The following is a 72,089-nucleotide window of genomic DNA, read 5'->3' as shown; positions in this document are numbered from 1 at the left end:
CAATGCTTTACAAAATACCTGAGCTTTAAACAGAAGGTATGTCCTGCTGTGGCCTTCCAGATTTGCCAAGATCTCCTGACCAGCCTGGTACAGTTCTGTTCTTCCTTAAGAAAAGTTAAGAGTTTCTTTCTTATACTATAACAATAAGCAAAATATGAACAGATGTGACTCATATTAATAAGTTCTTCTGAAAAATTAAAACCTTGGCTTTAACATGTCTGTTAATACCACAGAAATTCTAGCTCCTCTTTTGTGGGCAAATGCTATTCCCAATTTAAAACTTGCATTTTTGAAATCTAGCCCACACAGTTCATCCCCTCAGAAGAAAATAAAATTTTATTGGATTTTGTTTTTCATCTGTTGATTGATGTTTAGTACTGTGTACATATCTAGCTTTTCTGTCTGTAGAATTTGGGCATTTCACCCTTTCTTTGTATTCTCAGAGCACTTCTGTGGATCAGGAAAAGTGTATTTCATAAATAATAAATTTCATAAATAATCAAAACTTCAGTAAAATCTCTGCTTTTTTTTAAAGTAAATACAAGAAAATTATCTGCCCAAGATCACACAAATTAGAGTTTGAAGAGTTAAAAAAGCAAACAAATCACCGCTTGTTGGACAATCACATGTCTAAGAATTATTTTCCTAAATATTTAGAACAAAGTTCTTATTGTTATAAGCCCAGGGGACTTATATCATTATAGGAATAAGGGATATCACATAAGGAAAGTTTTCTATGGAGCTCCAGTTTAATTCCCCACATTGGTGTTCTTGAATCAAGGCTTAATCAACCACTTCAATCTCTGATTTGCCTCTCTTGTGAACCTTCTGGCTTCATGGTGACAGAACGTTAATTCAGGTTATGCACATAAAAGCAGATGGCTGGTAATAAAATAGCACTTCTTAATTTACATGTTCATGCATCCTCAATACCCAAAGTTTAAAATACTATCTTAAGGAAGCTACTTTGAACCTCTGTTTTGCAATATTTTTAGGAAAGCTTTTTGGATGGGGTAATTTGAAGAGCATAAAAATAATCCAGCCACTTGGAGAATATTCTTTTTAAAAAATGTTGCCTTTTGTAGCTATATGAAAAATTAATTTACCCACGCACTAATTTTAAATACATTTTGAAAATTTCCCTGAATTCTGCATTTAGTGCAAGGTGTTCTTCCAACCGAAATCCATAGGAAGAGATTCCTTCTTCAAAAAGTGACAACCATCAGGAAATAACCTAAACACTATTCAACACTATAGAAATATTGAGTTTGCCATTACAGCATCTTTTTAGAAACACTTCATGGATTCTCACTCCTGCAATTCACCTATATGGAATTTTAAAGATACATCATGCTTTATACTGTCCCTGTGATACTTAGAATAAAGCAAAGAAAAGCAAGATACACCACTCTCCCTGACTCTACTCAACTACTAACTCTCTTGGCAGTTACAGTGGAAATATTATGCTATATTGGTATAGATAAATTTAATTATTTTATTTCTTGTGTTAAATCTACCTTAATGGGTAGGATGGATAAGTCTTGACTGTAATAGTGCAGTCTTTCTTTTTCCGTCAGGATATTTTATTGAAGACAGCAAGTTTTATCCAAAAGAGTAACATTTCTGAATTTTTATAAAAGAGGCCATCAAAGCAGGCAATTTAATTATTTATTTTTAACTGTGGATTTAGCTAATCTCTTTTCATGTCTATGACCATTTTCACAACAAGCTACATGATTTTTCTGCATGTAAATACTCAAATCACTAAATGCAAGTCCATAATATTTACCCATGCCACAAGTCTTTTTCAATGTTGTTGATTACTTTAGACTCACATTATTTTCAAAACACCTGTTGGCACATAAAATGAAAATCATCAGAAGGAAGCCCCCACAAGCACAGCTTTTTATAATGGAAGGTTTAACAAAGTTAGATGTTCTTTTTTTCTGAAAGAGTGAGCCTTATGTACTGAGTCTCAGACAGCAAGAGACACAGTTATCCTAAGCTAAACTTAAATTTTTGCTCTCCAAGAGAGCGACAACTGTGATTCCTCCAGAATAACATTTCAAGGGGATGGTAGAGCAGAATGGCTTATGGGCTTGGTTTATTTAAACAAAAAATCATGCTTATTGAAAATTTTGACCATCCTGTACCATCATCTTTCCAAGCTTTCCCCTGGAGAAAAATGTATTAACACTTGCAAAAACTCAGTGATCTTCACTTACATTCACCAAGGGACACAGCTCCCACCTTCAGACACATCCAGTGTCTGCTTGCAGAGATGTCCTACTCCCAGAGCCACACTCGTGACCCACAACCAGCAGAGCAGCAATTCAAATGTTGTGCATCCCACAGGATGCTGAGCTTCTGGTAGATAAGAGCTTCTTGCCCTCACTCTTTATTGTTTTAGCACTTCAGTAATTTTTGGCTTTGTCTTGTTCCATGGTTGAACTTTTATGTGCTTTTGGCAAGAAAGGTATTCCCTGCTGGATTCTGGTTAAGGCTATGATAAGTTATTCTGGGGTCTTTGGCTGGAAAAGACACAATAATAGTTTTCTTGATTAAAAAATACATAAATATTTAAGATCTCAGGAGAAATATCTGGGTTCTGAGCTTATTCATTTTTATCATGTGTATAGCTAGAGCAACATTGCAGAATGTTGTATTCCATGGCATTACAGTACAAATGCCTTGGAGGTGTAAAAGTGATGAACATTCAGATTGTGTGTTCTTATTAGTAATAGGATAGCATCCAATACAAACAGAAAAAAATAATCCAATGCTTTTACAGTGTTACTGGCTGAAAGTTCCTCCTGATTCCTCTCTTGGACATATGGTAAGAATTTACTTGCAATTCATTAAGAGCTTTTCTGAATTACTTTAAAAAGGGAAACAGTGCATATTGATTTGAGGGATATTTGGTAATGGATAGTGGGTACTGCTGGGATCTTCTAATTATTTCCATAAGTATCAGTTCATCAGAATAGTACAACTGGGTCATAGTGAATGACACACATTATTATAAGGAGGAACAAGAGGAAAAAGTTTTTTTTCTTTTTTTTTTGTTTACCTAAACAAATTTATATCCCTAAATAAATCAAAGCAATATTTGAGTAACAACCATATTAAAACTGAATTATGCTGTTGCTAATTTGAAAAGGCTAACCATTTCCTGAATCTTTGAGAGCTATTCAGGCATCTCCTTGTGCATACCTTGGATGCATCAAATTCTACTTTAAAGGAAATATCTTTCATCAGACCTTTTTGTCAGCCATGTTAATTTTGGTCCAACCAGAAGCTCTTTAGAGTTCTTGTAGTCTGTTTAGAAAGTGGTACAACAGAAGGAAAGTTTAGTGAGAGCCCAGGCATGACTGTGCAGTGATGCATACAAAAATGTACACTTACATAACTACTTTAATATTTTGAACACATTTAGAGCTAAAAGTTCAGCCCTGCATGAAAACAGTACAGAGTCCTGATCTAGAGTTTACATCACAACAGGAAGCAGGATCTGTATCTCACTAGCTCCTTCAGTCACCTGAGGACTCCTCAGTCCATGTAAAGGGCTTCCTTCACTCTCTGGAGTGTAAATAGTTAAAGATTATACTGGACAAAACATACTCCTAAACCCTGTTCACCAGCTGAAGGACTGGATCAGGAACTTATGGGAAACAGATGTAGTTTTAGACCCCATTTTCAGAGTATGCAAATAACCAAGGTCAGTGAATACTATTATTCCTCAAAGTGGAAGGAGCAAAAAGTAGAAAAGGGAGATTGTACTGATACCTGAGAGACTACCTTCTCAAAAGGAAAGGAAATTTAGAAGATGACAGCATCATCCTTTTAAGCACCAGAGTTTGGCTAAGGCAGCTTTGGGACATGGAGTTCTCACTCTGCCTCTCACCACAATTTATCTACCTATGGGACAGACAGGTGTGATACCTTGCTCTTCCCCTCAGCCCTGTCAGTGTTGTTACCTCTGAACCAGAAATCACTGCCATCATAGCCAGCATCAAAGCTAGCCAGCAGACACTGCAGTTTGAAATGCAGGAACCACCAGCTGGCACAAATCCTACTGTTTTTTTCTAAAATGCCAAAACATTTTTCCTCAGAAGAGAATGCAGCCAAGTACATGTGAATGGTCTGCCATGGAAAAAACCTAACTACCCCAAGGCAAAGCAGTATTGTGACCACATAACACAACTTTATGAGCAGAAGCAATAACTTCTCTAATCTGAGATTTAAGCCAAGTCTATAATGAGGGTAATTTATTTTGGTGAGCAATTTTTAATTTGCATGCAAGTAGTACAAGGCAGATGCCTTCAGAAATTTCCCCCATCTTCTCTGTTCTGAGACAATTTGTTATTACTTCTAGGATGCTTTTCCCATTCATGACCTCAGGGATCATATATCTTGGAGGTAACTATAAGATGTAAAACTAGGGGATAGCTGAGATTTTCAACATCTGAGGCATGCCAAAAGAAATGGGAACTTTTAAACAAAGGAAAAATGTGGGTTTGAAATTAGGGAAGTGATGATACCAGCTGCACAGGCAGGTGTTGTGTCTCTCAGAAGAGGGGACAGGTAGGGTGCAGAGCTGGGTGGGGGAGCAGATAGGAAAAACTATGATTTAGGGAAAACTATGCTCCTGAACATCAGCACCAGTTCAATCCAGGGACAGGCACTCAGGACTTGCCCATATATGTTATTTAAATATGAAGCCCACAGTTGTTTGTCTTAAGAGTTTTATTTTAGGTAGGGTTAAATGTTTTATGTGTGTATTCATTACATTTTTTCTGCCTCTACATTTTAACTTTCTTTTTCCTAAATTAAATAGTATCAGTGGGAGGTCACTCTGCACACATCTTTAATTTTTTTTTTTTAAACCTTAATTTTTATCATGGCAGGTCCTGACAAGGGAAAGATTCGGTGATGTGCTCATGAGTCATGAAGAGCATGCTCAGAGAGAAGAGATGTTTACACTAATTCCTTTAGATGAAAATTACCACATTTGCTGACCCTTGGGAGCATATAAACATTTAATCAGAACACATTCCAGTAGTAAACACATGGGACATGTATCAAGGACATCCATTTGATTCACTCATGTTATTTAAATTATATTATTTTTGTTTGAAAGCAAAACTAGTGAGAGACCCTAAGTCAGAAATATAATTTATTGGGAAAAGGGAAAAGAGACAAAATATATGCAATGATACAAAAGGAAGATTACAACTTGAAACTCTTTTGGCTATCGTGTTGGTAGCAGTATAAATTGGAGAGGCTGTAGCTTTTTGGAGCAGTAGATGTGGTTTTTATTTGTGTAGTGGTCTTGTAGAAGAGGTGTAGTTGGTCTAGTGGAAAAACCCCAGCTGTCTAGGGTTTTTTCCCCCCACAGTGTCTTCTTGGAAACTTGTGGGAAGGCTGCTTCTCTGTCTAGAAATTTCAGGATATATCTAGGTGGGAATGCTTAGCTCCTCCCCACTGGGTGGAGTATTTTACAATGGGCTGATGTTATTCTGAGTCATGAGGTGTGTCTTTGATTACAGAACTGGCTTCTGGAAAGTGTTATCTTTGAGTCATGTGGTAAGACATTGATGGGCCCATTAATAGGAGACAAGGAAAACTGCCCAAAGAGCAACTGCTACACAGATGGTACTAGAAAACATCTTGTCTTTCAATCTCAGATATATATATGTACAAAATACTCTATTGTTGGAGAGTGAGACGGTAAAGTAAAAGAGAGAGGTCCTTGCCCTCAAGATTTGGCATTATGTTGAGAAATACAAATATTTAAAAGAAAGTAATTGTCACTTGGTAATTCCCTTTGAGAGTCTGAGACTAAAAAGTGAACTTTCTCTGTGCTGCTCATCCTGCCCAGAATTATGCAGCGCATTCAAAATGTTGTTCAGTTCAAAGACAGCAGCTTGATTGGTGCCATCCTTGTAGTAAAGACATCTGATATTTTCTCCACATATTTGTATTATGAACTGATTATAATTCACTGTCACCTAACTTTTTGATGTGAGAGGGTATAGAGTGTTTGAGTAAGACATTTCAGACCCAGAAAGGTTTCATTACACACAGCTTTGTTGATCCTGGGGTTATATTCATGAAACACTTGCATTCATGAAACAATTGTATCAGGAATTATGTCTACACTGCTGAAAATACATCCATTATGTGCAGAAGAGGTCCATGGACTTCATGGTTTTAACAGCTTTTATCAATTTTGCTCAGAAATAGTCCCTCTGGATGGCCACATTTCTATGGAATACCACTTAGCCTGAGTTTCCTTGGCATCTTGGCAGTGATGTTATATGGAAAGAAAAAAACACAGAGAAACATTTTTGTTGGCCAAAGCTAAGGATATACATTTCATTCTCTAGAATGTATCGTGTCAGTGTAGAAACAAAGCCACAAGGACAATGTTCCACGATGGCAAAAGATGAAAAGAACAAAGAGTGTTCTACAGAAACAAGCTCTTGGGAGTAAACTCAGAAATAAATATTTCCAAAACCAAACCCCACTTTTCATATGAAAGTGAAATAACTGATGCACTCCAAAAAGAAGACAATCTGTATTAATGTCAATGGTCCATGTCAATGACCCTCCCCTGGGTTGTGAAGTCACTGCCATTTGTCCACTTTCCCGTCTTTCGCCAGTGGAAATCTTCACCAAAACTGCTGCCAGCTGTTCCACAGACTCAGTTTATTGCTAAACTCATGTCTTTAATCACAATGCAAATTGTTTGTGATTAAACCACTTTCATTTTGTTTTACCCTTCATTATGTTTATCAGCACCACAGAGAAAATGAAGCTGATGAAGATCTCAAAAGACAATCTCATCTTTTCCCAATCTTCAAGACAAAATAATCTATACCAATTTTTTCCTCATAGACAAAATAACTTGAGCTTAAAAGAAAAAGAAACACCAAAAAGAAATAAATCAAAAGTCTAGACACCAAGAGTTTCATCAGTTATCTGGCCCAGTGCATTTTAATTTTTTTTTTCTTTCTTATTGTAATTCAGTAACAGAGTAGATATATAAAACACTGGATTATACTGGTTTTGCAATAGACTTTCAGATTTTTCTATAATTGATTGCATATTTTCCACTATACGAAACCCAGTTCCGACTGTCTTTCCTCAAGGGTCATATCTTTCATATGCCTTCAGTTTCACTTTCTTCCTTAATTCCTATCACCCACATCTCTCTTGGAACAACCAAAATTAGACACAGCAATCCAGCTCAGGACTACACAGAGTGTAGTGACAGTGCTACACAGAGAAAAGACTACTCCATGTGTTTCACATGTGACTCTTCTGTGCTTTTGTCAATTTTGTTTTTTTCATCCCAGTTTGACAGCATTGGCTTCTATTCAGCTTTCCTTCCAGTACATCTCCCAGATGCTATTTTGTAGAAAAGCTTCCTGTAAAGTCCTCCCCAGCTTCTGCTTATTAGTAGATTATTCCTACACTAAAATCTCATGCTTCTGCATGAAATGTTCTCTTATTTGTGTTTCAAGTTCATAACAAGTTAACAAGTTTCTATTAATTACCAACTCTTTTTATCCCTTTTGTCCTTAAGCTGCCTTTCTATGAGTAACAATAATCCTATTGAGTAAAAATAATCTTATATTCAAGCTTTCATTTATTCTGTTATTATTCCTGTCTTTTTCTCTAAATATGAACTACCACTCTCTAAATACTACTACTAATACTACTACTACTACTGAACTACAGAATATCACCATCTCTTTTATGGAAATCCCCTTCTTTGATATTATCCCATTTCTCAGGATGAAATGTAGACATGCCCATCTCCAGTTACTTCTTTTGACTCTTGAAAGAAAATTCTGTTCTGTCACTTTCCAAGAATTTAAGGGGCATTTTATTACCTCTCATCTCTGTTGCCCACTTAATGCTCCTGAATTGATAGCTGAAAACTCATTGTTCTGTCTTTCTCCTGATACAGGATGGAAGGCCCTAGAATTAATTACCTGCTTACATAAGGCAGTTCCTCCTCCCTTTCCCTTTCTTTCCTCCTTGTCTTTCTGAAATATGGGTATAACCACATCCAATCCCCTCAACTATCTCTATAGATCTTTACTGACTTAAGTCACCATTTCCATAATGTATGAAATTTTCTTGGTCAGAGCATACAAAGTTTTCAGCAGAATGACTGCCTTCTTTGCTTGATATGATGTTACTACTTATCTCATGCTATTACTTAGAAGGAAAAAGAATAAAAAACTCTATTTTATAAAAAACAATGAATCACACTGGCTTGACTTTCTTTTTAAAGCAAGAGGAATTATAGTAATCTTGGCAAATTCTTCACACTTATCACTTAAGTGTCACCCAGAACGGACCTACAAACTTCACAGGCAAGAATAAAATGCATTTCCTTGTTTTCATTCTTTGAGAAAATGTGTACTAGAGAACTTGTAAAACTATTTCAGCATTAATTAATTCTTTCAAGTTGTTCTGTTTAGAACTGTTACAAATAAATAGCTATCTTTGATGTTAATGTTTAGTTAAAATAATCAGATGTGTTCTGGCTCCCCAGTTTCTGGGAAACCACAAATAATAGTTTTGCTTGGTTACACGATTAGGGCTTTTGGACAAGAGAGACTTGCTCAGAAAATTCAAGTTGGGACATATTTCTTTATCTGATTTTTCACTCTTCCAATATTTTATCTGATTTTTCACTCTTCCAATATTCACCTCTACACAGACATTCTCCATTCAATGCATCAAATCTCCAATAGCTCTGCAGTTGCCAATGTTACAGCAGAATAACTGCATCATTGTTTCAGTTTGGAGAATTACAATATTTCACTGGCAGCTTCCTTTATTAAGCTGCTCCATTTATGCCCACCAAAATTCAGTCCCCTAATTCCAAGCATTGTGCCATGACTACAGCTACTCCCAGTGATTACTAACAATTTTACTGTTGAGCTTCAGTGTAGTACATATGTCACTGTACTGCTGAGAATATGTGGGAGAGGATTATAACTAATGGTGCCCAAACCCTACAATAGCAATTGTCCATTTTTAGTCTGATTGCCAACAAATAAATGAGAAAACAGGAGTTTTTTATCTTAAAGTGATTCTGTCAAGTCCTTTCTGTCTGAATATCAGGTCACATAAGCAAAAATCACAAAGCAACAAAAACCAAAGTGCAACATGGTCTTTTATAGGTCCTGCCCATGAATTACAAGCCAGCATGAAATATGCAGGTGATCAGCTATAATTAAGGTAATGGATCAAATACTAGCCCTAACTTCTCACATGTGGTTTCTGAATGCAGAGAGGTGTATGGCTGGTGTTATTCTGGTCTGTTGGAGAAATCAAAAAGTGGTAAGGAGCTATCATACCTGTATAATACCTGTATAATACCTGTATAATACAGTACACCTTCTTTGTATTTGACTGTCACTTTGAGGAAATGTTTCAGCAAAGCTGGGTGTCACCTGGTTTTACACACCATGAATTGCATTCTTTTCAGCATTAATGGTTTTCTTGGGGAAACAAGTTCTCATTTTCAGCTTGTGTAACAGGGTGTTTCTGTTTAGGGTGTTTGGGTTGCTTGTTTTTAATCATGTGCTTATAGATAATAGTTTTTAAAAATAGATATATTTTCTAGTTTGTTATGGCTGGTGTTACTTAATGATGTTTAGTTGTGTTTAACATTACTCTTCCTGTCAGTGACAACATTTGGACAGATTAACCAAACACATGGAGACATAAGTGTATATTGGCTATTTGGAATAGAATCATTTTCAGATGCATATATTACTTTCCAAAGATAGAAAATATTTTTTGATAAAGGAAGAATAGTATTTCTTCTCCAAATTGCATTATGATATTTTTAACATAATGTGTTCATCCCAAAATTACAAATGCAAAATTGTAAAGAACAGTTTTTTGTGTTGCTCCTCTCCCTTCTATTGATGGGAGTCTTCTCTGTTTTATATGTGTATTTTAGTCCAGAATTTTTGCTTCTACAAAAGTATCAGAACACGCTGATTTATTTTTTACTTAAGGATAGAGTGGTTAGCTGTAACTAGACTACAAGATTGTGTTTCTCAGTAAGTTTGATGGGAAATATTTTTCCAGGAGATCATTTGTTATTCCTTCTTTTTTAATTTTCTATTTAATCTCTTTGTTTATAGCTTGGGTGGGTTTTTCCCTCTTTGAAGTTGCTCATTATCTTGCATAGAGCATATCATCCCTTCCAAAGGAAGCAATAGGAAAAGGAGGGAGAGAGAAGGAAACAAATTAGTACTCAGCACCCTGTAGCTCTTTTTTCTGCATGATCAGTTCTTTGCTCTTCTCCCACACCCTTTTTGGACCAACTTTTCTATGCAGGGGAACTCAGGCTCTTTCTTGCCAGGCCTGTGGAGTGCAGAGCAATGGATCAGAACTGTAATTGTAACAACTTAGTTGTTACTGTGTGTGAATAACTAATAATGAAGTGAAAGATACTTTGAAAAGTGAAAGTGTCTGTGTTTTGGAGGTATTAAACACTCCCTAGCTGTCAGTGATGCTGAGTACCATATGTGAGTATTTCATAGCTCTGAAATAGAGTCCTAGCAACATTTGTGGGTTCATGCTGCCTCTATTCATCTACTTTGCTATCTATGTGCTCTCAATCCCACAACAGACGTTTGCTTTCCAGGTGGGATGTCCATCTGTCTAAAATTTTATATGCAAAGATAGTTTCTTCTGAAATTAATAATTTATGACCAGTTTAAATAAAAAACTGAGATGTGATAAGAAGATTTCTCATTCTAGTTAAGGTGAGTAAGAAGAAAACTTGTTACCTTTGGTGAAGGAAATACTCCATAAAATTGTGAAGCCTGAGGCTGGGACAGCAAAGTAATTTCACCTTGGTGTTTCTGTCTCTTCTAAAAATCTGTAAATTCATATTCTTCATGGCAGCAGAAGCCAAAGGCCTTCTAAATTTTTTGAAACAGAGAACAGATGTGTATATGCATAATATAGGTTTAACACTGAGCCACAGGATCACAGAACCATTTAGGTTTGAAAAGATGTAAAGATTTCTAAGATCATTGAGTCAGACTATTAACCCAGCAATGTCAAGTCCACCACAAAACCATGTTCCTACAGCTGCACACATCTTAAATGCCTTTGGGGATGGTGACAAAACAACTTCCCTGGGCAGCCTGTTCCAATGCTTGACAACATTGGTGAAGATCTTTTCTCGTAATATCCAAACTAAACCTCCTCTGGCAACACTGAAGGCCACTTCCTCATCCTGTCACTTGTTATTTGGGAAAAGAGGCAGATGTACACCTTGCCACAACCTCCTTTCAGGTAGTTGTAGAGAAAGACAAGGCTCCCCTGCACTTCCTTTTCTCCAGGCTAATATAAATTACATATATATACATACAAGTAATATAAACTATAAGTAATATAAATCCTAGGTAATGCTAATGAGATAAGAAAGTACTAAAACAGTCTGACCATGCAGGTCAGACCATGCAGGAGTTTGACTCTACCTGAACATACAGGGTTCCAGTGGGCAGGAGACAGTAATACCCAATAATGCATTTTCTTCTGAGGTTCTTTCAAAGCATCATGACCAATGAATGTAACACAAACATAATCTGAATACTGAGTGGGAGGTGGACAAGAGAAGCATAAATTAGTCCAAGTCTTGAACTTGTTACTTGAGAAATATTTCAGCTGAGTAACTAATTTAAATTTCAGCTGAGTAATTAATTTAAATATCTGTGAGTCTTCTCTGGGATACCAGCATTTGGCAAATGGAAGAACTAGGAGTTTATATGTCATAAACCCTAGAGGCATTACTGAAAGCAAATTATGTAGATTATAATATGTGCCAGTGGGGGAGCAGAAGAACTGTTATTTTCTAGGCTTGTGCAGAGAACTTTATTTGTTTACCTGATTTCTTCAGAAGGGAGAAAAAAAAAGACATCAACAAAACCAACCACCACCCTCTCACCTAATCCAAACCATGAAATAGTCTTATTTCTGGGAAAAAAAAAAAAAAAAAAAAAGAAAAAGAAAAAACCAAACAAACAAAATCCCACACAAATTGTGAGGAAGAGGTGAGAACCAAATGAGCAAGACATATTGCTTAGCTTCTCTAAAAACAATTTTGAATCTAGCTGGCTTCAGTTGTTATGTAATTTATAAGTGGAACAGAAAAGTCTTTACTTAATAACAATTCTTAGTTTAAATTTAACAGCATATCTTCAGTCTTATTTTAAATTCTCTAAATGCAGTGATGCAATTTCCCAAATGTGACAGGACCTTGCAGATAACTTTCCCAAATCTGAATGTTTCTCTGGACAAACAACTCTCTAAATACCCCTGCATCTCTGCTTAGCAGCTGAGTTTTCTAGATTTAAATTCATCTAGTTTTAGTAATGGTGAGACTCTGTGTCCAGTTCTGGGCTTCTCAGCAGGAGAGACATGGAGCTTCTGGTGCAGGTCCAGTGTAAGGCTATGAGGATGATGAGGATGCTGGGGCACCTCATGGATAAGGAAAGGCTGGGGGAGCTGGTCCTGTTTGGCCCGAGAGGGATCTCATCAGTGCCTGAAAGTATCTGGTGGCAAGAGGACAGAGCATCTCTTCTCAGTGATGCCAGGCAATAGGGTAAAGGGCAACAAGCAGAAACTGGAACACAAAATTCCACCTGAACTTCCATGTGGAAGAACTTCTACATTGTGCAGGTGACCAAGCACTCTAACAGGTTTCCCAGAGAGGCTGTGGAGTCCTCCTTCCCTGGGAATACTCAAAATATGTTAATCAATCCTATGTTATGTGCTCTGCATGACTCCACTGGAGCCAGATGGGCCAGATGACACCCAGTGGTCCCCTTCTAATATTAACTATTCTGTGAGAGTCAGGACAGAAGCGGTGTTCTGGTGAGGGGCTGATGGGCTCTCCCTGCCCGCTTTGCAGGCTCGGACACCCTCAGGTGGCTTCTGAAGGGCGACAGAGGGCAGGAGCCAGCCTGCATCCCTTATCTGAAGGGCGACAGAGGGCAGGAGCCAGCCTGCATCCCGCAGCAGGTCCCTTATCCTGGGCGGCTCTGCCCGACCTTGATGCGCAGCCCGAGCGGCGGGCGGGCGGTGCCGCCGCTATAAACCCGGGCGGGCGCCGCGGAGCGGGGACCGCGCCGCCGGGGCCACCGCCACCCACACCTGCGGGAGTCTGCGTGGGCTGTGGAGGTGAGCTGGAATAACGAGAGGGGAGGGAAAAGCACCGTCAGAAATCGAAGAGGTCTTTGGTTTTGGTTGTTTGGTTTTGTTTTGTTTTTTTTTTCATTTTTTTCTCTTTATCTGATTTTGTTTAGGCATTCTCTTATCAGTTTTACTTTAGGTTTCATCAGATTCATGTTCGGTTTTTCTGCTAGGGATTTTGTTGTTTTTGTTTTTTGTTTGTTTGTTTGTTTGTTTTAACCAGTATACTTGATAGATCAAGAATAAAAGCCTCAGGAGACTAAGTTCATCAGTTATTTACTGTCTCTAAATGCATCCTAGTACCACATGGCATAACAAGTGCGTGTCTTATCGTTGTACTCATGTCCATGTTAACGCTGTTTGTTTAGTTCTAATCAAATATAAGGTAATGAGGGAAATCATCTATTCTGTAAGAGATGGTTTACAGTAACTTTTATATTAATGATTTCAGGATTTATCATAAAAGACTACTGAAACAAGCTACTGACCTAAGTCGCCTAGCAATAATATTCACTGTTCTTAATATCTCATTAATAGTACTTATTTTTTCATGCTGTTACTTTTTTTTTTTTTTTAAGTCTTTCTATTTAAGTAGAATAATGTTGAGTCCAAAATGTGATAAGTCATGGAAAAACCCACAGATGTGAAGTCTTTAAATATTTGCTAAATCAAAGTGTTTTGTTTTGGGGGGGGGGGGGGGGGTGGGGTGGTTAATTGCAGGTTCTAATTAATGTGACTCTCTCATAAGCATACACCAAAAAGAACAATGAAGGACTATTCTGCAAATTCCACAGAACAGAACCTCTTCAATCCTGGTAAGAAGGAACACCACATGTGTGTTTGAAGAATATGTTCTACAGATTTGAATCTAAAGAATGTTATAAAGCTCTCCTGATTGACATAGTGATTTTGTAGGTGATAAAATAATGAGTTTCCTATGAATGAGTCAATTAAAGCTACACCTATACAATATTTTTTTAGTGAATCATTCCATCAAGTTCAACAAAATGAATTGGCATTTGTAAAACTGTTCAGGAAGGTCCTAGCCTGGGCATGAAAATTCTCCTGAGGTAATCTGGAAAACCATTATCCCTTTTGAATGGTTGTCTCAAACAGCCATTGGAGGCCAACTAACCTTAAAACAGTAGGTAAAAAATTCTATTCATTGTGAGTCACCAGCAAAAGTTAAAGTAAGTGTAAATTGGGAGTGGCTGGTATGGGGAGCAACTTGTCTTCTTTTGTTTTACTGCTGGCTCCCCACTGTGGTTACTAATCTGTTTCCTTATATATATATATATTTATGTCTTATTTTATGCATCTAGAACTATGAGATTCCTGGGTAGGACTATGCTTTCATCTAACTTTCTGAAGCTCCCACCCAGCACAAAGGAAATGGGACTATTGCAATAGAATAGTGAAGATGGTTATTAGAGTTATGGACATGATTTTTTAGTTAACTGCTATCTATTCTGTGTTACCTACAGCAATTATAGCCTTCACTATAAGCAACTCCACTCATTTTGTGAGGACTTCTCCTAATTTGCATTGAGTTGTGCAGGTATTTGAAGGAATAATTAATTCTTTCTTTTAGTCTTTGATAATCTTTCTGTATAAATACATTGCAATTATAAAAATGAAGTTTCCATCTCAGAAAGGGACATGGAAGATTCTTCTGGGAATAAAGATGAACTAACGAGAAAGAGCCTTGTGAATTTCTCTTGAAACTTCCTCCCAAGAACACACAAAAATACTAATCTTTAAATGCAAAAGAACCAGCAGTGAAAGACACAAAAAGGTAGTACAATAGATGGATTGTTATGCTAAAAAGTATTTTTATTTCACAGAATCTGGAAGCAAGGGCTGTGATGATACTTCTTTCCAGCATGAAGAACATGTAGAACAAATAGACCAATTAAAGCCCAGGAAGGAAGTGTAGGTATTTTTTTAACTTAAAGTTAACTGGGTGTACAGGGATGTCAGAGTGGCAGGGGAAAGAGAAGAAGAACTTAATACAGGTTTGCTAAAAAAAACCCTCATCTTAATTAGTCTTTTGTACTCTACTCTAGGAAGGAAGATAAGAAGCCAGAGAAACAAATGGTTGGCATTCTTGAATTGGTTAGTGTCCTATCTGATAGTCTGCTTTATACTTTCTTTTCTTTATTTGGCATTGTGAGTTGTTTATTATTACAATTCATAGGCAACAAAAAACTGGAGAAGAAGCCTGAGGACTACTGATTCTAGACCTGCTGAGAGCCAGTGATAATGGTTTTGTGGCAGATTTTTGTAGGACAGCTGTGCCCAAAGAAGCATAGCTCTTGCACGTGGACTTGATTACCCTGAAACAAGAGAAGTGTTATTCTTCTGTGGTTTATTCCACGTATGTTTACACTTTATGAGATGGTTAGGCCATCTCATAAAGAATAAAATGCTCTGATTTCAGATTAACCACACCCTGGGATATCTATAGCAGTTTAAATTCACACCCTTCCTCTAACAAAACAAAGCTTCAGGGATAGACAAGTCTTAAGATACAATCTATCTCTGCTGAAAACATTTTCTACTGGTAGGTATAAACCAGGTGCTGGTCAATAACTCACTCTTGTTTACATAGTAGAGGCATTATCTTAGTTAATATGTAGCTCAATGGAACACAAAATACAATATATTCTACAAAGGTCATCATCACTTGCAGGAATGTATTTTTTTTTTTTCCAGACTGAGAATTGTGTCCTACCAGTGTTCTCTTAGCAGCCTAATTTAAAGATTTGTACTATTGATTGACTTGATTTAAAGATTTTGGGTATTAATTTAAAGATGTGTTGCACTGCTACAAAATCTTTATGTACTCAGTTTACTTTCAGTTGGAGTGCTGCTACTTAGAATATGTGGGTGATGCATGTTCTGCAAGTCTGCTCTACTGTAGCAAATGCATGAACTGTCAGTGTAATGTCACTTTTTTCTCTTTTTTTTTTTCTTCTAATGCTTACATAGTTTCGCTATGCTGATGGGGTGGATATCCTGTTGATGATAGTTGGTTTGGTTGCAGCGGCTGCAAATGGCACTGGAATGCCACTTATGATCATTATCTTTGGAGAGATGACAAACAGCTTTGTGCTAAGTGGCATGCAATACAATGGTAAAAAGTTTAAATTAAATTTATCTACATCTTGGCTGTGCTTTGCTACTGAGGCTAAGATTCTTTTTTCCCCCAGACTATACACTGTTACATATCTAAAGAAGTATATTGTGAGCAACACTCATCCTGATGGAAATAACCCAGTCATTTCAATCCATCTTTAATGACTAGACCAGGGCAAAACCAAAGCATTGGATTTGCACTTTATGAATGTACTTTCACTTTATTGAGATAGTAGGGAGTACAGTTAACCTCAGTTATCACTAATTGCTTTAAAAAATGTGTATTTGCCAAATAATTTTGTATTTAAGTTTGTATTTTAAGACTCCACTTGGAAAATACAAAACATTCCCAAACATAATGACGTCTTATTGCCCTGAACCAATTCCTCTATATAACACTTCCACAAATATTCCTACTTCTTATTTACTCTTCACAGATACTTCAGTAAACAGTTCCAGCTGCCTGTCAGATCCAGGTGTGGATATAGAAGGTGAAATGACAAAGTACGTGTCTGTAGTTATCCCATTAATAATGTATTGGAGGTTTTTCTTTTACTGTGTTTTCTGTTTGAGCAGAAGCCATGTTTGCCTTCCCAATAATGCATCACAAGCATCAGTATTTACTTTGGTGTGATTAATGAACTAGTTGCTGCTCTGTGTGTCTAACTTCTCTCATGAGCAACATGGTATCACATGGGCTTTTGTTCCCTTATGCCAGGTTTGCTTACTACTATGTGGGAATTGGCTTTGCTGTGTTGATCCTGAGCATCATCCAAGTGTGGACATTTTTGGTTACTGCTACAAGGCAAACTGCAAGGATCCGGCAGAAGTTCTTTTTCTCAGTGCTCCATCAGGAGATGGCTTGGTTTGATACCACACAGATAGGAACACTGAACATCAGACTGACAGAGTGAGGGTTCTGTTTTGGCTTTTTTTTTACACACATACACACACCACCAAGTATGGCACTTAAAAGAAAATTGACATTTATCTCTGCAGAGAATAGACTATAGAGAGTTAAACAAAACAAAACAAAATCTACCAAACCTAAAGTGTGAAATATTACAGATCAAAGTGAGAAATTCATTATCCTTTTCAGCTTCATTTGTGCAGTTTGTGATATGTGCATTAGAAGGTGGTTTCCATGAAATGCCTGACACTGGCTTTCTGAAGTCATTGAAGTACTTATTCAGCCACTGCTAAACAAACAGCTCTGCTGTCTCCACCTAGTTTATAAACACCAAGAGCTAACACTTAATTGAATGGAAATGAGCCTGTACTTCAGTATCAGTACTCGTACAAGTATCGCCTGTACTTTTATCTCAAGCAGAGTCTAAACAGTCAGTTAAAGTCTTTGGAGTTGTTCCATAAACTTCAGTAGATTTAAGGGTGAGGACTGTAGTGCCCATGTGCTATGGGATTATATGTGTGACCACTACTTTTTTTAAAATTCTTTTTTTTCCTAGATTTTATAGTAGCTTTGGACACAGATCTGTCCTCAAAAGTGTATGAGAAGCTTAAATGAAACAACTCTCAACTCTAATATCTGTGTTCAGGGAAGAAAATTTGTGAGAAAAATGGAGGTTATTCCAAATAATGGTATGATGGAATAGAGGTAGCTCTTCACCTGAGTCAGTGGCCAAAATTACCAACATAAAATGCATCGGAGGGCTGAGCAGAAGTCATTTAGAGATGGTCAAGATGGGTGAAGAGGCTGCTTGACTGTTTACTTATACTGCTCCATCTGGATGCCAGATGAGGAAACTAGGTCATTGGTGACCTAGTGACATGGCACAGAAACAGCAGAGAATGTTGATGGTACAGAAAATTAGTCAAAAAACAGGAGGTTTCTGCTGCATTTAGACTACAGAAGAGCTTAATGGTAGACCTCAGTAGCTGTGGTTAGGAGTTTTCTTTTGCCAGTTAGGAAATGGCAAAGCTCCTGACATGAGGCCACACAACAAGAAAAGGGGGGAGGGAGTCAAAATGAGAATCATTCTAAACTAACAAATCTTTTTTTTATTATTGTTATTTAAAGTGACATCAACACCATTCGTGAAGGCATCGGAGACAAGATCAGTATATTTCTGCAGTTTTTTTCCACATTTGTGTCAGGGCTTATTATAGGATTCATCTATGGGTGGAAGCTGACACTGGTGGTTATGTCAGTCAGCCCACTACTTGCTGCATCAGCAGCAGTCTGGTCAACTGTAAGTGTGTGGGGATTTTTAAACAAAGAAACCAGAAAAACCTTACAATTCTTATGCACAGAAAAGGGGCAGAGAATGAGAGAAACCTAATGTGGTTTATAAGTTGGGAGGTTGGTCCCACTCTTACTTTGATTTCTACTCCTCCTGCAGCCTTTCTCTAGGCTCCCAAGCGCACTCTTGTAAGTTGTGTTCCTTCTGCCTGCATATCCTGTCCTCAATGCCATGTTGCAGGAGGATAATCTGCATCAGAGCATCTTTCTGGCACAGCATTTTCCTCATGGCAAACACTGGGGAAGCCCTCGCTTTTGCCTCCCAGCACAAATGCCTTTCAACCTCTTTCCATCTGCACATGCATGTACTACATCTCTTGCAAATAATTTACCAAGTTTCATGCTGTTTGCAGAATAAACCTATACAGTTATGCAGATACATACAGCTGCTGAAAACTGAAGTTATATGAATCAGTGAAATGGCTGGAGAGGTTTCCCTTTCAGATAGGAAAACTTTCCCCTTATGCAATGTTTAACCACATTAATGTGCATGGCTCATACCCCTGAAGGGCTATTTATATAATTTTATGGGGTTTTTCCTACCTGAAGCATCACAAGCTAAGAAAATGAATGTTAATGGCTACAATGTGATTGTCTTGCTTACTTCAATATCTGCCGGTGCTCTAGTGTCTGAACATCTCACACTCAGAGCAGCTGCAGCACACCCTCCATCACTTTTCCTAGTGTAGTTTGTAGGCTTGGGAGGAATGTGGATCGATCAGGAAGCTCACCTGATGTTTGTGTAGCCTTTGATTGTAATGAGGAGACAGTGATAAATTGAACTCTATTTGAGGGAAATTCAGGGTATGGGAAGGAGCTGACCCTCACGTTGCTAAAGTCTGATCTTGTGCACCTTGTGTGATTGTTGTTATTCACCAAGACGGTGTGTGTATTCCCTCAGTAGGCTGCAATAACATTTGTTTTCCAACTTTAGCTCCTGGCATCGCTTACTGCTAAAGAGCTGTCTGCTTATGCCAAAGCAGGAGCTGTGGCAGAAGAAATTTTGACAGCAATCAGGACTGTTGTGGCTTTCAATGGACAGCAGAAGGCATTAGAGAAGTAAGTTTTTTAATTAATACTCGTATTTAAAATATGGCAAGGAATTTTAATTGTGGGTTTGGTTTATGTTTTTTTTGTTGTTGTTGTTGTTGTTGTTGTTGTTGTTGTTGTTGTTTTTGGTTTTTTTTGTGGAGGGGCACAAGGATGAGATTTTCCTTTGTGTCATTTTGTCTTTGTATAAGTGGATGAATCGGGTGAAAACAAAGGTGTGCAAATAGACCTAGTCAGTGAGTATAGGATACTTGGTGCTGTCACTGCAGCAGAGATGAAGATTTCTCCTTTGACTAAGATCTGGAGTTGAACTGAATGTGAAAGTGGTGGAAAGTGGTGACCCCTGAGTCAGATGCAATAAAGCATGCAATCAGTTGCTTATCTTCTTCTGCTAGTGTTCTGGTCTTTGATTACTGAGCTTATTTTTAAACTACACTGTATAACACCCTTGGGTAAAATCAGGTTACTGGCTTTTACAATGATTTGCAGCTTTAATGATTTGCAAACAACATCTGTAGTTTCCCAGTATTGGCCCTACTCACACATAGAAGGCAAAATTATTGTGGCTGGCCACAAACTTGGACATGCATATCAGATAACTCAACAAGCATAAGCAATAAATTTTTATACAAATACAAGGCATCACTGATTCCCTGCAGTTGGGAAAGGCAAAGCAGAAGACCTGATCCATATGCCCCTTGAAATTCTTCTATCTTTTTCAACTCATGTTTGCCTTTGTCTTGTGCAGAATTTTTAAGGTAGTGTCAACCCTAGCTTAGGATCCTACAGCCTGTTCCTGCATTTGCTTTCAGGGACTGAGCTCTGACTGTCTTATAGCGCTGTCTTCTGCTTATTGGAATTTGTTTTTAAGATGCAACAGCATTTGGACTGTTCCTGTTTGTACTGTAAAGGCAAAAAAAGCCCTAAAATTACCTAGACAAGTTGCCCCTCCCCGCCCCTCCCCGTCTTCTGTAATTACCAATATCTGAAAATTGAATGACAGGAGCTGTCAATATTAATTCAAAATACTTTGACTAAAGACAAAATAATTGATATCTGAGTTAAGTAAAGCCTTTCCTTTTTATGATTAATCGGTCATTCTCTTCCACTGTTCTACTTCCATTTAATATAAAAACCTAAACCAAACATAGTGGCTCCCCTAGGAATATCTTCTACTAGGGACAAACTCCTAACAGGGAGTGCATTTTTTCAGATAGTGGATTGTGACTCCTACGTAGCTCTTGAATGCTGACCTCAGAGCCAGGAAAAACATCCTTTCACTGCACAGTGAAAGTTTACTCTTGCAAGAGATCTTCAGTCACCTTCAGTTTCTGGCAGTGGCTTGGCTTTTCCTCAGTATTTGAGTGATCACCTACCTGTATTAATTACACTACTTAAATACAGTACCCATTTCCCTGGAAGACCTATGATGCTGCTGACTCAAATTTAGGTTTTAAGAGCACAATCAAGTCAAAATATTTCAATGTTTGACTAACAAATACTGCACTGGTGGCATCTTAGAAATTTACATTAACAAAATTAATGCAGTTTTTTTTTAAGATTGCTTCTCAGCTGAATGAATTGCATGTCTTCCTATGATGGGGTTGTACTTTATTGGGAAAAGAGTGCAAGCTACTGACCATGATGATAACAGCTAGAAAGTTACACTATTCCTAGGCTACAGTTTGCATAATGAGCTTGAGTAAATGAAACCTATTTGCTGAAAACTATGGATGAGTGAATGAATTTGAACCATCCTTAGAAAAAATAATTCTCTTGTTGAACTTGTTAGTCTCTATACTGATCTTCTGCATCTACTGGTTATATATGTTAATCAGTAAACTGAACAAAGGGAAAAATACTTAACATCCCAAAATGGCCAGTAAGAGAACAAATTTGCATTTGGAGGGAGCTCTTATTTATCTTCTTCCCTATTGCCTGGGGTTTTAGGAGGATTTTATTTTTATTTTGCTTATTTTAAATGTGGCCAGCTAACCTTTACCTTTGTGATAAACAATGCTGCTAAAACCTTTTCAAGGTTTCCTTTCAGCATCAATGTAAACAATGAGTTCAAGAGTGCTATTGTGTCTTCCATTATGATAACAAAGTTGTGGTGCTTAATTGTTTTCTGAATGTCTTCCATAACAGTATGCCAATATTGTTGGCATATGTCAGAGTAGATTTATTCAAATTAATTACCCCCCTAATAGTCCTCTGTAAAAAACTCAAAAAATAACCTATATTCTGAGATTATAATTAGTTTTCTTACATAAATCCTTTTAATTAAGAAAAGAGCACTGGAAGTATTAACCAGAATGGCATGTGGTACCTATCAAATTAATGGTTTCCTTACTCACTTTCAGATATGATGCTAACTTGGAGATGGCTAAACGTGTTGGAATGAAAAAATCCATTACCACTAACACATGCCTAGGTCTTTCACAATTTTTTATCTTTGGATCCTATGCCCTTGCATTTTGGTATGGGACCAAGCTCACTGCTGAGGATCCACATTATGACATTGGCCGTGTGTTAATTGTAAGTACAGCAATGCAGCTTTGAAAATTGTTCTGTATCTTCAGGGAAAGTTATGCAAGTGGTGTCTCTGTTTTCTGCCATATGCTTGCTAAATTAGCAGTTAGAGACTCAGTATAAAACAAATGAATGGTATTAATCTTGCCTAGCTTTTAATAAAACAAGTTTGATTGTCTTGGATTTTATTTGTAAGGTGGGATGAATAACCTAGAGCTGATGCTGAAGTCTTTCTAGTGCCCATATAGGCACTGGTGGCACTGTAATCATTGATTGCAGCGCTCCTCTCCATCTCCCACAGGTGTTCTTCTCTGTGCTTGTTGGAGCTTTCTCCCTGGGCCAGGCAGCTCCTAACCTGGAGAGTATGGCCAATGCACGTGGGGCTGCCTATGAAGTATATAAGATTATCAATAAGGTAAACACCTAACTAGATAGGATAGAAGCCTTTCAACCATCTTAGCTTCCACTCCTCTTTTTTTTTTTTTCCCTTGAGAAATGTAACAAAAGTGGCCTAAAGCCCCAACTCTATAGATATTTACTACAGAAACCTATAATATTTTTATTGATCTAAAAAAAAACCAGCGTCTTTGTTACAGTGAGAACTGGAAAACCTGGCATGTGTGTCTGAGATATATGATTGAGGTTTTTTCTCTAATATTAGACTTCCAGCTCCAGAAGGAAAGTAGCATGGCACTATACTAATTTTTAAAAATGCATGTATGCACAATTCAGCTGAGATGGGGTTTACTGCAGAGGGGAATTGGTGAAGAAGGGGTTAATATCACTATTGAAAGTTATAAGGATAATAATCTGTAATGCTGATGTTGCTATAAAAGAAAGCTTTTCCATATCATTATCTTGATTTTGCAGTGGTATGCAGCAATTGCATATCTGTGTATATAAAATATTTTAAAGTAGGACTCAAAAGTTCATGGAGAAATGGCTACATCATTCTTTTTGATATGAGTATAAAACCCTCCTATACAGATCACTGAGGCCCATGTTTTGGTTGCAAGACAGTGCAGTTAAATTCTGCAATTATAGATTTCCTGCTATGGATTTTGTTGCTTTTGAAAATGTACTATATTTGGCAGGTAGTATTCACAATTTTATGTTCCCCATATTCAGCATTCTTCAGGTAAAATGCTGCAGCTCTGCAACTATGTACTGCAATATAATCAAGCATTTGAGAAAGTAAAGAACAATGCATGTAGCAGAAATAACAGTTCCAAAAGTGAAATAACCACCAATTTATTTTACAAACCTCTTTCCAGAAGCGGCTCATAGATAGCAGTTCTAAGGAAGGTTACAAGCCAGACAAGATCATAGGAGAAATTGAATTCAGAAACATTCATTTCAGTTACCCTTCCAGACCTGATGTTAAAGTAAGTGTTCTGTTTAGACTACTGAACTTACTCAGCCTGTGGCCATGTTGTTTGTCTAATTTTGTTCTTGAATGCCAAATGCATTCCTGTTTTGGGGGATGGGGCATAACTTTCCCCCCACTGATGCACAAAGAAAAGCTCTAGATCTATTGTCATTGTGTATGTCATTCTCTTCTGCAGGACAAATCTAATATGTGTTGCACCTAGTCTGAATTTCTATGAAAAAGAGTTTTGATAAATCAAACAAGATTTTTCAAAATCTTTCATTAAGGCTTCCAGACTTTGAGCAGTTAAAACAGAATTTTTTTTTTTCCAGTTCCTTGACTCCTTGGAGTTACGACATCCCATGTGAAAAATAATCGGAGATAGACTTTCAATGCATTGATTGCATATTGTTGTGAACATATCCTAAATGTACATTTGGAAGTCAAACATTGTTCGGGCATATGTTAAAATTGCTGTTCAAGAAACTAGCCTGCTCTTTGCTTGTTCAGTTTGCATTAATGACCTGTGTACATCATGTCATGGTGATTACTTTTGTGGTGACACAGTTGGTTTGACCTCTCTGCCATATTTGTTTACAATCTTTTAAACACCTTGATGAAGGTGAAAAGAAATTTGCTGCTGTTGTTTCTTCCTTGGTGAAGAACAAGGTGGAATAGATATTTTAAATGTCAACAATTAAAACCTTGATATGCTGATTTAGTGCTGAGCATGGGAATGTTTATACTTCTCTGGCTGTTTCTTCAGGTGGCTTTTCCCAACTCAGTCTTCTAAGGTCTGTCCCATTGTGCATCAAATCCCCTTCCCGAACAGTGGGATATCTGGAGGGCAGATTCAGAGCTGGGCTTTCTCCTTAACTGAATTTTGTACAATGCATGCTTTATCCCTCTCGGCTCAGAAATATGAAGGGACAGAGCAGAGTCTTCGTTCTTCTTTCTAAAAATCCTGTTCAGACTGCTGCACTATGTTGTGGGCCAGCACACCAAATGGGAGGGAAATAAGAAATATTTCTCATCCTTCCCAAATCTGAGTCAGCATCTCTCCCTACTAAGAGCATCAATGTTATTTAGTAGGGCCAAAAGGAATCAGCAAAGCTGTGCAGAAGTTACCCACAATCTCTCAAGCAGTTGATACAACACAGTATAATCTTACCTGTCCAGATTAAACTAAATCAGAGATCTAAGGAGTACAGTTACTATTAGTTTTAATCTTGGCAATGCATTGCTTGATGAAAGAGAGTTAGAATTAGCCTAATGTGTGGGAGTAATTATTTGCATCTGGAGATATTCTGGTACCTAGAATAAAGTTAATTCTTGATAATGCAGGCACCAAGATATCAGCTTCCTGGGAATATAAAACTGGGTGGATGTAATACAGGGAGAGGAGAGGAATATTGCAACTATTTTAATCTCTCATTGCAAAAACATGTGTAGGCAAACTTATAAATCAGCCTAGTATAAACAAGAGAGTTCCCATAGCAGCCAAATATTTTGGCAACTACACAGCATTACTTGTAATGACATGGCCATCTTTTGAGGTAAAATGTTCTCTAAATGTGAAAATAGCAAAAATGATATCTTTAGCTGCAGCTACTCCCCAGGTTTTTGAGGCTGTTAACAATAAGGAATGGGATTTATTAAGGGCTTCCCAACAATTACTTTGTCAAAACAGCCATTTATATTTTAAAAATAGAAGAAAGCAGGCTTGGTTTTCACTGATATCTTTTAGTACCTAAAAATTATTTTCTCTAAGATTCATAATCACTATGCTCTGGAAAAATGGAGGATAGCAGGATAATTTAAGACCCAAGACTGCTACCAGATCACACAAATCAGAGACAATTAGCTACGAAGTTCAGAGTAGTGTGGCTGTGTCTATACTAGTTTGAGTGTGCTGGGGAATTTTCCCAGGCAATGGAATGCAATGGTCTATGCAAGGGAACTCTTAAAATGTTTCCTGGCATGAACTTGGCCTGTTCCAGTTATCAATCTTCTCAAAAAATTCCCAGGCTTGTTTTGGTAGCCAGAAGGATCTAGGGGCCATTCCCAAAAGGCAGGTTGCATGCAGCCATCCTGTTTCAAAGGCTAGTACATTTCACAAGCATAGGTGAAAGGTGTTTTCCTATCAGCACTCCAGGATATTCCCAGGTACAATTATTATATTATTGTTGCAAATAATACAATACAATTATACAATTGTATTATTAATGTTGTCATACTTTCAAACTGCAGCCCTCACTACTGCCTTGATAGCAACAGCTTCACTTACCTTGACAGACTGTTCTCTACTCAAACTTGTTAAATTAAGATATATTTTTTTAATTTATTTATTCACAGATCCTCAAAGGTCTAAACTTGAAAGTCCAGACTGGCAAGACCATTGCTTTAGTTGGTGCCAGTGGCTGTGGAAAAAGCACTACTGTTCAGTTGCTGCAGAGATTCTATGATCCTGACCAGGGAGAAGTGAGTGTTTGCAAAGGAATTATAAAAAGTCAGAGCTATTAGGACATGCATAAGTTTCCCATATTGACCTGAACCTTCTTGTCCATTTTGACTGAATTTCACCATATATCTGTATAGTTCATATTTCCACATGGCTTGACTTCATTATTCTGCTCCTTCTTACAGTACTACATCTCAAATAGCCAATGCTACAAGTCTTGGAGTAGACTTACAAGATCTGAATTTAAAATAATTATCAACTGTTCATTTTTAAAATTTCCTAAACATTTTTAGGCAAAGCATAATCCAACAAAGTCCTGCTTACATTCATTTTCATTGATTGTAAGCTAAAACCTGGCCAGAGTTTTCCTATTTTAAATGGTTGATTTCTTGGCTTGTTTTTCACTATCTGCTAACCCACAGCAGAAGTTTCCATCATTATGCATGGTATGTGTTCTACCACTAAACACTAAATCCACTTGGTAAATGTTGCCATACTTGCCACATGAAATTTCCAAAGGAAAAAATAAGAAAAATGAAACAATGTATTTTTAAGGAAATTTGATTTTTATTCTTGATAGTTGAAGGATCTTATTTAATAGTTGTTGCTGCTAGTTGAAAGTAGGTAAGCATTTCAAATACAAAAAATTGAACTGTCACTATATAAGGTATCAAGGCAGCTGTTTTCATCATAGTTCTTTCTTAAACTTGGTTTTCCTGTGGCTGTTCATTCCTGCCCCCATGCCTCATTTTGCTGTGCCAATGCCAGTGTTCAAAGGACCACACTGCAAATTACCTAGATAAAAATAATTTTCCCTTTCCTTTTAGTCAACTTGAACTCTCTTTGATCTGATGTTAAGCACAGCCACAGAGATGATTTTGTAGCTGCAAATGTGAGGATATCAAACTGGCACAGGGGCATGAGAATCATGTAAAAATTGTGCAAGGGAGATGTAAAATTCTTAAGCCAACTCAGACACGATGGTTATTGGGGGATAACAAATGGGGGGGAAAAAAGGCCCCTAATGTCTTCTCTGTTTATGCTGCTCATCATCATTTTCCATCTTGTGCAAGGAATAGGAAAACTGCAGTTGTAGCTTCTCCCCCAACATAGTTTTCTATTAAAGACAATATTTTTTTTTTCCTGGACCTTCTGGCTGATACTTCATTCAAGTAAGAGTAATTAATTGCTTTATTATGAACAGAGTGCATTTCCTTGATTTCTTTGACACACTCTTTTCCTCTCAGATTACCTTAGATGGTCGGGATATTCGGACCCTTAATACAAAGTGGCTACGAGAAAATATTGGCATTGTGAGCCAAGAGCCTGTTTTGTTTGCAACCACAATAGCTGAGAACATTCGCTATGGCAGAAAAGACATTTCTGATGCTGAAATTGAGCAAGCAGCCAAGGAAGCCAATGCTTTTGACTTTATATCTAGACTGCCTGATGTAAGTTCATGAACTTACTTTGAGTGTAAGAATAAAAGGTCCATTTAGGCTGATATCCTGTTTCTGAGAGGCAGAGCATGGGAATTGAAGTTGTAGTATAACTTCTTAAAATATACTTTTTGTCTCCACTAGCTTTCAGTTTAGAGAGTTTTTCAACTAGATATTGTGCCTTTGGTTGCTCTCAAAGGACCTGTGCTGGAGTATGGGAAAAAATGTCAATGCCTTAAGTCAGGAGAAAGGAAGCTTCACAGCTGTATTACCATCCCTACCCATCTCATGAGGCATAGAAGAGTTGGCTTTTAAAAAGAAGAAACAAAAATCCCAAGCTCTTTGTCAGGAGCTGTCTGTACATTCACAGGAAATGGGGGGAGTGGGTGGAGGTAAATAAATATTCCCTGAAGGAAATAATTATGCCCTTTTAGCAGGGCATGTTACAAAGCTCTTTCTCTGCCTGAGATTCACAACTCTGAACCCTCTCTTAGCAGTAGGTGCCTAGCTCCCTTCAAGATGGGGCTAAGAATTCAAGATGGGTCAAGCATTCTAAACACATCCTCATAAATGGATAATATGTCCTTGCCTTTACTCCTGAAGTAAAAAAATGTGGGAAAAGTGCCCACCTGGGATTTGATTTCAAATCCTTTTACTAGTTTAGAGAGCTTGGCCCCATCTCTCAAGCATGTGCCATTTCAAGCATGTCAATCTGTTCCAGGAATCCTTCTTCTCAGGAAGAGTGGTTTGTTCATATTTACTCCTAAATAGCTATATAATAAAAAATTACAGTGGACTTTGAGACCTGTGACTTTGCAGTACGTGATATGGTCAGTAGGAACCAAACCATGGCTCCAAGGGGGAGTGTCTCAGATTCAAAGGAGGCACACTATTGGTGCATCCCTATAATTCCAAAGCTTTTGGAAAGGTAGGCAGTCCTCAGAAAATATAGCTATCCTATTTACAGGCTTGCCTTGAGAAACCCCAGGGTTTGGAGCACTGAGTGAGCAATAAAGATCTTTAAAGAACCATAAATTCAAAGTTAGGCAGACACAATATGTGGGGGTAGGAGGGTTTGGCTAAGGACCAGTTGGATGGACGTCCTTCCATGTTTACTCTGCCTGTGCTCAAGTCAGCTGGAAGAAGCTACATCTTCTAGCAGATGAGCACTTGGGGTTGCACTGAGAAGTGAGGATTTGAGATGTCTCACTCACAGAACTCTCACATAATTTCTCTTCTGTTCTCTCCTTTATCAGAAATTTAACACCATGGTGGGTGAAAGAGGGGCTCAGCTGAGTGGAGGACAGAAGCAACGAATAGCTATTGCCCGTGCCCTTGCAAGAAATCCCAAGATTCTTCTTCTGGATGAAGCTACATCTGCATTAGATACTCAGAGTGAATCCATAGTACAAGCAGCTCTTGATAAGGTAGGACTCACTGAAGCTGGCAGCTGCCATGAAAAAGTGCAACAAGCACTTAAGAAAACATAATGTACAACTTTCAGCACAGACTTCCATCAGAATCAAGAGCAAGACTTCCATCAGAATCAAGAGCATTGGAAAATAACATTTGGATAGATGCTCAATTTCAGTGTTTGTTTTAACAGAGTTTGAACCATCAAAAATTTATTGGAAAGTCAGGTTTAATTTTTTAGGGGTTTTGGCTTTGGATTATTAATAATTATGAAGACAGTCATGTGGAAATGTAACTCAGGTCTCCTGCACTCTTTCCCAAATCATAATTTTTCATTTTCTGGTAAAACATTGAGGGCATCTCATCAAGGCAAGGTAGGAGAACAGAATGGCCTTTTTCAGGTGGATTAATAGCAAAGTATTGATACTGATATCCCTAGTATTTGTTCTTTATTGAATAATTGCTTCATAATTTTCAGAAAGATCTTGAAATTTAGCTATTTTCATTATTTTCCTGCTTTTACCAGTCCCACAGTGCTAGGGTGGGTGCTGCTGCAGAGCAGAGCTGTCAGATCTTGTACCTGATCAGCACAGATCTTGTCTCTGATCAGCACAAAATACCTTTCTCACAGCCCACCTTCAGCAGCAGTTTCCATCAACATACAGTAGAACCCATAGGCTTTGATTGAAAAAGAACTTCATGGTTTGGCTTGAATGTTTTTTCTTTTGTCTAATATTTATTTTAATGTATTTTTAAAATGAGGTGAAAAATCCTGTCTTTAATTTCAGTAGTTATGCAGAGAAATACGAATTACCATTACAGCTCAAGGGAGATACAGAATTTGTCATTTTCACTTGCTAGTGAGTTTAAATCTGAGGAAAAGTGCAGATCTTTGTTATAGTAATGTAATTCTGGTGATATTAGTATTGAGGTAGCATGTAGATGCAAAAATAATATTCATATAATCTTTCTTTTATGTGTTTTGGTTTTGGGTTGTTTTTTTTTTTATTTTGTAATCAAGTACTTAGCTTTTCCAGAAGCTTATTGTTTCATTTAGTGTATAACAGAGGGAGGTCAATCAATTAAGTGGACTCTTTCTCATCCTTCTTCGTGTTGTTCTCAGAACACATCAAAATGAGCCCTGAATCATAACTTACTCATATTTTCACAGCATTTTGATGTCCATCAGTGTAGTCGCCTAATGAAATTTCCAGATTTCAACATCCCTGAGTGGAAAAAGTGGTGCTACTATTGTTCATTATTTTTACAGCTGAGGAGCAGAGATGCTAACCTCATGAACGCTCACTGTTTCTGGGCATGCAGTTCCTTGTAGCCAGCTGTTTTTAGATCACTTTCCACCCTATAAAGCATTTTGCTAATTCTGATCACAGCTCCCAGCTGCAGTGGTGAGGGCTTTGTGTGTTAGGCCAGAGGCATAAAAACCACCCTGTGGCAGACTTGCTGTGAGTGACTTGCCTCGGGTCCATGAGAATGACAGGCGTAAGAAGAAGAATTCTAATTTCCATGGAAGCAGTCCTCTACTGCAGACGGCCTCACCTTCCTCATGCCCCTGCTCCTGTGCCCATATGATGTACAACTTCTGTAGCAAGAAACTTCCAGCAGGTTTCAGGTTCACAGAACATACTTGTTGCATGAGGTTCCCTTGGATCTCTCCTCCTGCCAAGCTGGCATCTGCTGCAGGCATCAGGGTGGAGGGAAGCCAGCCTCTCCAGCAGTCACAAGGAACACAAATGTGTTCATTTGCTGCACGGGGGCTGTGTGTGCCTCTGGTCTGTGTGAGAGAGCTGGAGAGGGTGGAACATGTAACCTGCTGACTGAGACTTCAGCAGCTTTTTCTGCAAATTTATAATCCAGTAGGATTATTGTCAAATAAATTTGTTTCTGAAGGGAGTGGCTCAAACCCATTTTTATGCAAATTTGCTCCTCTGTGCTTTCCTGCTAAGTCTTGTCAGCAATTATGCTGATGTACTTCCAAAAATTTGCAAGGACAGTATATGAAGAAAATATCTGCTCTTTATATATTTGCTGTCCTAGCTTTGTTTTCAGAAAGATCTCACTATTCTCATGACATTTCCCCATCATGCTTAGGTGCACATGGAAACATGTTGTGAGCAACTTTAGCTCAAACAGTTCAGATGTTATAGAAGTCAAATAATAAATAAGCATTAATTATGGTCTTTAATACTTGTTGCCTGTCTAAAAGATTAATGTGGCTTTCTCTACCTAAATTAGTCAAATGAAACTGTCCTTGGACTGCTAAGCAAGGACACTAAACCAGGAAAAAATAATAATATTTGATTTTAAAAGAAAGAAAAATATTTCTAAGGTTTTGGTTTATTATATATTACAGGTGGCTAAGATAACTTATGTACTATTTTCTTGCACATCTTAACTGTAACTGGGTTTTTCGTGTTTCTGTAAGGCTCGGGCAGGACGTACCACCATTGTGATTGCTCACAGACTGTCTACCATCAGGACTGCTGACACTATTGCTGGATTTGAGAAAGGTGTCGTGGTTGAGCAAGGGACACACAGTGAACTGATGCTGCAGAAAGGAGTCTACTATTCCCTTGTAATGCAGCAGGTAAGGGCAAATTTATTTGCTTTCTTTCTCCATTTCACAAAGTTGTCAAATGGTTGGTGGAGCTATTTTCTCTCTAGTTCCTGCTTGGTATCCAGCTGGCAGCTGCTCAGTTATTCTAGTCTGGGCACAGACACAGGCTTGGAATTCTTGGGGGTTTTATCCATAAGCTGTTCATATTTATGCAATCCAATTTGACAAAAAACATAAGTGAGTTTAAGGCACAGACTGCATTGTTATGGTGTAGCCATAGAGGTGTTAGATTCCAGGTGGATAAAGGAAAAGAGGGGGACAAAATCATAATCAAATAGTCTACTGCTCTGCAATTGCAGACTGAAATATCTGTGCCCTATAGACAACTACAGTTACACAATTGAAACTGCAGTATTCAGGAGGAAAAAAGTCTTTCTAGTCAAAATGCCTTGTAAATGTATATCCTGAATTCTCACTAGGGTTGTACCAGTGATGTTCAAGATAATGCCTCATCAGAAGATAGTGAAGGCACAGAATCTGAAGAATATGAGGAAAACATAAATCCTGTGGAAAAGCTGACTCTTCAAAATAATTTTGAAACCCCTGTGATACCAGGCAGCATAAGAAGAAGATCCAGCAGATATAAGAGCAAGAGGAGTTCATCTAAAAATCCCTTTGGGAAAAAGAAACAAAAGGAGGTGGAGGTTGGTATTAGAACTGCAGTTTAGAATTTTGATTATAAGATGTAAGCATAAACAAAAACCACATAATTTGGAGTATTTTTAGATGGCTGTCTTTTACGCAGATGCTATTGCAGTCAGTACTCACCAGACTGAGTGTCTGAGGACAATTTGTCTTAACAAAGATCTTCATTTTAACACTACTGATTTAATGTAGAACTGGAATAAAAATTGCTATTCATTTGTCACATTACTTTATAAAATTTAGGAGAATTATTTCAGTGGTAGAGATATTCTAATTTAAGCTAGTTATGAGATTTCATTTGCAAGTTACTTTACTTCCTGGTACTTAATGCTGTAAATGTTGCTGGATAATATAATCCCTGGAGTGTGTGTACCCAAATTGAAGGCACTTTGGGGTATCATACTACATTTATATCAAGCAAAAACAATTAATCAAACCCCTGATATTTTGAAGAGCATTTTCATTAAAAGAGCCATTTGGTCTTTATGTTTTAGTATATGCTTCAGCCTTGCAGGGCCTTTACAGGTAAAACAACTTAGTTGACATATTTCATACATCAATAAAAGTCACATGGGAAGTTTGGAGTTAAGAAAAATTATATTGTTTCATCAAAGTTGAATAAAACTTGCTCATAGCATCAAAAAGAGCAGATTTCTAGTGCATTCTGGAACAGACTTGGGATGAGCAGCTCAGCAGAAACTTGATTTTGTTTTCTATTTGGAGTACTTTTTCATGAAACATATTGGAAGAGTGGTTTGGTATATTAAAGTTGCTTGAGTTTTTGTTTAGTTTTTGGGGGGTTTTGCCTAATTTCAAGATCTTTGTAGTGAAGAACTAAAATATAAATTCCAAAGTAAAACCATTAAGTCTTCTAAGTCTGTGGAAGTTAGGATCTCATCTATAATAAATATTTTAAATAATTATGAAATCTGTAGTATGATCAGTAGTTTTTCCTCCTCTCTAAAATACGTCTTCCAGCTAATGAATATTTCAAATAGCATGAACAAGCTGGGCCCATTCCCATTATCATGTAAAATGTCATATAATTTCAAAAGATACTTTTTGGCTGTATATTAATACAGTTTTAGACCTTAGAGGAAGTAGTGGGTGTTCATGCTCAAAAATACAATATCCATCACATTCAGGAAAAATGAAATTGAACATTCAGTAGTTGTAATTATTTCAGAAAAAATCAGCCCACCATTCAGCATCTAAAACACAGGATAAAATAACAAGGAAGCAAGAGCAACTGGTTTATAATCCTGACTAATATTTTTGATGCTCATTTCTGATGCTTTCATTATTTACTTTTCCAGAAATATCCCTTTGGAGGCACAGGCACTTAAATAAAGTGTAAAGCAAGACAGAACATTTTTTGTGCCTTGGAAGCACAAACAGGCTAACTGACTCTAACATATGCCTCGTTCCTGGCTTTGGTAATGATTCATTGCATATAGTTTGCCAAAGAGAAAAATGACCTCTCTACCCAATTGTTCTATTGCCAGCCCACTGGCATTTAGGTCGGGGGGATCTCTTCTATCCTCTGAACTGTGAGACTTTCAGTTCTTTATAGTGATTGAAATGTTAGTTGCCATTCATGGTGACCAGTCCTATCTGACTTTCAGTGAACTGTCCTGACCCGTCTCCTCATGACTTAGCCTTTTGTTAAGTTTTTGCCTGCAAATTTTTACAGTGCAGTTGATGTTCTAGGACATGAAAAAGCAAAGCAGCAAATGTCCAGAATGTTTGCTTGATCTGACTGCACAGAGAGGGCTTTCAGCATTTTACCAAGACACTTCACTGCTCAAGGCCTAATGAACACCCACTGTCTGGAGAATTTTATGTTCTGCAACTTTCCAAGGAAAACTTACTTACAACTTTTTCCTGAAGGAAGAAAATCTCCCTGCTGTGCCTTACTTAAAAATCCTGGCTCTGAACAAACCTGAGTGGTTCTATGTACTGCTGGGAGTGATTGCTGCTGCTGTCATAGGTGCAGTCCATCCTGCATTTGCTGTTATATTTGGAAAAATCATTGGGGTATGTTTTTTGGTTTTTTTTTCTTTTTTTTTTTTTTTTCTGGGGTGTTGTTTTTGTTTATGGGTTTTCTTTCTTTGGGGGTTTTTGGTGGGGGGGAGTTTGGTTTTTTGTTTTGTTTGGGTGGGTTTTTTTTTTTTGCAACTGGCAGTTGCAGTCCTGAGCTTTCTTCATGCTTAACCACTCATTTCTTTCCATGTAAGTCTCTGAGTGGGATTAACTCGTATAAATACATCCATTGAAAAATGTTGAAGAGACTCTCTAGAAGCAGAGGATGGTGGAACTGCATCTGACTAGTGGACAAAAGGAGGGACATTGATGGATCTGGGAGAACAAATTACTGCTATGTAGGTTAAACAGAAAGTTGAACTATCTGCTGAGTCCTCAACAGAAAGGTGACTGCAAACTGATTTTAGGATCCAGGATACTTGCTAAAAGAAATTAAAGTAGACAAGCTTCTTGAGGTGAAGGCTGGCTTATATAATAGATGCTTGTCTATGTACTCATTTTTGTGGTTTTTTTTCTTTTCATAGGCTTTTCAAGAAAGAGATCCAGAAAAAAGGAGTAAAAACACTGTGTTGCTTTCTTTAATATTTCTTTTACTTGGAGTGATTATCTTAGCAGCGTACATAATCCAAGTAAGTGTCACTACACTGAAACCTTAACAGCTCTGAACTCTCCAGCAGGCTGCAGGTATAGCTCATATCAACACAATATGAGAAGTAAAAAACCAGTCAGAGCTGACAAAAATATGCACAAGTGCCAGGGTTTTCCTGATATACGTAGGTTTAATGTTAATGCTTAGCTAAAGATATATTTCTATATTTGCTCTTGGTTTAAAGAATCCGCTGAAGGAAATGTTAATTCAACATGATTGAAATCAAAGTTGAGGGTCCAGCCTTAAAAGTCAAATTTAATAGTGATATTTCTCACTGACTAGTCTATAGGCTCTTGCCAAAGTAAGTATAAGTGCTTTTCATACCATCAAGTACATTCCATAATTTCCTGTGCTCTTACAGTTTGCAGAAAGCACTGCGTGCTCACTGATGTCCACATCATACCAATCCATTGGTATGACTGCTGTGAGTGAATGCTTCTGATCACAGTCAGGGTAGGGAGGCCACTCACTAGACAAGTTGATTTATTTTGTAATTCTGCTATCTGTATGCTCAAGATTGACCAGAAAAGTTTAATCTCCCTTTGCTTGGGTGCTTGGGTGATATAAATATATTATATATAGATGCCTTCTTTGTTATGTTGTTTCCTTTCTGTGAGAAAATCAAGTTTCAGGTTCAGGAATGTGAATGATGCTTTTCCCAGGACATATATATTCACTGGGGGCTGTAGGTGCAATAGCTTTTGTTGAGCTTCTTGGTGTGATTGCTTTTATTGTGCAGATTTATAAACAGAGTTACAGCATCAGATGAGAAAATGTGACTGGTTTTCCTCCTCCAGGGATTCATGTTTGGGAAGTCTGGGGAGACCCTAACAATGAGACTGCGCTCTTTGTCCTTCAGAGCATTACTTCAGCAGGTATGAATTAGGTAGTTAGGATACCAAGGGAGAGATGGATGTGGACAAGAACTTGTGTGTTTGTAGAAACCTTTGAAAGGGACCAGAGGACAGTAAAGTGGTTATTGGTAGTAGAAAGAACACTACCATAGCCTTTGCAAATAAAAATCTTAGTTTCCTTTCTGTATTTACAAATCCTTGTGGGTCCCTTCTGATTCAGGATATTCTATGATTCTGTAGCTGATGGGATAAGTAATTTGCAAGAGAATAATTAACCTCTGAATGGGGGCTATTATAAAAGTTTCTAAATGTTTTCAGGAAAACATCACAGCCAAGAACACTTTGATTACAAACAATTAGATGTCCACAAAAGAACAATATTTTTTAAGCTTTTTCTTTTAGTTTACTTAGAAATGCTGACTACACAGAGACAATATTCAGTCAGACATCCTGTTTTGTACACCCATGTAATTTTTTGAAAGAAAAATCAGTATATTTTCTTGCAGGAGATTGGATGGTATGATGACCAGAAAAATGCTGTTGGTGTTCTGCTAACTCGTCTTGCTACAGATGCTTCCCAAGTTAAAGGCGTATGTTGATTCTTTTATGTATATTTTTCAAATATTTTTCCTTAAAAATAGTAATTGCAATTGGCAAGGAATTGCAAGGTTATTTCAGAAAACAAAGTAGGAATTCTACCCCATAGACTGGTAGATATCTTTACATAGCATGCTACAGACACATTGGAAATGGTTTCTCAGCTGATAATTTACAACTATAAAAAATCCAGCAGATATTCATGCACCTTTCAAGTACCCTGCAAGTCTTTAAGCTAAATATGTAACTGTGGACCATGCAAAGTGAAATCTGCATATATGCTTGGACCACAGTCACTGAACCCTAGGTTTTTACACTGTGTTATGGGTGTCACCTGAATGCCACAAAGAGGTTGCATTTGCAACCCTTACTGACCTCAGTGAAGAGAATTGCCACGAAACGTGCTTCACAAACAGTAAGAAATAGACCACCACAATTAAAAAGTGCCACAGAGGACAATGGCCAAGGAAGAGAACTACTCAAGAAGCTGGTATAAGAGAAGTGGTCACTGGACACTGGTGAGAGAATATGGCAAATTCTGCACAATTCCTTCAGCTTCTCGCCTCATCCGCACAGCCTGACAATCTGTCAAACATTTCTGTTTCTTTCTGTCTCGTTGCAGGGAAAAGCAAATTACTGCAGGACGTGTGAGGAAAGGTTTACTAATGTGTTTTTTCCCCTTCATATTTGTACATCACTAATTCTTTAATCCCTACATTTTTCCATCTCCAAAGGTTTTGTTTCTCTCCAGCCCTTCTTCATTGCAGGCTTCAGGGATGAAATAGTCTTTGACAGAATTTAGTCATCTTAATATTTTAAAGTTTGCTTGCTTCAGTGGCAATGAAGTCTATCACACTGTCAGGGCAGTAAAAAGGAAAGGTGCACACAGTTGACTAACTACAAAAAACAGCTAAGTCATGAATGGATGTCCAGAGTTATTGTGATGTCTGGAGTACCAGACACCAGTAAGTCAGTACAAGGCCTCATGCTGCACAGGTTGAAGTTTCCAAATCCATCTTTATGTGCAAACCCTAGAACATATGGCAACAATTCACCTTGGCATTGGTTTAATTGTTAATATTTTAAATTTATTGAACAAGAAAAGTCTCTTCAGGGCAGGAAACCCTTTGGCAAAAGAAAGAACATTTGCTTTCCACCCAAGAGTTTTTGTTTTTACCATCATGCTAAGATCTGGAAAAATGAACTATTTCCACAGGATTATTTGTAGAAGTTCATTCTGCAGATCAGACCCCACCCTGATTCTGGATGCTAATCAACTCTCATTTTAAAATGTTTTTGGTGAAAAGATTATACAGGCTGGGAGGAGGTGAAAATTCTTCAGAGTTAGTCTTTCCTACTCATTATCCCACTGAGATAAAACATTTCTGCAGGGTGGCCAAATGCAGAGTTCTTTTCTCTAAGAAGACAATCTCAAGTGCAGCAATGGAAGAAGCTAAGGATTAATATTTTTCACCATTGTTAGTGTGGAGGGTCTCAATGGTTGGCTGCTGTTAGAACTTGCCACCTTGCCCTACTGTCACAGTGGTCACAATTTACCTTGGGTAGTGTATGAAGTTCTAGATGCATTTCACTAAACAACTGTCATGTCCAACTCTCTAGACTACATTAATACCTCTTGAAGGCCTGAATGCTGGCAGGTGTGAGGAATCTCTAGGAATGGTTACAGAAGTTGGTGCATAATGCCCATACATATGATTGCACATGGTTTCATTTTCCAGCCAAACCTTTGGCCTTGAATACAGCAATTTGAAGTGGTAATTTAAGCAACAAAAATTAAAAATTAAAAATAATTGCATATATTTTGGGGTTTTCTGGGATTTTCTTAGGCAACTGGAAGCCGACTTGCGCTGATGACTATGACTGTCTTTACCCTTGTGACTGCCATCATCATTGCATTTGTATATGGCTGGCAGCTAACTTTGCTTATCCTGGCCTGCATTCCTTTTATTGTTGGTGCAAATGCTGTGAATGCCAGCTCTATGTCTGGTCATGCTGCAGAAGATCAAAAAGCTTTGGAAGAGGCTGGAAGAGTAAGTTCTTCAGTTTTAACTACAGAGTTCTGTGTGAAATCACTTTTAAGTACAACACTGTATTTATATTGTAGCTGACTCAATTGTCCAAGATTAATGAAGGGTGCTGAGAGGAATATTTATATATCTTCAAGAAAAGCAAAACACTGATAACACAAACCATCTGCAAATTAGAATATAAAAATGCATTTGAAAGCCTCCATAGTGGATTTCTGGGCAGTAGCAGCTGCAGCAGAAGCAGCCCCAGTGCTGGTGCCTAGGGTGAGCAACCTGGCTCTGCACTCCTTTGATGCCTTTCTCTTCTGTCATAAAGGCAGGCCATTAATGTGCTCAAGAGTTTCAGGGTGCTTACTGCCTTCACTCACCTGATAGTGCTCTTCCAGGAGACAGCAGTCCATGCAAAAGAGTAAACTGTGTCCAGATTACTTGTGCTTGTCCCTATTTTATTAAATTTGATTTAATTCATGAGGGCCACAACCCATGAGTTAGGGAAGACACTGCTGATGAATAATTTCATTGCTTAGGACTTTTCTTCACTTCATCCCTATTCTTAAATAAGCACATTCTGATCTAAAATAATAAATGCTAGAGAAGAAATCAAGTGTTCAGAAGATATCTTGCAGATTGCAGTTGTAAGAGATTACCTCTAATTTGCTTTATCTCTTTGTTTAGATTTCAACAGAAGCCGTTGAAAACATAAGAACTGTAGCTTCACTGACCAAGGAAGAAGAATTTTATGAAAGATATGCTGCTTGTTTGAATCATACATATAGGTGGGGTTTTTTTCTTTACATTGCACCTTAGTATTTAAGATTTACTGTGAATACATTTCTTGAAACCTAGCCAATATGCTAAAGACTGGGAAGAATATCAATAGCTGTTCATATAGCTTTTGAATTTGTATAGTCTCTATATTTTAATATACATTATTAAGTGTAGAGTGAAAAAAACTTTGGCAGGATTTGTCTTTTATTATGCAAACACTTTAGAAACTGCATTCTTTGCATATGTGTTACAGAATATTGTATTTACCTACAATATAGGATATATGTTCACTCCATGTCAGTGTACTGCAGTGATGCTACTTAACTGCCAGTTCCACCACACCCTTTATAACATAAAACAGTTTTATTTCCCCCATATGACTTTGAAACCTTAAAAAGAGCTTCATACATTTCCCTTGTTTGATCCACTGCATCCCACTGACTTTTCTCCACTGAAATACATTTGAATCACTACAGTTGCCAGATGTTTCTAGCTCCATTTTATTTAAATAAAGTATCCCAAAATCTAAATTGCTTCTAATGTAAAGGACGGAATTGAAAATTATGTATTGCACAATTTATCCTCAGCAAAAATAGTGTTAAAATTCAATGTCTGGTGAACTGCTAAGAGCCTAGATTTGGGCAGAATGCTTGCTTGGACTGTCACAGGTCTGATTTACAGCTCAAACTAGAAAGGAGATTTTCTCTTCCTCAGAGAGCATCCTAAACAATGAGGACAGAGTTCACCAGATTCTTATTTGGTGTGTGTTTTAATTAGCTACACAAAATGAAACCTTTCCAGAGGGACAGATTGAGCAATAGTGGTATAGTGTGAATTCTAGTAGGGCTACCCAGCAATGAGTCCACTCTCTGCTCAGTTGGGATGAGCTGGTGGAAGCCTGCAGGCAGCTCTCAAACCAGGCTTGAGCCTGCTTGTTTTCTTAATAAAATAGGTCATATGGGGTAATGATTAACTTATTTAATTTTAACTAACTACTCTAGTGACCTGTCCTGCTATAAAAGCAATGGAAGGGGATTGAATTTAACATAACTGGGGATTAAGGTTTTCATGGCTTTCTGTCCTAAGGGTTTTCTATGTCATGAAGCATGGGGCTTGTACGGTCTGGCACGTATAATTTGTGAGCATGTGTGTTGTGGGCTGATTTGTTGTGGTTTTGGGGATGAGCTGGATTGCTTGAAAATTCTATTCCAGAAGTCTGGCTATCCCCTAACCAGTGTCTGTTGTTTCTCTTTTACAAGTAATTTATGGAAAGTCTCTTCTTTTATCAGAAAATCTCTGAGAAAAGCCCCTTTCTATGGATTTACCTATGGAATAGCTCAATGTTCAGAGTACTTTATTAATGCAGCAGTCTTCAGATTTGGAGCATGGCTCATTGTTAATTGTCTGAGCAACTTTGAAAATGTATTTATGTGAGTATAACTTATAAAGTATAAAAAAGATCAAAATTAGTACACAGTGTAGTGATTTCAATGCATACAAATTCCGTATCAAATTACGGAGGTAATGGTCTTGGGAATCCAGGAATTCAGTCTGCTTGGAAGTTTTCTTTAGGCATAAGGGCTTTTTTAGGGGAAGGTTCATCTTGGGTGGTGAAACAGCAAAAGTGAGCAGCATACTCAGTACATCTAATCTGGAGAAGCCTTTGCCCTTTGATGTCCCTTCCAGGCAGAAGATGTTAAATGGAGAAGTGATGTGATAATGTTCAGCTGTAAACTAGCTATGGGAGCAAGCTGACCTTCCTAGTACTGGATGACATCTTGAGTGTGAGGGGCTCCAGAAACATCATAACCTAAAGATGATAAAAAGCTTTATTCTGAAGGTATATTTCACAAAAGAATGCATTGCATTGCATACCTGGAATGAATCACACTTTGTCCTTTGCTTTTTAGAGTCTTCTCTTCTGTCATATTTGCAGCTATGAATGTTGGTCAGTCTTCTTCCATGGCACCAGACTATGGCAAAGCTCGAACATCAGCTCAAAGAATTTTTCATCTTTTGGATAGAAAACCTGTAATTGACAGTTACAGTGAACAAGGTGAAAAATTGGTAAGGGTTGGTGTCATTTTGTATGGGAGCTTGGCGGGAGATGTGTTTCTTTGGGGTTTTGGGTGTATTTTTCTGGAAGGAGTGTTCAATTTTTCACAGGAAAAATTGTTGTAACAAACTAAATTAGTAATTATCTATTATTGGCAAGTGTATTCACAGGTGTCTATTTCATAGGGTGTCACAAAAGGATGCTGAATTAGGATGACCTGAAGGGAGCCTACAAGAAAGATGGAGAGGGACTTGTTACAAGAGCATGTAGTGATGGGACATGGGGGAATGGCTTAAAACTGAAAGAGAGCAGACTTAGATGAAATGCTAGAAAAAAAAATATTTCCTGTGAGGATAGAATGAGTTGCCCAGAGAAGTTGTGAATATCCCATGCCTGGAAGTGTTCAAGACCAGGCTGGATGGATCTCTGAGTAGTCTGGTCCAGTGAAAGGCATCCCTGCCCATGGCAGGGGTGTTGGAACTAAATGTTCTTAAGGGCCCCAACCAATCCAAACCATTCTATGGTTTTGTCAAACAATATAAATAGTGATACTGATTTATTTAAGGACTGTATTATTTCTGAGTTTCAGACAAAACTGTATGGCCTTTCAGATAGTTTTTTTCTCTAAATTATAAAAAACAATACTTTTCATTCTACTGACTCACAGTGTAAATGGCTTTAGGAAAACACTGATAATGTCACTTCCAATAAAATTTTTGTTGTCTTTGTAAGAGTTTATAGGAAAAATAAAATGCATTTTTCTATTTTTTTTTTTTTTGTAAATAAGAGATTAATTCCTTTACAGACAGGTACTTTGCCAAAAGCCATCCTATTCCATCTGTGGAAATTTTACAATTAAAAATGGGCTCTTGTGAAGTCAAAACAAGCTTAATGAATAATTTAGTTTGTTTTAAAGTTGGGGGAGGAAAGATGACAAGCAAAAAAAAACAATAAAAAGTATAAATCAGAAAACATTCCAAAATTCCCCAAAGAGCCTTGCTTCTAAATCAAAATTGTCATTAAGGAGCCTGACCTCAGCACTTATCAAATTTATGCATGTAATGCTTTCAATTTACATATTCTGGAAGGATTACAATGGTACATCCAAGTTCATCTAAATTTAAAATTAACTTCCCATGTAGATTTAGAGGGTAGTTCCTTCTCAGGAAGCTGCAATCCAGTTTTCTATAACTTCAAGCTTATACACAGGATTTTCAGCCTTTAAAGTTCTGAGAATGCTTGCATATTTTCTTGAACCAGGGTTCTCTGATGCAGACATTGAAAGACTTGGCAGGAGGTATCCAATAAACTTACGTGCAAACATTTTTAGTGTGGACTGGACTTAACTGCCAGTGATGCCTATGACTTAGCAAAGCAAATGTTTGAGTCCATAAAATCAGGTTTTTACCTCCTGTGAGAGCATTGTATTAGTGGTGCTGCTGGCATGTACAGAGAGCTGGCTCATACCCCAAAGAACAGGACAGCCTTGGCATGTTCCCCCTTTCTTCCACTTGTGCTTAAATGTCAACTTGTCTAGGATGTCTAATTATCACTGCTTTTTTAAACACAGCTTGTCATTTGTGCTTGTTGATAACCTACTGAAGAATTTAACTCAGCTATCTTAATCTCTGATTTTTATCTTGTGTTACATTTGTTCAAATTGTGCTACCTGCAGGGTAAGATCAGGAAAGAAAATGTTACAGTTTATATCACAAGTAGAAGTATCTCAAATGTATTAGAAATTAAAAATCTGGATATTTTCTACTTTTCTTAAGACAGTGGTTGAACGCTGGAACAGGCTCCCCAGGGAAGTTGTCATAGCACCAAGCCTGGCAGAGTTCAAGAAGTGTTTGGAAAATGCTCTCAGGCACACGGTGTGATTCCTGGGGATGGTGCTGTCTAGGGCCAGGAGCTGGACTCTGATCCTGAGGAGTCCCTTCCATCTCAGCTTATTCTGTGCTTCTGTGATGCTCTTTTCAAAGATAAAGTAAGAAATAGACACAAGAGATGCAGAAAACTTCTCCAGAAGGATGTAGTGACTTACAGATCATCCTATACCTAGTGATACTATGCTCAGTCCAATATGTTATTTAAAAGAATTTCAAAAGCATATTTTCAAAACACTTTCCCAAACTTTCTTGGCTCTCTCACTTTAATAACCAAGTCTTAACAAGTGTTGTTATAGTAAAGCCTAATAAATATTAATATGAGAACTCTCTTCTGCTTTTCAGAGCCATTTTGAAGGCAACATTGAATTCAGAAATGTCCATTTTGTATACCCAACAAGGCCAGAAGTTCAGGTTTTGCAAGGACTCAGTGTGAAAGTTAAAAAGGGACAGACTCTGGCATTAGTAGGAAGCAGCGGCTGTGGCAAAAGCACATCCATTCAGCTCTTGGAGAGATTTTATGACCCTGTGGAAGGACAAGTGGTAAGAATAGAATTGTGTGGCTATTAATAGTAATTAGATCTACAGAACTCTTTATCTGCCAAGGTTTCAGAGGCTTTTGACAAGCCTGGTAGTCCCTCTGTGGAGAAGCCTTTTTTTAGAGGTGTGAGTTACGGAGGCTGTGCCTCCAGTGGATCTGTAGACAGTCCCCAAACCCCTGTCATTGCCTGCCCTGTGCATTTGCCCACGTGTCCCAGCAGTGGAATCCATGCTGGCAAAATGTGCTTCCTCAGGTCACAGACCTTGCCTGGGAAAGGAATGACCATGTCTGACTGGATTTCCACCCCAAGGCTCCTCACACCCTGGTCAGACAAGGGCTAATAACACTAATGTACCTTGCTTGTCACTGTTTAAAATTTCTTGCTCATGTGAACACATTAGGGACACAGATGCATGCTTCAGATAACAAATGTAATCTCACATAGATATTTTTTCACCATCAGGAGGTTCCAATGGGCTTGCTAATGGGTATAGAAAGTGGATGTTTTAAGATCAAAAGGCATACAGCTGAGAATATTTATTGTTGTGTTCAGCTTTTTAAGGGGCAGGCTATCCCATGAGCCTCCTGGTGCTTCTTGTGGTCAGTAGGGCTGGAAGGACCACAAGAACAACCTGTTACCTGCACGTTGTTTCTGCTTGCTAGCAACTGGAAGCAAAGCAACAAAAAATTAAATATCAATGCAGGAAAATATTTGTCTATTCTGTTGGTTCTTTTCCATTTAGCATGCAAAAAATTACTTGATTACATCAGGTAAAATAACATATAATGGGCTTTCTCTTAGAATTCACGTTTCCTGTTTATAGCAGCTATGTGTGCATGAGTTCAGTAGCAAGCTTGGCATCATGTTTCTGTTGCTTTTTCTAGCTAGCAGATGGATTTGATACCAAATCACTGCATTTACAATGGCTGAGGTCCAGGCTGGGCCTGGTGTCACAGGAGCCCATTTTGTTTGACTGCAGCATTGCTGAAAATATCCAATATGGAGACAACAGTAGGGTGGTTAGTCAGGAGGAAATTGAAGAAGCAGCTAAAGCAGCAAATATTCATGCCTTCATTGAAAAACTGCCAGAGGTAAGAGACAGTGATGTTCTCTTCACAGTGAGATCATATATTTGGAATGACATAGAGATATCAAGGTAGTGCTCACTTTTGTTTCCCCTAATATAATAGTCTTTATGTTTTAAAATGTCAGTGTGTTTCAAGCTTAAAATCCTTTCTTTTTTGTTCAAAAAAAAAAAAAAAGCCAATGTTTTCATTATTACAGTGGTAGACAACCCAGAATATTTGGGGGGGTGGGGGGAGGTAGGGAGAGGGAAATGATAGAATGCTCTGTGTATAAGTAAGTGCTCATAATATTTTTTTTAATTTATTTTTCCTTTGACAATAGAAACTCTTCAAGTAACTCTGATAGACATTTTTCTAAAATAAATAGTAAAAGAAAGCAGTCTATTTCTAATTGAATAGATATGCATAAGGATTTCTTAGTAAATACAAAGGGACAGTAAATCAAAAGAGAATGGCATGGCATTTGACCTTCATGCCTGAAAAGAATTTGGTTCTAACAAGGAAAAATGTTTTGATAGCTTGTTTTCACTGTAGTTCTGGGTACCTGAAACTGAGGCAATAATGTTGAAAAATATTTAATTTTCATTACTACTAATAATGTTTGAGATTCTTAATTCACAAGCAATGTAACTTCAAATTCTTTGTGCATATGTCAGTAAGAATTAAATTGTTATCTTATTATTATATGCTCTTTGGGTGCCTCACTGCTGGTACCATTCAAGACCTATTCCAGCCTTTGAGGGAGTAAATTTTCAGACTGGATATGAATATGTGTGGCTGTATATATAACTGCTTGTATTAGAGATGTTTCTAAAGCTTTCTCTTTCTTGAAACCACTTGCACTATTCTTTCTTTCGGGATGAAAATTCTTAACTTTTAGAACCATGAATAAATTTTACTTTTCTAATCTTCCTTCTCTAATAGTATTCACTGGTGATCTTTTTTATCTTTTAACACCCAGAAATATAATACCCGGGTGGGTGAGAAAGGAGCACAACTTTCTGGAGGTCAAAAACAAAGAATAGCAATTGCCCGTGCTCTGGTTCGTAATCCTGCTATTCTTCTTCTGGATGAAGCTACCTCTGCTCTTGACACGGAAAGTGAAAAGGTGAATAATGATTATGATGTGAAATACTTATGCCTATGTACATGGCTAGTTGCTTTTTGTAGAATAAAATTAAAGTAAACATACTAGAAATGTTCAGTTGTGAAACAAGTCAGGTATATCACAGTAGCCTTTCTATCTGAAAGGTTTGAATTGAACTATCCTAGAAAGATATTTATATTTACTGAATAAAAAGTAGGAAAAAAAAGAAACTTTAAGTATAAAATTCCACATTGATCTGATACTCCTCAAATGTCTTCCTATCAGATGTATTTGATGGTAAATACTGAATTTGTGTTCTGACCTAAGCTGAGTGCCCAAGAAACCACTTCTCCATGTCTTACACTTGTTTGACCAGGCTCACTGACTTCAGTGAGAAATCCTGTTGAGTACATGTATATATCTGTGGGGCGTGTATTCAGGTGACAAGAAAGTGAGAAATCAAAGGTAGTTCTTAGGACAAGGGAAGCCTTTTCAGGTGCTAACAGTATTGCTCTGTTCTCTGTGGACAGATTGTCCAGAAAGCTCTGGATAACGCCCGGCAAGGTCGGACCTGCATCGTCATTGCTCATCGCCTGTCCACTGTGCAGACAGCCGACATCATCGCAGTGATCCAGAATGGAAGGGTGGTCGAGCAGGGCACCCACAGCCAGCTACTGGCCAAGGAAGGACACTACTATGCCCTTGTAAATGCACAAGTCTCTAATTAGTACTACTTGCCGAGTTGTTGGGGTTTTTTAATTTTGTTTTGGTTTTTTTATGGGAAGACATTAAAATCTCTACAGAGGATTATTGTTGGCTGTGTTTGTGCTAACCAAGCAGGAGCCGTGTTGCAGCCTGGTTGCTGTATCCACTGCAGCCCTTGGGGATGTGCAGTGCATGCCCGGTGCTGGGTCACAGGAGGTGCACAGAGGAGTCCTAAGGCCTGAACGTGTTGAGCAGTTTGGTGTGTCACATGCTCTGGAGAGTGTCAGACCTGCTGTAGTCTCACCCACAGCTCAGGTGGGTACCCTGCTCTTTGCGTCCCCCCAGACCCTGGTCCACAGACCAAGGCGATAACAGAGTACAACGGCAGTTAAGGATCATGGCTAAACAAAATGCTGGTGCTCGTGATTGCTCTTTGGGTTTCTTCACCAGCCAGATGAAGTCATAAAGTCTTCTATAGTTAAAGATTATTATCAATTCTCACTGAAAAGTGAGATTCCAAAAAAATTACATTAAAAAGAAGGATGTTGATGCATGGGTTTGGTTTTTCCCTACTTTATGCCCCATTTCTCATATTACTGTGTTTCACACATTTCTTGGACATTCAATACTCTAATTCAGATGATAATTATAATAGTTACAACCTTTCCATATCAAAAAAACTGCACAAAATACCATTGTTTTTTTAGTATTTTTCAAATGCTGACCTTTCAGAGTTTAGTCATTCTTTGTATCCATCAAGATAATTAGTGTAGGGAGCTGGGATGGCATCTATTGGAGTGAATTCCTGTCAGCCATGTAAACAACTTTTCTTTAAAATAAAGAAAAAAGGAAAAGTTGTTTTCAATATAAGTTCCTTTATTTTCAATAGGCATAGTACTTAGGGTGATGGTGTAGTAGTGGACCTGATAGTGTTAGGTTAACATTTGGACTTGATAATTTAAAGGGGGTCTTTGCCATTCTAAATGAGTTTATTATTCTATGAAGAATTTCAAAGATTTTTTAAAGTGTTGTCAAAGCTTGTTTATACATGTGCTTTAATAATTTTTTATTCCTCTGGTATATTCCTCAGGGTGCTACAATACATCCTTTAACTGTTGACTGTGTAGTCAGAGTGACTCAGCAGCTGGGGTTTTTTGGCTGGTTAAACCCAATTGCAGCATTTCAATTTTCCAAGGCTTTGCACGTGGCTTTGGGTTAGGATTTATAGCCTGGAGCAACCTGCAGTACTTTATAATTTCCAGATTGTAGTAGACAAACTTACAGTAATTCCCTTCTCCTTTGCTCATTTCACTTATTTTCCGGTATCAGAATCTGCAAGGGGAATAAAACACACTAAACAAATCTGATCTCAGGTTTGCCAAAATAAATAAAGTTGCTCTCCCTCAAAGCTTTTTCTCAGAGACTGTTTCAAGACTGTTTCATTCAGTCATCCCTCTTGTGTGATCTCTTAATTTTCTTGTGATAGGCACATACTGTGGAACTGCTGCCCCTATTACATTCCCAATTATCTAATGTGGGCTTCAATTAATTCCCTTTTCCCTGTTTTGTTTCTGCACTGCAGTTAAAATTACAAGCACTAGATTTTGATTCTCAGTTTTGAAAATAAATAAAGGAAAGTAGCAACTATTTTTTTAGCAGTGAGTAATTTTTGCCCAATTCTTCCCTTTCCCATTACCAGTCTCCATTTTTTTGGAGCTTTCTAGTAGTGGACATTGGAAACAACTCCCCACTCTGAGGATCTTACCAAGCCTCAACCTCTGTAACAGCCAGACTGATCCTCAGGGATCCAAGAATGCTGCATCTATGGCCGGGGAGGTGCAAACTGCTTTGGTAGTTCTTTGGTCCTGCCTCGGGGCCACCATGAGCAGAGAACCCTTGGTGCTATGAAAGGAGCCCTGTCCCTAGTGCAGGACCAATGCAAACACCTGGGCCCTCGACACTGCTGTGCCTGCCCACTAGCACACAGATTGAGCAGGATGACTTCACTGACTCCATCAGATATAAATATGTTCAGCTTGTAGGCACTAATAGTAAACTCTGTGCTCTGATAGTTTATCTCAGACTATCCAAGTCACCTTCCTGGGTGGCTATGCCCATAGAGCTTGCAAACCAGCTACGCTCTAATTAAAAGCAGACCTAAATTAAGAAAGAAATGTATGTCAAAACCACCTATTTCAGCACCAAGCCCTATATGATACAGAGATCAAAATAATCAACCCTGAGAATTCATTGGTTTCACCAAGTAAACACTCAATTTTTCCTTCAAAATGCTTTCTGAATGCCTTCTCTGAAGTCTTCACTCTCTTTTCTGGGAAGCCATATCTTAATTCCATAGAAGATTAGATCAGGGCTGGCATCAAGCAAGTTTCTGAGCTAAGTGCTTCTCTTCTAGACATGAATGAGGCCTTTGGTATTCCTTGACAAGCATAGGCCAATATGTTCCCTTCATCCCTATCCTTGTGGCAGTCATTTTAGGGGTGAAGTCCCCAGTGACACCGGCAGTGACTCACCATATTATGGGCACCTTTGGAGAACGCCAAGACTTGTGCAAGGTTGGGGGAGACTTTTAACTCTGACACCTGGAATATAAAGCAGCACAGAACAAACATTTCAGGAAATGAAAATGTCAGTATGAACATGTCTTGGCTCTGACCAGGATAGGGTTAGTTCTTGCAGTAGCAAGGAGGGGGCCTGGCCAGGACCCAAAGGTTATTCTGTGCTACCTCATCCTTGACAGGTGTGGGGAAAATGGAGTTTCTTCTGGGAAGAAGGGGTTCTTTTGGTTGAGTAAGTGTGGTTTTGTTATAGCAATGCTCCAGCTTGGCCCCCATTTAGGGCTCATCTGCTGCCTGCAACCATGGGCACTCTGCCCAAGGAAAAACAAACTTACCTTAGGGAGACCAGCAAGAAAGCTCAAGAGGGACTTTTTACAAGGACATGCAGTGATAGGCCAAGGCTTTGAACTGAGAAAGTAGATTAAGAGCAGATATTAGGAAGAAATTTGTTACTATGGGCTGCTAAAGTGCTGACATGGGCTGCCCAGAGAAAAATGTATGTCCCACCCCTGGAAGTGTTCAAGGCCAAAGTGGATGGGGCTGTGAACAAAGTGGTCTGTGGAAGGTGTTCCTGCCCATGGTGGGGAGGCTGGGACTGGATGATCTTGCATGTCCCTTCCAACCCAAACCAACCTGTGATTCCATGGAGAGCAGAAAAATTCACACAGTTTATCTAGAGGTGTGGTTGTATCTTACTGAAACAGGAAATACAGTGGCAGCTTTTCCAAGGCATTTCCAAACTCTTCTGTTTCTTAATGGATTTGAATAATATTAGAGGAATGTGGTCTGGCAATCACTAGAACTATATCCAAATTGTGAATGAACTGGACAAAATAATGGATAAAAGCCTGTGGTTTAGCTCTTTCTGTGTATCCCTGCTGCTGCATGTAGACAAACCAGACTTCTGTAAAATACATTTTCTCCATGTCTGAGACATTAAAGTGTTTCTACCATCAATGTAGTAAAGAGAAACAGCTGGGCAACAAGGTCACAAACAGCATCTGTGTAGTTTCTTCTTACAAAATGCGATTGAAAGGCTGTTTGTTTAGTCCTGATCCTTAGGTACTTGTAAATTACTGGTAGTTTTAGATGCAAATGTAGAAGAATCCAGCTGCCTTATCATTTACCACCTTCCAGCTGCCCTATATATAAGCTTCACCACAGTTGCCCATTGCCCTAACATTACCCAGGGTTATGGCTCTCCCTGACTGTTCTCTTTCAGTTGCCTGGACTGCTTTTCCTCCTCAAGCACCTTGCCTAGCACACACAACAGATGCTGCACCATGTGATCTGGTGCAAAACAGAGGTGAGAGGGGAAGTGACAAAACAACAGCAAAGCTAAAGGATTACTTTCTAAAATTAACAAAAATTTCTCAGCAGAAAACTGGTCACTGCATTCAGTAAATTAATAACTTACACTGGATTGCTTTCATCTGCCTCTGTGCTGTGCTTTGTTATCCAGAGTGCAGGCAGCTCCTATCTACCTGAAACCCTAGCAATTAGCTCATTTTAGCATTTTACTGCCTACCTGGTTCATCAGCAGTTAAGTCCAGAAACTATTTCCTGAAGCATATCTTGCTAATATTTCCAAATGTTATTTGGAAATATTTTTTTTTCTTGCCCTTAGGGAAGCTCACACATCTGCTGGAGTTATCCCCAGTCTGCTCAGTGACATCAGTATCACAAGCTCCAAAGCAAACTTGCAGAGCCTTCCTGTAATTCTCCTGAAGATGCCAGTCTTTTCTGAATGCTTTCACAGAAAGATGTTTTAAAGTCATGTTTGTTCAACAAATAGATTTTGTGGACTTGTTAAAATTGACCAATATATGTTTCTTCTTTCCATAGCAGTAACATTCTCATTTCTTTCTAATCCTTATGAACAGAATGTGTTTTTACTGCCCTCTCTCTCCTATGTTATCCAAGGCAAAACCAACTTGCAGTCAATCACCACTGGAATAGTCCCTTTTGTTATGGTCCTTGAAGTCTGAAAGAATGACTATATGAATATGGTTATTTTTGTGGAAATAATTGTTCAAGTTCACCCCAAGGAGAAGAGGATATCCTCAGTATTTGATCCACTGTGAGCAGCATTCATGGAGAATGCACGTTATTCTACCAAGAGGGCAACAAGGGGGAAGGGGCATGGCTGTGGGGCGCTTACCGCTCAACTGCAGACATTTGGGTCCAAAGCAATCAATCAGATTCCTTTAAAGTGCTCTAGAACATGACTTTTCTGTTTCCAAATGTCTGCCTGAACAGACGGTGAACTACATCAGGGAAGGGCTTATTTCTTACCATCCGCTGAAAAGAAGAGTATCAGTTTTTACTCAGAGTATGCATTTACATTTACATCAGGGGATGGGAGTTCAACTCCGAATGTTTTACCTTTCTTAAAGAGATTGCTAGGTTAATTTATCAGTCCCACAAATAATTCTTGGAGATCCTTACCTGGGACCTCCAGGCCTCTCCAGATAGGCACTGGGGAGCCCAGTCTTGCAGACAAGTGCTTTGAGGAAGAGGAAGGGTCAATGCAGTAAAGAAGGCCAAGTTTTCTTCATCTAGATATTAACTGTGCAAGAAGCTTTGGAGTGAAGGGAGAACATTCAGGAAACAGGAAATATTTATCCAGAGTGTGTAAAAATGGAAAGTAAACATACAGATTGTAGAAGAACCCAAACCAGCTTTTAACCATGACTGAATTTGGACAATCTGCATTTTTTTCCCCTCTTGGATGGTATGTGGAAAATTTTAAAGAAGGAGTTAACATTTTCAGGAACCAAAATAGTTGGTGTCTCTGGCATCTACATATAAAGCCTTTTCTGAAATCATACTAAAAATGATAAGTAGAGTTCCCATTTTCACATCTGTTACTCATATGAACATATCCCTGACAATGCAGGGTGTGTGTTTCTTCAAACTCAACCAAAAAATTATCACTTTATACAGCACTAATAGGTTTGGTTATAAATCCACTATGCGTGTTTACTACAAATGAAGTGTATATCAGCAATACTGAATATTGAAGCAAAGTTATAATGGGTGACTTTTATTATTCTAGAGCAATATGAAGAGATATATGTAATTTGGTTTTCTTTTCAATATTCAGTAATGTAGTTTTAGTTGGAAAAAATAGGATTCCCAATATAAACTTACACTATTTTCTTCAATTTCCTATATCACACATATTTTGAGACCTGGAACAACATTTTCCATTAATTGATGCCAATTCTTTTGGGACTCTTCCAGTGTCATATTTTAATGCTTGCTTTCTTTCTTTCTTTCTTTCTTTCTTTCTTTCTTTCTTTCTTTCCTTCTCTCTCTTTTTTTTTTTTTTTTTAGGGTATATCTTGGGGCCTCACTGCAAATATTTATACTCATAAATTTAGATGCACACTGTGATACTGTATTTTGATTCTGTTAAATTTGTTTGCATCCACCACCATAATTTAATCTTTGGATGTATCACTTCATAACTGTATTTTAAAAATAAACACAGTTATGAATATACTTTTTCTAACAGGAAAATGTCTAATCTGCCCCATTTATAGAAAAGAGGAGAGCAAAAATTTTTCAACTATATATGAGAGCATATTTAAATGGTTATATGGTTCTATATTTATAAAATATATATTACTGTATACTTATATACATTGTAGATTGCTTTATGATAAGAAGTTTGAAAATAATCCAAGAAAAAAAATCAAATTAATAATGGGAAAATTCCATTTGCTGTCAGCATTTTAGCTCAATTTTGCAGAGTCAAAACTATTTTTTTTCTCCTGCAAATCTCTCTCATCAAGCTTTGATGATGCAATTTCTCTTTTCAGCTTAGTCAGACTCAAGTTCTCCCTTGACTCACATACGGCACTTGCCCACATGATGCCAGTGACTCACATGTATTTATTCAATTTTTCAGTAGATGAACCATTGTTAGTTTTATGTCTAGGCCTTTTAGCTGTGCCTCCTGAGAAACCAATTAAAATCCTTGCACTTGAAAAGCCCAGACAGCTCAGGCTATGAAAGCAGCAGAGGGTCTGTCCAACTACCCCTGGCTTTCATGAGAGATGGTATTATGAAAAACCTACACAACTCAAAACAGCTTATCTGAAAATATTTACAGCAAAATAAAACCTTTCTTCATCTCTCTGCTTTGCCAGAGGCTTCCTTTCTTCCAGAAAGCATAGCTTTCCTGTGAAGGCTTCATAATTCATTCTTCCCCATCCATCCTACAGTTGCACATCATTCTTGAACAAGTGGGGAACAGAAATGCCCCGCTGCTGCTCAGGACCCCACTCAATGTTAGAAAATGCTCAGTGCAGAAAGAGCCCAGAAGTGCCACCCACCATGGCCAACACCCTCACACTGAGTGTCCTTAAAAACTGTGTCAAGCCAATGGCAGCACAGCTTATCCCACCCTAGGCATCATCACACGGTGCTGTCAAGCACCAGTGAAGAAATGTGTTGTGTAGTGATATTTAAAATGCATTTAATTAAAGTTCAGCTTTTGCTGTGACTTCTTTTGCTTGTTTTCATCTTTATGGAGAGTATAGTTCACATAAAACTGCATTTTATCATCTTTCATGTTAAGTACACTCAATCATAATGCCACCAGGACTGGCATGTTCACATAAACATCCACAGGTGTTTATAATAGACTTGTGTTAACACTAGTCATAGTTTGTCTGAATCTCAGGTTTTTAATTAAAAAACCACAAAAGCACAAGAATATAGATTTTTTTAAACGTTGCATATAAAAGGTTGTGTTCTTTGATTACAAGTGATTTGTTAATAGCAGAACATTGCTAAAAACTATCTATTGCATTACATACATAGGTGTTGGGGTTTTTTTTAATACCAATAGCTCTATTTGTTTTCCCCAAAATCTGATGGAATTTCCTTCATCTGCACTATTTCTTCTCAGATTGCCCCAGGTTTTAGTCAATGTTTCAGTGGCAAAAGCTGCCATGCAGAAAGAAACTAAGGTATCCTGGTAGCTTCATCCTTCATTAAGACTAGCATGGCCCCATTTAGTGAGACGTTACTTGAAATTTTTTCTATGGAAACAGAGACACACAGAAAGTGGCTTGCTGTGTTTTATCTACTGTGCAGGGAGATAAAGATGTCCTGATCAACTGTTAGAACTGGAAATATCTGGGAACTTCCAGTACTGAAATGCAGTTACTGCATGTAAACCTAATTTGATGGCAAGTCAGAGTCAGATGGGACTTTACTATAATTGTTACCGTATTTATTATTTGGACAATTACCCCTAAAATGTACCAGCCTTGTTCTGATGAGGCAAGGAAAATCCTGTCCCAAGTGAGATCAATCTAACAAAAAATAAAACAGGAAAAAAACCCCAAACCTTGTACACTTGAAGTACATGGATAAGTAAAGAAACACAGAGGTGTCTTCAAATCTTTCTTAGGACTCTCCACTATTTTAACCTTTCAAAAAACTTGGCAACCATTCAAGGTTGAATTGAATGATAGTCAGACGTGGGTGTTTTCTGGAAATATTTCATGAGGCATGAGGCGTAAATTATGTTCTACAAGGACATTAGCCATCCATCTTTTCCATGGCCTTCCTTCTTTCAGCTCATCATATTCTCTTGTCCTATCTTGATTCAGAATAAATGGCAAACATGTCAAGAGAGGGGGAGGAATTTCCTCGAGTTGTTTGTGAAATGACTGGCACCATCCAGCTTCATTCCTGTCAGAATACTTTCAAGCACAAGAAACACAATAATAACCCTCAGCATGCCTCTCCCAGTGCTGGCCACACAAAATCTGGTTTTGTCATGATGAGGATGTCTGTACCACTCTGAACCTGCCCAGCACAGACACCACCTGCACGATCCCAGGGAACCCTTGCAGTGCTGCTTCTTGCCCACCATTCTCCCGTGGAAGACCACTGAGGTCCAGGGCTGCTGGCAGTGTCCTGCGTGGCCTCCTGAGCAAGCCTTGCCCCTGGGTCTGGAGGGAGAAAGTGTCATCTATGTTTTCATCCTGATTTCATTTGATTATCTGATTTTAACACTTTTACTATTAAAAAAAACAACTTTTACTATTAAAAAACCCAACTTCCCCGTATTGATAAAGTGCCACCTTTTCTCCTTTCTAAACACAGATCCAAAATCTCTCAGGGCATTTTAATGCTTCAGAAGATAGTAAAATATTTTTAAGTTCCTGTAAATCAATGTTTTTAGCCAAAATAGGTCCTGAGCTACATTTTCATGAGAAATTCTCTGGATCCCCAATGCAGGATATATCTGAGATTCTTGAGGAGCAGCATTAACAGAGCAAGGTAATGATTCTCAGTCTACAAGTCCAGTTTTTGTTATTGGGATAAGAAAGGTTTCAAGGCAGCTTAAGCTTAAGGAATTCTGGCTTCTGATGTAAGTTTAGTAGCTCACATGCTCCAAGAATTAAATTCCAATAATTTACCAGAAGGGTTTTTTAACTTGGACAGAGAAAAGGAGAATTGGATATAATAGCCCTGACTTAAATTCTCATCTGTTTTTATCCTTTTTTTAATCTTTATATATAGCTTGTATATATCTTTATCTTTGTATATATCTTGTGAGTTGCATGACACACAATATGACTAGGGGAGGAAATAAAAGGAAAGCAAAAAAAAAAATTCAGGAGAAAAAAACCTCTCACCCATTGGGCATTTTTGTGTAATTTACAAGGCAACTTCCTCAGGTCAGAGTCTCATCTTTGGGGATTTTCAACTTCCCCACTCTTGAGAGCAGAGGCTATTGCACATGAGCACACACTGACCCCCCACAGCGAAGTGAACTGTCAGATAAGAGATTGCTTTCATTCCCTTCAAGCTCCCAGGAAGGTATGCAGTGCACAGAGCAGTGTTTGTATTACTGCTGAAAGGAAGGATTTCAGCCAAAAGAAATTGCCAGCCCTGGCTTTTTAATGAACCATGTGCTGACAGGCCCAGTTGTGAACTGTTACAGATGTGCACTGGACAGTCTAATGAGACACAGGAAATTCAGGAGGCCAAAAAATGTCTGATTTTTCTCCTGTGGTGGTAGTGTCAAAGCTGCTTGTGTTCTACCTGGCATCACCGAGCAAGGGGTATGCCAATTGTCCTTTATCAAAACATTTCCATTTGGGGTAAAGGCACTGATGTATGTTGATTGCCATAAGGGGGAATAGAAGAAAGGCTGAGTCACTAGTCAAGAATGAGAGCACAGGCAGGACAGGATCCTGCAGTGGCACATCAATTATAGTAACATTTTCTGCTATGTAACCACAGATGCAGGAGCATGAGTGGGGGCTGCAGTAGAAAAAGAATTGGCCAGAACAAATGATGTGGCAAGTAAGGGAAAACAAACCCCTATTGAGAGAACAAAAACCCCTGAAAAATTCTCCTTCCTGCATAGTGGAGTCTCCCGCTGACGTGTCCAGTGCAGAAGAGGCACCTTTTCCCAGTGCTTTAGCAGAGGAGTGCTCTGGCATTTCTCTTAGAGCATGAGTCAGACCCAGGGGTTGCCAAAAATACATGCCAAGTCCTGCTCTTGGTTATGTGTGCCCACAACAACTCATCACATGAGCAGATAGTATCAGCATCAACTGAGCCATCAGAGCAGCTGTGGGATGCTCTGTGCAGCTCTGCAGCTCCTCCATTTCACCTCTGTTCTCTCTCTGAAGTCTGATTAGCAACAGGATTGCAGAGGGTATTGCTAATTTTCTGGCCTGCTAATTTAATCAAATCAATGAAAGAAGTCTGCTTTTACTGTTACTTGACAGATAAAACTTATTTATAACTATCTAACTATGATGAAGAACTAGCCAGCAGATGCCCTAGCTTACTTCCTCTTTGTCATATGGACAGGCTTAGATGCAAAAAAAAAAAGCACAGACAAGAGCCCGTGAAACTAAACAGGACACATACACAGATCTTTCCCAGCAGAGCTAGCATTTGCCAGAGCTGTAAGCTACATAAGATATGTAACACTGACATCTGTTGGCACACAAACAGTGTCCTGGTCTCTGCTGGTTTATTTTGCGGCAGTATTTTCAGGCGTGAGCGCACGGCGCACGCTGCCGCAGTAGCGCGCTGCCACTCCAGGGCACAGCCCCACAAGCTGGCAGAGCTGCCCTGTAAGGAGCCTCTGGGATAACTTGCCAGTAGGACACTGACAAATTCAGTCTAGGCTGTGAATGGCCTATTCCCTTTGCACAATATGAACCGCAGAGTCCGTGTTTCTGCAATCCCTGCTCACAGTGGGCCCCCTCTTTTCAGCATGGGTTTGTTTTTTAAGAGATTTCCACTTGAGTAAACATTCATTTGTAGCAACAACATTATCTTGCGACATGCTGCATTCTGGGGAAAGACTTCAAGAATCTCTCCTCTCTTGGAAAGCCAGTGCTTCTCCAAGGGCCAAGAAGTCAGAAACAAGACTGCTAGTAAAACTATTACCTTTAGATGTAAAATCCTAGAGGCTGTGTGCAAATCCAGCCACAGGGTACTGCAGTGTTTTTCAACCTTCAGATTACCCACCCCAAAAGGCAATTATTAGCTTATGAATTTTGAAAGTCCTGGGTTGGAATTTTTAGATCACTTGACTTGTCATGCCCATATGTTCAAAAAACAAAATTTGCACCGCAGTAGTAACTTTCCTGAGGAAGAGTCTCAGGGAATTTTGCAGTCAAATCTTGTGCTACATCTATTTGTCAATAAGGCTGTTCACTGAGAAAACAAGTGAGACTTAGTCAAGGTAATAGTTAGCACATGGACATTAGAGATTTTATCTGCTGTTTCTTGCCTGGCTGGGGACAATAAGTAGGTGGTTTTATTCCTTGCTTATCATTGTAGTCTCAACTTTTCTGATTTAGGGTGGCATGCTTTGAGTGTTTAGAGGTTTGCTTCTAACTGAAGCTGCCTGCTTCCTGAGTCACGAAAATAATGGTTTTAGCTGAGTATATTGTTTAATAGATACTAACTCCTGGTTATCTTTCCTCTTTTTTCTCATATTTATATCCCAACTGTGTAGTTCAATGCAAGAAGATAAACTGAGTTCCTGGAATAAAGTGTGCTTTAGTATTTCAGGAGTATTAAGTCAGTTTAAACCTCCTATTCTGCTAGGTTTTTTAGAGTTTTTTAAGACTTCTTTCAGTAACATTATTTTCTGATTATCTCATTTGCAAGGAATTTACCTACTACCCTGTTGGTCTGAAGAGATGTTGGGAAAACTTAAAGGATTATATACTTTAACCAAGAAACATTGGTTTGCTTTCCTTGTGTCAGTAGAGAAACCTGGGGGAAAAGAGAAGAGATTCTATAAAACTGATTTTAAAGTAGATATTAATTTCTATTTTACCTGTTTCTGGTAATAAAGTGTTGTCAAGTTTTATTGTATGAATGAATTTTAGGTTTCTCACCTTCAAGCCAGCTGTCTGTAAAGAAACCTGAGTAAGATTGCACATCATCAGCCTCATGAAATCTTCTGTATCAAAAGCAGAGTAGTCAAGCACAGTGGGGAGACTGTGGGGATTCCCATTGCTGTTTTCTCAGGAGAAGCAATAACTGATGCATTTACTGCTAATGACTAATAAAATGGAGCACAAGCAGAGACATATGCTGCCTTTAGAAGAAGACTGGCTTTCCTTTGTAGCAATGCAAGAAACTTCTCACTGAGCAGTCAGGGCTGTCAGTGGCATCAGAGCTGTCCTGAGTGAAAAGTTTTATGCATACAGGACAGGATAATACTCCCTGGGTGACAAGTTTTTCCCCCTTTCTATGAGTAATCATTCTGCAAGGTAACAACTTGCCAAGGAGTCCCTGGAGCCAGAGCCAAAGAAAGGAAAGGGAGAGCAAATTCACAGTTTTTCACAAAGCTTCATTCACTTCTTCTTTTTCTTATTAAAATTAAAATATTGCTTTCATCTGAGTGCTTTCTACACATCTCATAACTGGTTATATTTGCGAATCCAGGCATGTGGCTCTTGATCCTCACTGTAAACTGAGTCATTGTTTTAGGAGCTACAATGGCACACAGATTAGATGATCCACCATTACAAAGCAAAGGAAGAAGCCAGAGTCAGCAAGGTATCTTGTTAATGACCTATATTTTTTTATAAAATGTTAATTAAATTGCAATACTTTCTTCATCAATTATGCAGATAAGTTTGGCTTTTAAAAATCTTTGCAGCAAAACCAGCAAAATCTGGCAGGCAAAAGCAACTTGTTGGAGTTCAGAAAAACCCATCTTGTTTCCTCCTTGGCTTCTTTTTTAGACACAGGTCCTTCCATAATAAAGCTTTCCAGCACAGCATTGCCTGGGGAGCATCAAGCAAAGCATTGCATCAGCCACATGAGGATTAAGGGGACCGGCCAGTGAAATGAATGTTAAAGAAATATTAGCATGGAGACAAGTGTGAGGATAAAAAAATCAACAGAATTAAAGGGTAGTCCAACAGCTTCTCTACTTTGCTCCAAATTTAACTTGGTGGCTTTTCCTGGGGTTTTCTGTGATTTACAGAATCACAGAATTTTCTGAGTTGGAAGGAACCCACAAGGATCATTGAGTTTTAAGTGAATGGCCCATACAGGATCAAACCCATGACCTCCCCATTACCAGTCTGAGCCTGGGCATGGAAAGAAGTCTTAATCTTTAGTTTTTTCCCTAAAATGAAATCCTGACAGGTATTGACATGTGTGATGAATTTGGAGAGCTGGAATGGTCTCTGGGTACTTGAAGATGGGCATTATTGCAAGGACAGATGGACATGCAACTTTTTGTATTTTTTAAATTCCTTTATTTTTCCAATATGTTCTGCAAAGAATGTTGTTTTATAGGATTGAAACACAGGGTCCACCTCTAGCCATGCTTACCCATGTGTCTTGCTGAGATGAAAGAAAATTGTAGGAGAAATATCCTAAATAACAAATCTTCAAAATGTATCACATCTATCCTTTATCCAAGTACAGCAACTTTCCCAATTCTGGAAAATAATGGGCTTGTCATTTAAAAATAATTGTATTGTTTCAGAAAATATCTTTCTTATCCAGGCTCCAGGCTGTCTTCAGGCATGTTCCTTCTATCATTTCAAATTTACTGTCAAAATATGAAGTTTATTTTCATGGTGTATGGTCATGAACATTTTATTCACTTTTGTCAGCATGAGAATGTTTATTTCTATCAGAATTTTCTTGTAAATTCACTAACCCAGAAAAAAAAAAAAAAAAAAAGAAAAGAAAAATAAAGGGAAAAAAAAGGAAAAAAAAGCAAGAAAAAGAAAAAAAAGTAAAAAGTTTTAATCCAAAAAAGTTTCTGTATAAAATTGAGGAGACATCCCACTGAACTTATGTTTTAGCCAACTCAGGTTCAAATGGCTCACCAAGAAACACAGATAAGATACTAAAAAGGAAACCTTTTCAATACATCAATTGGAGAGTTGGCAGAATTGCTCTAGGAGTCAAGAATATTAATCTTGGGGAAAGGACAGGAAAGGTCTGTGTGGAATCTATTCAGAAAATAAATGTAATTTGCTGGTATTTCAAAGGAAAAGTGCAAAAAGACAATCATGCTTATTAGTCTAAAGCAAGCCTGTAAATACAGCATGAAAAAATAGATCAGAGCTCTAATCTCAAGTTATACTCTAAAGTCAAGGATTTTAATTAAATAATTAAGAAAATACCATATACTGACCCAAATCTCTGTACGCTTTCTGGAGAAACAAATGTATATATATCTTCAGAGAGAAGAAAATATTAATTTTATAACACATACATATATATCATATGAAACAATGAATTTAGTTCATTTAATATATTATTAGAAGTATATAATAAATATGTTGTAGTATTTATGTAATTGCAAATACATAAAAGTGTGTAAGTAGGTTCATCATTTCAAATGCAAATAAAAATTAAATTAATTTGCAGAATTTTCATAGAATCATTAAGATTGAAAAGATTTTTAAGATCATCAGGTCTAACTGTCAGTCTAGTGACACTGCCACATTCACCATTACACTGTGTCCTCAAGTGCCATATCCATACATTTTGAACACTTCAGGATGGTGGCTCCACCACTTCAAATGGAAACATTTTGCAGCTAAATTTATATATGTATATGTATATGTATATGTATATGTATATGTATATGTATATACATATATACATACAGACATATATGTATGTATATATGTGTATGAATATATGTAAATTTATATATTAATTAGCCATCCTAGAGGTGCTCTAATACCAGATATACCAGATAAAGGCACCAGTGAAATAATAATTTCTGGTCTGAGCATCTGTTTTATATTCAAGAGTAGTAGTATGAATTACTAGCCTTAAATAGGAACTTCATGGACTATAATATAATGACTTTAAAGGAGTTACAGATTTCATTTTGTCATGTTTTATGAACTCTGGTGATGGTGGCCAGTCTTTATTCTACACCCTTAAAATGGGGGTTTTTTTCTGGATTTACAGGTCATATTCATCATTGGCCTAACACAGAAAATTTGTACCAAAAATCCTTCTACATATTGGAAGATGCTCTTTATTTAACCTGATGATTTAAAATATAATTTTTGCTGATATGTGAAGAATTCATTAAATTAAATTACTGATTATAAATTTGAATACAGATTGCACTTTCCCTTGATTTCTCTTACACATACTATTTATTCAGTAAAATAAATTTCGAATTGCCTAAACTATTCGCATAAGCCTAGACTATGACTCAGTCATTTTTAATCAGTTTCTTCACATCCAAAAAAGTTGTGATATCTGTTTTCTGCCAAGTAAAGCATGCGATGTACCTCTGCTGTACCCAGAATGTCCCAAGCCGGCTGCCTCTGGGCAGAATCACAGTTGTCATTTCCTTTCCGGAACAAAGATTATCCAAGCTGAGCCCACGAGCTCCCTGACTGTGGTCATTTCCATTTCCATGCTGTCTGACCCTTTTGTGATTCTGCCTTTCCCACATGCATGACCTCATCAGCTTCCTGGGAAGCTGAGACAAGGTAATAACTTTGTAGTTACCTAATGCCTACATTATGCAGTCGTGGTGGAGGCAATTATACAGAATGGCCTTGCTGCTTCGTTCATTTACTCTCTGTGTCTTGAGAACTACTTGATATTCAGTTTAGTTTTTTGCAGCATCCCTGTCTACTTGATTTGACATTATTCTAGCTTCATTTTTATGATCCTGACATCCAAAATACACCTACATTTGGTGATAACTATGTTTTTCCCTTTCCCCAGGGTCTTTGTTCTCTTGTAGTCTTTTTTTTTTTTTTTTTTTTTTTTTTGGTGTGTATTTGGCCTAAGGCAGTTTAATTCTTGTAAGTTTTTGCTTCTTACTGAATAGAACAACCTTTCAAATTCAGTCCCTGGGCTCTATAGCTCAATTGACTTCACTGGATATTCAATCCACCTGAATACAATTCATAATAAATTGTTTCAGTTAGCATATTTATGATCTTGATGACAGGTGAACTAAATGGAGGAATGGTATAGGATGGTTAGAAAACAACTTCATCTGTCTTTCAGTTTTAAAAACATATCCCATCTATTGCTAACTTTGTGTTGTCAATCATCCTAAAATTAATTCAAGAAATTTTTTCAAGACTACAGTCTTTTCTGTCTTAGTATGAATCTGCAGTAATTAAATGGTGACATTCACGGATTAGGTATTGTCATATATTTTTAAAAGCATCTTCAACCACATTTTATCCTTGGTCTTGGAGATTCCACCCCATGCTCATTTCCCTGAAGTAGAATTGAAGGCAAGAATTGAAAGCAGTTTTTCTTACTCTGCAGTGCTTTTCATCTTTTCTACTGACATGCTTACCCCCACCAGTTCTTCACCCTTACACAGTTCTTTTCAGCTCACAGGTGTGTCAGCTGATGGCAACACTTGGCCTCCTAGCACAACTTGCATAAACATAATCCATGAAACAGTGCTGTAGAGTGGTGTTGTGGCTTTATTTTCTTCTAGAGGAAAAACACAGAGGTAAGAAAATGTAGATCTGAGGCTGCAAAAGGTCTCAAGAGGTTGATTTCAAGAGATCCTTCAGCCCTCAAATTTAAATTGTTAGAGGACAGCCTCAGGAGTTCTTAGGGACCCTCAACAGCAAAGGCTCAGGGCACCAAAAAAGCAATCTTTGTGAGTGCCCCTTTGTCCACCACATGCAAAGCCAGCAGCTTGTCTGGAGGACCTTGATTTAAATTGGATTTTCTTGGCATGGATGGCACAACAGGCTGTATCTGCCAGAGACTTTACTTTCATAATATTTTGAACCAGCTCTTTCAACATGTCTTGCTTGTAAAATAAAAGGCAACAGTATTATTTCTCCCTTTATATACAATCTGAATAAGTCCATTTTTCCAAGTTAATGTTTGCTTTGATAAACTGAAGGCAATGCGCCTGCAGCTACCACAACACAGTAAAGAAATAACCCAAATTTAAAATAGACGAATGCAAAATTGTGTCCCAAGGCAAAGGGCAGGAAATTAGTTGCAGTTGAACTAATATTTCTCTTGAAATGATCTGTAGCTGCTATTTGCTACACAGCTTCTGCTCATCCCTGGGCAATTCCGGATGCCTTTGGAAAACCCTCTCAAACTTCATTCTGTGCTGCCAATATATGGTGTGACTCCTCATGTTTGCAGCCCTTTGGTACAGAAAAAATATGTATCTTTATACAAGGGATGTAGAAAATGTCTATTGTATGAGATGATTCATTCATTGTATTTCCCCTTTGAGTGAAAAATAAAGGAAGTGCATGACAAAATTGGGAACTTCTATTCAGGCTTGTAAACTCTTCTCTCCTGGATGTTTCAAATAGATAAATGGAAGGAAAATTACACAAAAAGACATGGATGATTCAGTACAATGTAAATTATTATACAAGACAAGCACAGTTTGGAAATAGCTATCATGTTCACATACATAAATGAATCTTGATTTGCTAGTTGGTGCAAGTAGATGAAATAGTGATGTTTACAATTTAGCCAATTTAAAACTTGCTGTAAAAATAGTTACTTTTTGCTGTAATAATAACTACTTTTTTAAGCTGAAAAAAATCTAAGAATTACCTTCTTGTTGTCTTTTTGTGATAATCACTTTTACTCCACAGGAGATGAGTAATCCTGAAAGCAATCTATTTACCAGTCTCTTAACATGTCAGCTTATAAAGCAGTTTTAGTTTAAACTTAATCATTTTTACAATTCATGTGGGCATTATCTTACCTGACTTTAGTCATCCATCCAGAATTTTGATGTCTAACTATCTGCAGGCATATTTGAACACCCACTTAAAGGAGACATTACTTAATGACTTATTCTGATATCAGATTGCCTTATCATATATATCAGTCTGATCCAGAAGTGAAATAGAATCTCATACTTTAATAGAGTGGGGAATTTTCTGTAGATCATCCTGGAGGAATATAATCTAAAAATCATTTTGTGTTAGATGTTTCTGAGAACTCATAGGCATGGTCAGACAGGTAGCCATCATTTTTGGATTACTAATAAAACAAGTGGAAGACATGGCAGAGGAAACACAATGTGTGAACAAGCTGTAACCAGAACAAGAGGAGAACATGTTTATGTTAACCTAAGGGATCTTCTGTTATGACATTCAAATTTATTTCTTCCTTGAAAATGAATTGACATGAAGTTCAATACTGAATAGGAGCTGGGGGCTTTGTCATGTGTGTAGTGGAGTTTTGTGTGCTTGTCTATAAACAAGTTTATCTCTAACTTTTCTCTAAACTCAATGAAATTCAAATGGAGGGTTTATATGCACACTGGGAATAGAGAAATTAAGATCAGCCAGGTAATAAGAACAAAGTCCAGAGCTACAGAGTGGCTGAGTGAATGTAAATGCAGTAGAAATGCTGGAGGGATGTCGGAGGGGAAAAGAGAGCTATATGCCACTCCCAAGTGGGTCACATCTGCCTCCCTGCACATCTAGTAAAACACGGGGAAGTAGGGGGTGTGTGTACGAATTTAAAGCACAAACTGATTTTCTGCAGCCACCTTGTGTCGAAAATGGAAAATGCAGCTCTCAAAATCTGTTTCTGAAAACCTAGTGTCCTTCAGCAAGGTGTTGCACCCAAGGGACTTAAAGCTCCTTAATGTTGATGCTCTTTCCAGGAGACCTGTTCACACATGAGTTTTTCCTGTGGGAAAACACCCTGAATTAGGGTGTATTTTCACTATACTCAGTTTCCAGGAGAAAAATGTCACCTTATCAAGAGAATATTACCTTTAGATCCCATTCCTTTGCAGCCTGAACTTTGCAGAATCAAAGGGGATCTTGCCATTTATCTTAATGTTCAGTTAGGTCCTATTAGATAATATTGGTTTGCAGTGCAAAATGTGATAGATCTTATACTCTTTTTCTCAAAACACATATTTCTTTGGTTGAAGGAAGAAATCTGCAGAAATCCGCGGTCAGAAACCAGAAATGGCCATTGACTGAGCTTTAGTGTGCAATTCCAAAATTCTCTTACTAGATAACACTGCATCTGCTCTAGACATAGGTGAGACATTGCTAGCTCACATTGGACTAGGAAAAGGAAGTGCTTTGTCATTGATATGTCTCTCATTTTTCTCCAATCATGAATTTAATTTAAATTCAGGGAGAAGACGTAAGTGACAGTTATAAGTTTCCTTTACAGGATTGTAGCAAGGACAAGGATTATTTTCCATTCAGGGTAAAAAGCTACCTACTGTTCTTCTGTGACAATATTCTCATCTCTTCCACCTCACCACCATGGTAATAGTGATTTCCACCTGGCTCATCTAGCTGGGGGGTGGGCTGGCGCCATGGCCCTAATAGAGGAGGAACCCTCACTGCAACACCCCAGACAGTTTAACTGCACTGTGTTTAATTACCAACAGTTCATTAGGAAGAAAACCAAGTAAGATGCATTTTGGAAAAGGTCTTTGTCTCTCTTCTTTGGTTGTATAGGCAGTCTGCTGGTACTAATTTGTATGTTTGGTTTTTCCTGGAAATTTGTCGTTTGCGCTTATGTGAGGTGAATTATAAACTCTATATTTTTTTGTGTGGCAAAGGAAACCCAAATCTGCCTATTTAAGGCAAACAGCCAGATAATGCTGAGCCACATTTACCAGTGGCAAATAACTGGTGTCATGCTGTTAGAATCTGTGGGACACTGGGAGCAGAAGTGTCCCTCAACAGTGAGCCATTCTCTGGAAATGCTCCCAACTTTGTGCACCTTGGCTTGGCTTTCCAACAGCATTTTATAAAACATACTCCAAGAAAATCAGTAGCAGATAATAAGCCAAAAGAGAGAACAGGTGATGACTTAAGTCTGCCAGGGAAAGGAGCAGGCTGTCAGTTAAGTTAGCTGAGAGAGAGCCATGAGTTATACGGATATTCAGCAGATGGGATCAATGGGATGTAACAGCAGTATCAATATGACAAATTAGAGGAATTACTCCAAACTACCAAGCAACAGGGGACATGAATTACAGTTTGGTGTTTTGTTTGCAAGCCACACGAGGTCAAACTATTCTTATTATTGCACATTGGCTCTCTGCTGCTCAGATTGTGGATGTAACTGTTGGCATTGTGGATGGCACAGTGGTTGAAATGGGAACACACACAGAGCTGATGGAGAAAAAGGAGCCATATTATTCACTTATAACCTCACAGGTACATTGATTTTCATTGCTGTTATTACTTGCATAAACATAGTGTGCAAGCTGGATATATCATGGATCAAATCCCTACTGAGCTGTATTTTAGATATGGGAGCTGGAAATATGATGATGCATAGATACATTTGTCACACAGCAATTTTACAAATGCTGGTTTCTTGTATGCACTACTGTGACTTTGTTTATTTCTGAATGGCTCAGATGACCTTTAAAATACAAAATGACCCATGATTCAAGCATAATCTGGCATGTGCTTTAAAGTGACACACACAGACCTAACAGCTACATCATGGCCATCATCAGGAAAATCCCTTCATGCTCTGCTGTCAGTGGAGATACCAAAATCAACTCACGTCCAAATAAGATTGCATCTCTTTATATAATTTCTCTGCAATCTCCTGGCAACAATTTTGCCTGTAGTCTTAGTTAGAAGTGTGGGTGAAGGTTTCTACAGTTCAGAGTGGGCTGTAAAGTCAAGAGCAGTAGCCGAGGCTTAAACACTTTGAGCCCTATATGTATAAAGAGCCAAACTGAAAGCAAAATCAAGAGGACAAAGAAAATATTCCTTTTTTTTTTTTTTTTTTTTTCAGAAATACTAGCAGTTTGGACCTTTTTTCCCTACTGATCTACTTTCAACAGCAAAATGAAGTGTACAAATGGAAGTATTTGATAGGTGTGGTTCTGCCATTGCTGTCAGTGTGCTGTGGCCATGGTTTTTCGGGCATACTGTTTAGAATTAGAATTGTGGGGGGTAAGGTGGTTAAAACTAGAAGGACTCACAAAGAGAATGAGTGCAAAATTTTAAGGATGAAATCTGGATCTACTTGACTTAATGTTAGCTTTGGTAGACTAGATACTGACAAAAAGGTACTTGCAAATTGCAGCAGCCACCAAAAGCATTTCATCAAGAACTTAATAAAATTCCAGAAATTGAATTAAAAGTTGTCAATGGATATAAAAATCTATTGTTTGCTTGCAAACTTTGTAATTTGAAGGGGTGCTAAGTAATTATTCCATCATTGTAGTCAATGGATACTTGCAGGAATCTTTCAAAATCACGCAGAATTAATCCTATTGAGGAAAAAAATACTGCTTTCCTAGGGCTTTAAAATCATATTTGACCTTTTTTATCTATACTGTAGACTCGTATGTGGATTCTTAATGAATAAAGGAAGTCTTTTTAATGTTACATAGAATCATAAAATTGTTAGGTTGGAAAAGACATCTAAGATCACCAAGTCCCATAAGAAATAACTTTTAGACTTGAGGCTAATTTGGTGAGATGAATAAATCTAAAACAGAATACCAGAGTCCTTATGTGAAACTACAAAGAGAAACCAGTGCACTTTTCAGAGCTTCAGTGACCAACACAATACATTTCTGGCTGACTGAATTTTTTTCTTGTCTTATCCTCCTTGAATTAGTTTGAATGGATGTTACTACAGGAATTAGTGACCACAGAAGATCCTAAGGATGGATCAAGCATCAACATTTTGAAGCCAAATAGAGCAAAAGGGAAATCAGGAAGAAGATGAAGAATAAACCCCTCAAAAAGTAATAAGCAACAGAGGTTAAAATGTCCAGGGACCTCACTGAACCCTGAAACAACTGACATGGAAAAGAGAAGTATTTGTCAAGCAGTGTAACTGTGTGCTCTCCATCCTTGGAGCTGGTGAAGACTCGAGCAGTGAGGCTCCAGGCAGGCAGCTCTGAGCACAGGGTGTACTGGATGACCTCGAGATTCCTTCTGACCAGCGAGGGTCTGTGAACTTATGACAGCTGGTGAGAGCTCCTGCACACCACTTCCCCTTTTCACTGACATCACTTCTTCAGAAGAACACGTCAACAACTGTTTCTGTACTGATCAGGAGGACTGTTTCCCTTTTCTAAAATTAGTGGCACTGATACAGCACACTTCTTAAGGTTGGATTCTGGTGTTATTTGTGATCCTGAGGCAGCATTATTAAATGATTCATATCTGTATCCTCACCCTTGTTCTCTGCTGCCTCAGGATTCTTCTGTTTGATTCCTTGCAGCTGAAGACAACACTAAGAGCAGTTTATACTAAAAATGTAGAAACAACTGTAATATCAAACTATTTTTTGATTTCTTATTTCTGAAGATAATAAAATTAAAGTATGAAGGATCATTCACTGGTCACAGTTTGAAAGTGGCCTGGTCCCCTGTTTTGCATCATAATTGCTGAAGGTGTAAAGTAATTACTTTTATTACCATAGTTTAATTGAAAAATAAATTCAGTAAAATGACGTGATAAGTACCTGTAACAGTCTTTGATTATCCATAACACAGGGAAATACCAGTTAGAAATATCTCTTAGACTGATTATTAAACATTATTGCCATCACTTCCCTGGTCTTTAATCCTCCAACTAATGACTGATCTGCAAAATGGTCCTGCTTCATTCAGGGAAAGAATTAATGGGTTCTACTACTCAAAATAGTTGTTCTTAACATAGTTTTTTAATGTTATACTGAGTCCTAGCACATATATGGCATATTTCTCATTTACAAAGCATGAAGAATTAATGACTGAGCTTTTACAGAATATTTGAGAATACATTTTCCCAGGAGTACACTTTGCTATGTCTCAGGAACATAAGAGGCTTTTGCTCATTTTATTTACTCCTAAAAGTGAATTCTTGGAGTCTCCAACTTCCAGTTGTTTGGTTTACACTGCTAAATCATTCCTTTTTCTAGCATCCCCTAGTGCAAACAGTATTTCTCAACAGAGAGGCTCACCGCCCCAGTCCTAAACTCTTGTGTGATTTTATTTGATCCAACCCTTGCTGAAAGCAGAGATAACTGAAACAAGGTCAGGTTACTCAGGGCTCTTGAACACAGTCCTGAATAGCCCTAGAGCTGCCAAACCCGCAGCCCTTCTGCACAGTCTGAGCTACTGCTTGGCCACTCCCCTGTGCTCCTATTATTCCATCAGTGTAGATGGCATCTTCTGCCCAACATCCTTTTTCTATGCACCCCTGACAAGAATGTGGCTCCAGCTCCTCTGGATCTTCCCATTACCCAGTTGGAGACAGTGATCTGTGATCTGTCTTGGTTTCTCCAAACTGAACACACATTTCCCTCAGCATCCCAGTAGCCTCTCATACACTGAGTTCCAGAGCCCTCTTTGTAGCCTGAGTGGCTCACTTGAAGAATGTCAATGTCCTTTTTGTTTGCAGTAGGAAGCCCAGGGTTTGACAGCTCCTCACATGCTCCCATTTTCTGAATAGAGCAAAATAATTGTCTCTCTCCACCTGCTGGCTGCACTCCACTAATCTTATCCCCTGAGCTGGTGCCCTCTTTGCTGGGGGGGCACACTGCTCATCATGCCCACCTTGTTTTCCACCAGGATCCCCAGATACCTATAAAACAGGGAAGACTGATGATCCAGTAGCAAGAAGCTGAAAACTGGCAGTAAGACAATCCACTTAAGACAGTCAAAGCCATGGTCAAAAATCCTTAAAAGTATAATACATATAAAAAATATATGCATAAAAAAATTTCCTGTATGTGACTGAAATATATACCTATATGTATATCTAAGTGTATTTAAAATACATATACTCAGTGTAGATAAGCTCAAAATAGTCTTGTGAGGTCTAAGCAAAACTATAATTACTACATATTTTGAACAAAGATACATAAAATCTATCTCTATTTCTATGTTTCTATTGCTGTTTTACCTATGGAAATACTCTAAGTAAACATAATCTATTTTCCAGATCAGTATCCTAACTTTCAGCAGAACATCCTGCCTTAATTCTCCTAAATATAAGAGTGAACTAATTTTATTGATTAGTCTGTAGGGGAAAAAAAGCAAAATTAATCTTAATATAAACCTACAAAAAAATTTCCCCTATATGTGTTGTACATGATCTAGAAATATCCTTTTTATTTCCATTTTCATTTAATTTGGGCTTCCTTTTTAAGATTTCATCTAAATACTGATGTGTGGGAAACAATTTCCATAAAAGTATTATATATAAATCTTTAATTCAAATTGCAAGTTTCTCCATTTTTTCTAATGCAGCAAACAGCCAAACCCTATTACCCTGAACAGTCTGAAATCATAAATATTTATCTGAGCTCATTGGTGATTTGTTATGGAGAGGTTAGACTGTGTCTTCAACACAAATTTTTCTCCGCAGTTGAAGTTGGAGCTAATGAAATCCATATTGTCATACTGATGATGTTCTTTCAAAATGCACATTAGAACCTAATGTTTTTTACAGTTTCCAACACAAATGCTTTGAAAAATTTTATACTGAGCGTTCATTCTCAGTCTGGAAATTATCACTCATTTTCTTCCCTTCTCTATTCCACTGTCAAGAGTGTGACTGAGAATTGTGTGAAATTCATTAACTACAGCACTCCTCAGTGAGTTATTAAATCAGTATTATTTTTTGCTAGTCTTTTTATTTTTTGTACATAAAGAATGAAAATTAGGGGACTCGGAATCCAATGCCTTTTCTACTGTATTATAAATTCTTTGCTAATCACTGAAGTCTTGCAGATAATTCTTAGGTTTAATAGAATAAGAAGAAACATTTAGAAACAGTTTCTAGTCTTCTTGTTTAAATTGGGATAGCTTCAGTTTTCACAGCTGAAGGACCATAATATAGGAGGTGAGGAAGTGTATGACTATATGACTGTCTTTATCCAGTCCTTATAGAATTTACCTGTAATATTCTGTTCTTAAAGGCTACTACAATAACTTATATAGAGTATGTAAAAATGGCAGAGTGCCTATAAATGCAAAAAAGAAATGTAGTATGCACACAGTTCTTTTCTTGCAAGGATTTCATTACAGGAAAATGGGAGAAATTCCACAAACATTGCTCAGGTGTATAGAATTTAAAGTCTTGCTTTAGTGGGTTGTTGTCAAGCACACTAATGAAAACAAAAACCAAACTATTAGTAAATAGTTCTATTTACATTATACTCTTGCCCAATTCAATTTTATCGTGTCAATTTCTGTGGTGAAAAAAAGAGATGCTTGAAGCATTTGCTAGCTACTTACCTTTTGGTGTACCTGTCAGTCTCAGAGGAGACCTTTGCTAGTTACACTCACAACTGAACATTGTCTTCTCACACAATTTCCCTGACCAATCATGGCACTAAAATGCAGTGGGAATGGAGTTCAGTTTCCTTTTAATAACTGGCACAACTAACCAAACATGTTGCAGTAAGTGTTTGTATGTTTATTCCCAACATACATCATACATGTATGTGCCCAGAAAGTTTGCAAGAATCTCCACTGTTTGGCCACAATCCCCATTTTGCTGATTAAGACACAAGACATTGTTTCT

General features: G+C 37.9%; 1 protein-coding gene across 1 annotated transcript; it reads left to right on the top strand.

The window, feature by feature from the left end:
• The first annotated feature begins 14,011 nt into the window (after nt 1–14,011).
• Nucleotides 14,012–46,600, top strand: ABCB5 (ATP binding cassette subfamily B member 5). The gene is made up of 28 exons (XM_031503847.2): nt 14,012–14,060; nt 15,090–15,177; nt 15,312–15,360; nt 16,237–16,381; nt 16,821–16,887; nt 17,102–17,293; nt 18,422–18,593; nt 19,578–19,702; nt 22,057–22,231; nt 22,527–22,640; nt 23,500–23,610; nt 25,950–26,075; nt 27,303–27,506; nt 28,751–28,921; nt 31,351–31,512; nt 31,962–32,186; nt 34,078–34,224; nt 34,755–34,859; nt 35,677–35,754; nt 36,240–36,323; nt 38,178–38,381; nt 39,054–39,154; nt 40,436–40,576; nt 41,057–41,213; nt 43,434–43,631; nt 44,515–44,721; nt 45,677–45,823; nt 46,333–46,600. Exons 1-28 carry the CDS (start codon nt 14,012–14,014, stop codon nt 46,528–46,530), a joined length of 3,942 nt encoding a protein of 1,313 aa, XP_031359707.2. The 3' UTR covers nt 46,531–46,600.
• Nucleotides 46,601–72,089: the final 25,489 nt, after the last annotated feature.

The sequence above is a fragment of the Lonchura striata genome, chromosome 1 (genome assembly GCF_046129695.1).
Source record: "Lonchura striata isolate bLonStr1 chromosome 1, bLonStr1.mat, whole genome shotgun sequence".
Classification (NCBI taxonomy): domain Eukaryota; kingdom Metazoa; phylum Chordata; class Aves; order Passeriformes; family Estrildidae; genus Lonchura; species Lonchura striata.
This window is presented reverse-complemented; position numbering and strand designations above follow the sequence as displayed.

Excerpts from the sequence above, each read along its gene's own strand:
- ABCB5 (XM_031503847.2), top strand. The coding sequence starts at position 14,012 with ATGAAGGACTATTCTGCAAATTCCACAGAACAGAACCTCTTCAATCCT. Across the intron at positions 28,922-31,350 it reads TACAAGCAGCTCTTGATAAG|GCTCGGGCAGGACGTACCAC; the intron begins GTAGGACTCACT and ends TGTTTCTGTAAG. Across the intron at positions 34,860-35,676 it reads TAGCAGCGTACATAATCCAA|GGATTCATGTTTGGGAAGTC; the intron begins GTAAGTGTCACT and ends TTCCTCCTCCAG.